Source organism: Hibiscus syriacus, unplaced genomic scaffold (assembly GCF_006381635.1).
Source record: "Hibiscus syriacus cultivar Baekdansim isolate YM2019G1 unplaced genomic scaffold, ASM638163v2 tig00112216_pilon, whole genome shotgun sequence".
NCBI classification, from domain to species: domain Eukaryota; kingdom Viridiplantae; phylum Streptophyta; class Magnoliopsida; order Malvales; family Malvaceae; genus Hibiscus; species Hibiscus syriacus.
This window is the reverse complement of record NW_024063269.1, coordinates 428,278-500,366: the sequence shown is the minus strand read 5'-3', so window position 1 is coordinate 500,366 and position 72,089 is coordinate 428,278. Positions and strand designations below refer to the sequence as shown.

General features: G+C 35.4%; 3 protein-coding genes and 2 pseudogenes across 4 annotated transcripts in view; all 5 read left to right on the top strand.

The window, feature by feature from the left end:
* LOC120175826 (serine/threonine protein phosphatase 2A 55 kDa regulatory subunit B beta isoform-like) overlaps window positions 1-803 on the top strand; it is a 7,809-nt gene extending 7,006 nt beyond the window's left edge. For both annotated transcript variants that reach the window (XM_039182383.1, XM_039182382.1), the window contains exon 14: window positions 90-803. In XM_039182383.1, the coding sequence (XP_039038314.1) occupies window positions 90-226 (137 nt within the window). In that variant the 3' untranslated portion in view covers window positions 227-803. The remainder of the gene's footprint in view (window positions 1-89) is intronic.
* A 12,026-nt stretch (window positions 804-12,829) lies between these two features.
* Window positions 12,830-15,540, top strand: LOC120175839 (annotated as a pseudogene).
* Window positions 15,541-17,081: 1,541 nt separating this feature from the next.
* Window positions 17,082-22,670, top strand: LOC120175824 (RWD domain-containing protein 1-like). Its single transcript, XM_039182379.1, has 11 exons — window positions 17,082-17,223; window positions 17,935-18,000; window positions 18,100-18,167; window positions 18,448-18,481; window positions 18,644-18,713; window positions 19,204-19,261; window positions 19,774-19,902; window positions 20,814-20,905; window positions 21,649-21,733; window positions 22,229-22,307; window positions 22,435-22,670. Exons 1-11 carry the CDS (start codon window positions 17,217-17,219, stop codon window positions 22,512-22,514), a joined length of 768 nt encoding a protein of 255 aa, XP_039038310.1. The 5' UTR covers window positions 17,082-17,216; the 3' UTR covers window positions 22,515-22,670.
* A 4,361-nt stretch (window positions 22,671-27,031) lies between these two features.
* LOC120175838 lies at window positions 27,032-58,772 on the top strand (annotated as a pseudogene).
* Window positions 46,912-47,916, top strand: LOC120175829 (profilin-3-like). Its single transcript, XM_039182386.1, has 3 exons — window positions 46,912-47,087; window positions 47,183-47,320; window positions 47,612-47,916. The coding sequence occupies exons 1-3, from the start codon at window positions 46,962-46,964 to the stop codon at window positions 47,744-47,746; spliced, it is 399 nt and encodes a 132-aa protein (XP_039038317.1). The 5' UTR covers window positions 46,912-46,961; the 3' UTR covers window positions 47,747-47,916.
* Window positions 58,773-72,089: the final 13,317 nt, after the last annotated feature.

The following is a 72,089-nucleotide window of genomic DNA, read 5'->3' as shown; positions in this document are numbered from 1 at the left end:
ATCTTCTGGTGCAGGGTACAGTTTAATGATTTTTTTCAGTTCTTGATTTGTGCTCTGAAGCTTTTATTGTGGTGAATTTGTCATATCAGGATCAGAGACTCCCGGTGTTGATGCGAATGGAAATGCTTTTGATTTCACAACAAAGCTGCTGCACCTAGCATGGCACCCAACTGAAAACTTTATTTCCTGTGCTGCTGCAAACAGCTTATACATGTACTATGCATAAAGATAATCCAAGAAATGTACTTGGCTTAACCTTTTTTCTGGTAGTCGATGGTGAAAGCTCCTTTCCCGTTCCTTCCAAGCAGCGAATTGAAGGCTAAAACGAGTCCCACCCTCCAGTGTTTGTCTCCCAAAATCCGAAGCATGCTGTTTAGTCTCAAGATCAAGAAATGGCTGTCACAGATCCAAGAGGATGCCAACCTATCACTGTTCACAGGTTTGCACAGCTTAATTCTCGGTATCTTGTGTCTTGTCCTCTTCTCTCGATCCCTGGAAAGCCCTTCAGCATGTTCGTTTCATTTTCCTCTTTTATACTTCCTCCTGGAAGATGGAGTAATGTTTTTAGATTTGTGTTGCGTTGAAGTTGGCAGCAAAACGTGATTGTAGCTCCCCTACAAGAAAACTAAAGGATGTTCTATATTTGCCACTTAGGTTTAAGGTAAATGTTGGTGGGAAGTAGCTGTCAAAACTGTCAGTGCAATTTTTTTATTGATTCTTTTGTCATGTTTGGAACTTCATCCTTCAGTTTTAGGTAATTGTATCTTTTTCTTCTCAATCAAAGGAGGTAACCTATTGATGGATGTATGTTTCTGTTATTGTATTGGTGTTTATTGATACTAACGTGTATATGATATGCGTATCGATACGATTATGGCAACAAGGATATCGAGACTACAAATAACATTGCTTTGAATACCTTAAACCTCACTTGAAAGATATGGTGAAATGGGTTCTCATCTGCATTCAACCACAAAGTTGAAGAAAGTCTCAATCGTGTATTCCTTGAAATTAAAGTATAACTGTGCAAGTATGTATGAACCTACTGCAAATATCATCAAAATTGAGCATTGAGTTCTATCTCCATAATGGGTAAAATTCATTAAAAGTTGAATATGCACATAACCCCAAGTAGAAATGGCAATGGGACGGGTTTTACTCGCCTCGAACCCGAAATGAATTCCCGACCCCGAGTCGATTCCCGTCGGGTTTTTTATTGGGGGCCCGTCGGGGATTTTTTTTTGTCCCATCCCGAACCAACCCAAAATATTATACTCAAACCCGAACCCGAACCCGAAAATATTATATATATAATTAATATAAAAATATAAAATATTATATATATAATTAATATAAAAAATACAAAATATTATATATATATATATATATATATATAATCGGGGCGGGGATACCTTGCCCCGTCCCCGAACCCAACCCAAAAAAATCCCCGATACTCGACCCGACCCGATATCATTCAAACTCGACCCGAACTTGACGGGGTTTCGGGTTTTCCCGTCGGGTTCGGGTCATTCTGCCATCCTAACCCCAAGCATTACTTATAGGTCAAATTTTGTTGTTAGTCCTTGTATTATGTACATACTCTCTAACTTGTTTAATTTTAGAACTTCTATTTTTTTAAATTTTAAATTTTAATCCTAACTTAATACAATACAAAGATAAAAAAAATTAAATTATAAAAAACAAAGTGATTTAGTGTCTGTAATATCTTAATATAAATCAGTCTGTCGATGTATCAAATATGAGATGATTATAGGAAAAGGTATTCACAAATTATGTATACTAGAGCGTAGAGGAATTATTAGTTGAATTGAATTTGTCATGTTTAAAAAGTACACGTATTAAAAATAAATAAAATAGAGTGTAATGAACGAATTGATAACACTCATGGTACATGGACAAATTAAACAATTTGACCTTAAATATGCAAAATGACTTGATTACAATTTGGATACTTAAAAAACTAGTCCAAAGTAGAGAACGAAACTTCCCCTATTTTGATGGCAAACAACTAAGCTTCCCCTATTTTCATGGCTTCATGTCAGTGGAGTCGGCCCTTCAAATATCACACGGTTGAGGCTTCACATTTTGGCCAAAAACTAGAACAAGAGAAGAGCAAATCATTTCATCCAAAGGGCAATTTTGCTTGCTTATTCCAAATTCTCCAGAAATGGATGCTTGTTGATTAATGCTTTACATTGGAAAAAAGAGAAAGTAGAATTAGGGACGGAGCTCCCTTAAGGCCCAAGAGACATACGACCACTGTTAAAATTTATATATTCGATATAATTTTAGTTTAATAGTATTTTAGCTCATGTAAAAATAAATATTTAAATTTAAAAAATATAAAATTTATTAAATATTTAATCAAGTAGTGTTGAACTGAAGAATGATAAGTCTGTGTTCTCAAATTTTTTGACTAATCACAATTTAAATCATTGTAAGTTTAAATAGTAGACAAATTAGAAGTTGTCTTTTGAGTTTTGAGGTTTTTTTTTAATTTAGGGTGAATACAAGGTAATATATGTATAAAGACTTTTAACTATTTGACAATGAACGCTCATACACTTACATACGTGCTTGAACTCGGGACCTCAAGGATAACAACAATCTCTTAATCACTAATGTCGTTTGTTTCATATTTAAATTTAAAAAATATAAAATTTATTAAATATTTAATCAAGTAGTGTTGAACTGAAGAATGATAAGTCTGTGTTCTCAAATTTTTTGACTAATCACAATTTAAATCATTGTAAGTTTAAATAGTAGACAAATTAGAAGTTGTCTTTTGAGTTTTGAGGTTTTTTTTTTAATTTAGGGTGAATACAAGGTAATATATGTATAAAGACTTTTAACTATTTGACAATGAACGCTCATACACTTACATACGTGCTTGAACTCGGGACCTCAAGGATAACAACAATCTCTTAATCACTAAGGTCGTTTGTTTCATGCTGAATTTCGAGTTTAAATGCCTAACAAGTCTTTATATTTTTCTTAAATAGTTAATATTTCGGCCCCTGTCAATATTTAATTCTGGCTCTGTCGTTGAGTAGAATGTTGTTTGTTATTTTATATACTTTGTACTATTTAGAGTAGCAGATGTGTTGAAATTCCAAAGGCATGATTTTTGTTGATTCTTATTTCAAGGTAATCTTCAATGGCGTCAAGGCTTCAACAGTTCCAGACAAAGAGGAACCCTTCAACATTGAAACATGTCAATTGTTGGCAAAACAATTGTTTTATACTAGACTTGCTAGGTATTTTCTTCCAAATTCCCACTACACTCAACCACTTCACAAGATTTTTTGTGACAAATACAAACTTAAAAAATTATATTAAAAATATAGAGGTATAATATTATAAAATTCTGGAGGTATGAAATTAATTAATAATAAAAAATATATAAAGAATAACTAAACTATATGAAAATTTGAATTTTTTAGAGATTGTAGCCTCATCCTAGCATAATCCATCCCTGACTATAATTTTAGGCATTCCTTTAATAATATGCATGTGATCTGTATATATATATAACATATATTAAAGTTAATGGTCTGGTACAAATTAAGTAACCTCAGTGGTGAAAGATTGTTGTTATTATTTGATGTTCTAAGTTTGAGCATCATGAATGTAAAGGGTATGAGTGTACAATGTCAAATGGTTGAGAGTTATTTTTTTTAAAAAATACTATTTTAAATTAAAAAAAGCTAATGGTTTGATGTATGGGGTTGATGAAAATGCATGCAATATTCCGAGAAGGTACGAGGCGTTCAAGCATGGCTGCCTTGATTGGAGTTGAGTGCTACGCTTGGTTCTATGGGGGAGAGATCATTGGAAGAGGCTTCACTATTACAGGCTACCATGTCTGACAAACAATAACCCTTTTTTCCATCTCCCTTAGTCCGTGGGGACATAAATGACCAAATATACCTAGAAACATTCGTAGTAGTGGGTTAAAACCGATGTAACCATACTAAGCGTGATACATCCAAGTATATTTAGTTGAACGCGTATCGGATAATTAAGAACGAGGATCATTGTAGAGGATGTACTGGTAAGCGGTACGAAGAGTAAGTTAGATTAAACAATAACGAAAATTGTGTATATCAAGAAATTCAATGAACCAAGAATGTATGAGCAGTCCCTCCAATTCAAGGGGTATTGAGGAGAATTACGATAACAACGATTAGAGTATCGCTATCCAGTTTTGAACCTGAGTCAGGTATCAAGCTAGCTAGTATTTCAGCTAGTGAGCAACAAACACAGTAATTGTCGTAAAATCATGAAACGCATAGAGAATTCCTTAAAGATAGAATGTAATACCCAAAATTTTGGTTAGTGAGCAAAATATAAGTTTTGAAAGTTTGTTAACCAAAATATCAAGTTGTAAAAGTTTAGGGATCAAAAATATAATTTTTAAAAGTTATATATTTTGGATTGTAAATGAATAGTTTATAGAAAAATTGATGTTTTCATGGGAATCAGAATTTTGATTCAAGATTTTTATTAAAAAATTATAAAGCAGTAAAGTCCAACAAGTGAATATATTTTATTTATTTATTTATTATGATCGAGAAAGACTTGTCATAAGTCAACCTCATATTATTATTAAAGAATGATTTTATGTTAATTATGGGATATTTCCACAATGCTTAAATAAAGGTTTTATGAATGGTTTAGGGTATGAACTATCCAAGTTATGGTTTTTATGATAATGAATTAAAAATGATTTTGATTTGGAAATGTTTGATTGTTAAATGAATATGATATGATCTAAAAGTCCATTATATGTTGCATGAAGAGTTATAGGTACACTTTGCATGCCATTAAGTTGAGTAATTATGATGACGTTCTGGTATATTCGTGTGCAATAAAGAAAGGAACTGCTGCAAATGATATAATTGTACTTGGAGTACATATTCTAATTGTGATGATAGCATCGTTGGTGCTTAGTGCACACATTATGTCTGACTCACGTACCTTGTATTATCTTAAAATATATACTGGGTTATGAAAATGAAATGTGAAAGTTTTGAAATGTGATTAAATGGAAAATAATATGAAATGATTATTGTGACTGATATTGATTTTCATGATTTTTATAAAATCATGAGATGAGAATTTTAGCATGATATGCCTTTTTATGTGATAAAGTAACTATATATATTATATGATTTAAAGGAAAGCTAATATTTTTCTGAGTAAACTGATTTGGCATTTTATGCCTTATATATATGTGTGTGTGAAAGTATGACTTTTAAGGTTACGATTTCAGTATAAGAGAAAAAGGTTTGAATTATCAGTTTTTATATTATTTTATATGACAGTAGTAGCATTATGATTATTTATAATCTTTTCATAATTTTAAAAAGTATTACCTTAGTTTATATGCCTCACTAAGTGGAAACTTAGCACCCTCAACTATGCATGTATAGTTACATCAGTCCAGTACATCAGTTATGCATGTATAGTTGCATCAGGCTACCTTCGTTGCCCTGGCAGGGCATAGTCATCATTATGTGACCTCAGGGCACTCAATTATGCATGTATAGTTGCATCAGTCCATTACATTAGATGTACTTAGAGCTTGACTGTAAGACTATGTGAATCGAGGCAATGCTTCAGTTGAGCGAGAATTGTACCGATGCTATATGGCACTGGGTTTCTCCTTCTATGATCTATCTGATGGCTATGTGAGACGAGAAGATCATTCAATAACTTAGTGGGAATTTCACCGATGCTGTGTGACACTATGTTTCCTCAGTTGACTAGTGTCTGATGAATGTGTGAGACCAGGTACTAGTAGAGTGTTGTATTCAGATAATGCATAGCAATTATAGTTAGTGTGGGTTAGAGACCCTTTAGAGGTGTACTCATGGTGTGGCCCTTAGTAGAAGACTAGGGGAAACATGAGACTCATACTTCAGCAATAGAATAATTAAACCTTAAATATGTAGCACTTGATTAAGATCATCAATGTATCTACTGCTTAGTACCATATCTTTAACATGCTTTAGTTTATGAGACTTATAATGTTGCTCTAGATTAATGATTATACCACTAGGCTTTGTAAGCTCAACATTCAGATGTTTTTCGTTCGTAAGTCAATAGCTTGAGCTGATCGTGGAGCACCATTACAGCAGGACTTACAATATCTCTTTCAGAGTATGTATTGTAGATTTAGTGAGCATATGCATTCATAGAACCTTACTCATGTATTTGGTATATAAATTTCTAAGTTGGTATAATTTTATATTTTAAACAATGTGTCACGGAGCTCCAATTTATAAAATGTTTTTTTTATAATTGTCAGGTATGAATATTTTGATATCATGTAGTACGTTTTGAAATGGAAATGAATAGCTTTTAAAATTAATGGTTGTCTTGGTTTACTAATGTGGTACTTTATGTCCAATTAGGTTTAGGGTATTATATTTAGTGGTATTTAGAGCATCAGGTTGAGTGGGTCCTAGGACTTATTGGTCATTTTTAGTAAGGTGTCAGTGAATACAAGCCCCTAGGTACTTAAAGTACTTGTATAAATCTGGAATCCTAATGGTGTTCCATTTCTTAATCTGTTTTGTAGGGTTTTATGGCGGCTGTTAGTTTCGAGCGTAGTCTCGAGGATAGGATGTAGAGTCGAGCCTCTCAATAGTTCCTGTGAAGAGTTCTTGCTAGAGCAGAGGATCAGGGGGTTCTGTTAGGTGCATGAGTCGTAGAGGTGACCTTCTTCAAAGGTTTGACTTGAACACTCAAGGAAATAGTGGACGCCATTCCTAGAGTGCAGACTGTTTAGCCAGCCACCCAAAGTACGTTAGTGTCAATATAGTTCCTAATAGAGAGACTGAGAATGTACAAGATAATCAACTTCTATGGTTCATGCGATGATGATTCGATTTTGGCCAATCAGTGGTTGAGAAAGAATAAAAGGACTTTGAGACAGCTTCACCTTACTCAAGATGGTAAGTTAGAGTGTGTCATCGCTTTACTCAAGGGTGATGTTATTGATTGGTGGGAGACTATATAAGTGGCTTTACATCTAGAGGTGCCTACGTAGGATCAGTTATTGAGCGAGTTTAGAGGCAAGTATATTAGTGATGCATACATGGATGGTTTGAGGATGTAATTCTCTCAGCTAGTTTAAGGAGATCGATTAGTGTATGAGTACGAGATATATTTTCTTAGGTTGAGTCGTTCTGCTCTAGAGTTGGTTGCAACTGATTCCTTGAGGTGTAAGAGGTTCCTTGAGGGACTTCATATTGATATCCCTACATAGGTGGTGGTAGGCTCACCTAGGGTATTTTCAGATTTGACATGATAGACTAAAGTCGTAGAGAGGGTTCAGAGTATGAGAAAGACGTTGTTGGAAAAATCATGAAGCCCATATATAAGGGCTTGTATACTAGTGGGTTTATCTTATTTGGTGGAAGAGAGGGCTAGAGGTCATCGCGAGTAGAGAAGAGTGACATCAACTTTTTCATTCTAGTTGAGTTAGAACTCAGACATAGGGTCTCGTTGGAGACTACCAACTTCATCGTCTGTGGTGAGCTCTAGAGGCTCTAACATAGTTTTGAGGTATCCATACTGAGAGCATTGTGGCAAAAATAATCGAAGATAGTGCTTTAAAATTTCTAGGAAGTGCTATAGATGTGGATATTTGGTGCATATAGTAAGGGATTACCCTAGTTCTGATGGTGATGTTTCAACTCGATCAAGAGAGGTGACCCCTATAGTTCAATATAGTAGAGAGCCTACCCAGAGAGGTGTTAGATTTATACTCGGGCAGGAGAGTTGAGGAGCGGATCGACTAATTCCTGATTCACTATGTGCGATCTAGCTTCTAAGATCACAAAGAGGTTGGTTTAGGACATTGATGTCGTAGATTTGATGTCAGGTACATTTTCAGCTATCTTAGTTTTTCATGTTGCTCTACTAGGCGTAAATGAATGCAATCTTTGGTGGTGTCAAGCGAACTAGGTAGGAAAAGTATTCGTGTCGAGGATCCAGATGCGAGGATCCAAGTGCATAGTTGGTGGGACCTAGCAGAATATGCAAGGTTTACCTTAGGAATTATTTAAGGGCTTGAGTCAAACTCGGTAATTGACCTAAAGTATATTGTTAGCACAAGTGTTGATTTGAACTTAGGATTGTAGGTCCTAAGATAGGAGAATAGGTGGTTGTTCCTTATTGAGTTTAAGGTCAACTCGAAGAAAATGTTGAGCCATAGAATCCTCCACCCTTTTATGTTCCCTAGGGGAACATTTGTGTGGGTTGTCAAGTTATATATGAGACTTTAAGAATGTTTTTGCATTTTTAGAAGAGGGTTCATGTGATTAACTCACAGAGATTCAGTAGATGATGTTTTTGCATTGGAGATAAAGATCTCCACGAGAGTGTTAAGAATACCCAATTCGTCTTAGCTAGTATGTCGATCACTTTGTTTCTAGAAACATCAGAATGTATCTCTGATAGTGTCAAGGAACTTAAATTGCTAACTCGGTGCAGATTCCCTAAGTACCCGCGAGGAGTAAGTTAGTCAAGTAAACATTCTGATCAAGAATTTCAAAATTCCACCATAAGTACTAAGGGTACTATAGGTAAGATAGCGAGTTGTGAGTCTCAAGGTTTAGGGAATCTCCGATTTCGTCTTGATGCATTCATGCATGAAAAGTAAAACATTTAGTTAAGTAACCCAAGCCATGATAGTGATGTCTTTGTGTTGTTATATGAGCGTCGTCTATATAGAACACATAGCAGTATGCACCATTGTGTAGTACCATGGGTTTTAGTGCTTTAGACTAAAAGAGATCAATTTCGTTTATTGTCGTCTGACTAGTGTTAGTTTTCATCGAATAACTCAGTGGTGGTAAGTGATACTAAGTTCAAGGCATAAAGTCATAGTCCTTTAAGCCAAAATGCGGTTGTGAGAGACCCTCACTTGTGAGGCATGCTCTATAGAAGATCCAAATGTTGCTAGTTTTGCTAGCCAAATATCCAATTGTCAGTTGTTGTTTACTTAGATGCATGAGCTGATAAGTAACACCTATATGAATTTTGTAAGATCATGATTTGTAGTATGACGAGTTACTTAAGTTCAACAAGTAACATAGATTTATAAAATTGTGTAGTATTTTAACTCAGCTTATAAGAGTTAGCTAGTTAGAGGGGTCAATAATAGAAATTTGGATCGGGGAGTATCTTTGTTATTGTGAAACATTATAAGCTTTTAGTGTTAGACAGTAAGAATGTGATTCATTGGCTTCGCGCCTTTCGAAGATTTTTGCTTAAGGTTTGATGCAAGTCACACCCTATAGGAAAAGGGGGTTATAGATCAATCTATGTGTTTTTGAGTTACAAGTCATGTTGTAGGGACTTATTTTGTGTGTATCAGGTTAATATGAGTTTGGGTGCTTCGAGGCTTCTAAGTTCTTGACCCAAGAGTAAGTCTTTATTTGATCTAAATAAATTTCGAGGACATAATTTCTTTAAAGGAGGGGGAGAGTTATAACACCCCAAATTCTGAGCTAGTAGTTTTGGGTTTACCCGATATGTATATGGACTTCGTGGAGTTCATAATTAAAGTTGTTGGACCAAGTTTGGCTTAATTAGGCGAATTGGCTCAATTAGCCATAAAATGAGATTTGTGAATTGTAGAAAGATGAGGAAGGGCCAAATGTCTAATACCTTTTTTAAAAGATGAAGGTTTTTATATCTCTTTTCATCTATATTCTATTCATTTTCTTCATCCCCATTTCCTTCTCTTTCATCCTCTCTATGTGCCATAGCCAAGGGTAAGTTCCTTCAGCCCTTTCATGTTTTTTTAAACTTAAATTTCATCCTTAATCCTTGTCGCAAACTTGTTTTGATGTTTCAAAGCCTTGGGTTCTTTATAGCTAAAGAAAATGTGGAGGTGTTTATCCAAATCTTAGAGTAAGGGAGTGTGACTAAGCAAGGAGCTTTATTTTAGGATTCTAACAACAAGGTAGTCTATTTCTAATCCATTTTGGTGTTAAGGCTTTCATAATCATGAAGATTTTTTGATATTTGAGTATTTAATCATTCTAGGGTTTATGCTTGATTTCATGATTAGATAACGAATTTGATGTAAAACATGTGTTTTTTACACTTTATGGCCCTAAGTAACTTCCTTAAGATATAACACATGATTAGGAACCAAAATAAGATATTTGGGATAATTTTTGGGTGTTTCCTAAGCCTAAATAAGACATTTATAGGTCTGAGTATCGATATTGGATGAATAGTATCGATACTGGATGAACTAGGACAAATTTTAGGCAAATTTAGCTGGGCATATCGATACTGCTAGGGAAAGTATCGATACTTCCCCTATAACATCTATACTGAGGGTGCCTAGTATCAATACTGGGCCACTTTTCAACAAAAAGAAACCATTTTTGGCATCGATACTCATGTGGTATCGATACTTGACCCTACTGTATCGATACTACAAGTAGAGTATTGATACTATCCATCTTGGATGGTTAGATTTGATCTCGTTAAGGCCCATAATGGTGGAACTTAGTCCATAGGGGACATAAATGACCAAAGATACCTAGATACACTTGTAAGAGTGGGTTACAACCGATGTAACCATACTTAGCATGATACGTCCAAGTATCTTCAGTTGAGTGCATATCATATAATTAAGAACGATGATCGTTGCAGAGTATGTACCAACAAGAAGTATTTTGCGTGTTGTGAGTACTATATATTAGACGCAATTTATGTGCAAGCATACACAATCGCACAAGTAATATAGTGATGAGTGAGTATCGTATCCACAAGGATTGGAGGGATCTTGAGTAAATTTTATGAACTATTCTAAAGTAACTAAGTATAGTTAATGGTATTCACAAATGAAATGTGTATATACGGTGGAATGATGGTAATGTGAATGAGTAACAAATGGAAATGTCACAGCGAGATGATAGTTTGTCATAGCAAAATGGATGGAAATGTTGTGGCAAAGGAAATGTTTGCAATATAGTCAAGTGAAAATGTCAAGAAAACATAATGTAAACATGAGAATTAAGTAAAATGACTTTGTAAGCCTCACACGGTAGGCTACTAAGGGAATGAATGATTGAGTCACTTAGGAAACATAAATCTTATCTTTTAGGATGATCTAACCTTCTAGTGCCTTAATTGTTTGACGGAGTTTTCTAAAAGTGTTCTACATTATCTCTAGTTAAAGAACATAACATAACAGTTACGTCAAGGCCGACATGGGATAGGTCAAGGGGGCATGCTTTGTAAAAGCAAGGCCTTAAACAACACTGCCTATCATTTCTAGCACTTGTAGTAAGGGTGATCTGAATGAGTAGAGCATGAAGCATTGCCTATATTATCCCCCTTACTTTTTCTTTTCCCCGTCATGTGCTCCAATGTTAGTGGTGAGCATGTTGGTTTTTTTGTTGTAGTTGTAATCCTCTAACCCGAGAAGTTCAAGGTCGTGCATGCAAGTTTTGCAGCTCAATTTTCTGTTGGTCAGAAACAACCAAGTAGGTCGTGGGAGATTTTAAGACATATATGAGAAGTGATGTATTTTGCTCTTAGGATTGCATCTTGGTTGATTATTCTTTTTAGGAGGTGATCTACGCTTACTGCATCAATTGTTGATGGTAACATTTGGATTATAATGGTTATAGACGGTTCACCCCTTTTAATTTGGGAAAAGAGTCGTTGTTGGTGGATCATGGTGGTGTTAGAGACGATCAACATCACATGGTCCTTAAAAATGTTGAGTAGAAGAATGAGGTAGAAGATGATATATCCCTCCCCCAATCTTGGTCGAGGAATTTTATAGGGACTTTTACTTCTTGTGTTAGACCTATGATTATGATGACTACTTGTAGATTGATAAGTCAAACGAATATAATCACTTGACAATAGATTTAGCTATGATAAACCATGTAAGTTTGCCTTAGTCATACCGAGAATCTTGTTATAGGGGTATCTAATTATAGAGCATGAGACTTCAGAGTCTATGACTGATAGAAGATATCATTCAGAGGACTCTTTCATTTTGGAATTATTTGTAGAAGATATCCGAAGAAAGTATTAAATATTTCAATTTATAATAAGAATGTTTTGATTGAATAAATATGAGGTATGATTAGATACATTTTACTATGTTGTATTAAGGATAGTAATATTTGTGGATTTTTAGTACAACTTATCATCCCAACACCATAGCTATGCAAGTTGGGATAGCTGAATCCACATATACAATGTCCCATTTTAAGATTGTCAAACACTCATCGTTGCCGTAAGGTTTATTCTTATTACATTCCAATAATAAAGATTGGGATTTGACAAGTATTTTGGAAAGTTTGTTTTGTTGGTCCAAACAAAGCAACCTTGAATTTTATTACTTAAAATAATGTTGTCTTTGACAACCATTTTTTTTATATTTTTTAAATGTGACCCAATTTTATATGAAATTCCAAATATATTATATGTGAAATCAGTTGAGATCGACGAGAGAATAGGTTCAGAGATTGAGACTTAACCATAAATTTTTTATTACATCTTCTCAGAACGATCTGCATTCTAAACACACAAGAATTCTAGTTGTTCTCCCAAATCCAAGGTTTAACTTTTTATTGCCTTTTTTTAATTTCTTTTTCAAATACCCAAATTACATACGTCGCTTATTTATATCAGTGATCTATCCATTTATGTATATGATGCGTTTGCATATGCTTTCATCATAAGAAAGGGTGTTTCTTGGCTTGGTTTATGGAGCAAAAAACATAGCCATAAGATGCAATCGAGGTTGTTGGGAATGGAGGAAGGTAAAGACCAGGATTCTGTAATAAGAACAAACATCTCTAGGACATTGCCTTTGAGACTCCTACTATTTTGTTTGTTATCATGGTGATCGGATTGTCGATCATCTGTATGTATTCGGTTCGATTCTTTGTTTTCCAGCAAGCAGGCACCGTAGCACCATCCAGTTTATGTTAGAGTATGCCCAAAGACCAATCATATGATGATTGTAATAATATTTTTATTTACCGATTTTATTGAATAAATTGCCGCTATTATTTTTAGTTATATATATATGTGTTTAACATAAACTGGAAGATAATAAAGTCCATATAATGGCATAATTGTTATTATTAAAAGATCCCTAGTCAAGTATTATTATGGGCATGGATAATAATAATACGCTTAAGACTAAAATGTTATTGATTGATGACAACGAGTTGTCATTGACATAGATATATTAGAATTGATACATGATTATATTGTTAGAGAACAATGTATTGGATTGACCCACCATGAGCATATGTCTTGGATTATTATGTGACAGTCATAACATTGCTCATGGTGATGACTATATATATGATCCTCAGACTTAAGATCAATACTATCCCAACATATATTGTTGTATGTTTTGATGCAACTAAACAAGCTCCATAACTGGTTGCTCTATAAAGACTGTTATTGAATATATCTCAATATATGTAGTGGGTGTGTATGCTTAAGATAGGATTTGTCCTTCCTACATAATAGGAATATCACAGGCCACTTGATTGAGTAAGATTAGAAACGCATGGCCATGCTCGAATAAGTTGATATGAGATATCATAAACTATTCGTTAATTAAAGTCTACTCTAGATATCAAGAAACTATAGATGGGCTATACAAGTGTGACTATTCCAAGACTTGTGCCTATTCTAGATATAAAGGACATAAGGATGTAATACATAAAAGAGTTAATCACCAAGATGATATGTCGAATCATATTTTCTTGTAACTTAGGTGACAATGATATATTGCTAGATGTCACTCATTGTATGTAATATTAGATTTGTTATAATAATTACTTCTGACGTTACAAGAACCTACAGTGTCATACTCTAGGATTGAAACGAGCAAAGATATACAATTTGTTGTACGATACTAAAATATATATAGAGTTAATTAAATATATGTTTTAATAATCCCGAATATTTAATTTTAATTAATTAAATATAGATTTGATTAATTTGAAATAATAAAATCCCTAATATGATTAGGGTAACTTGGATATAAAAGAATTATTAAATTCTAATTAATTAAATATAGATTTAATTAATTTAAAATAATAAAAACCCTAATATGATTAGGATAACTTGGCTATAAAAGGGTGAGTTAGGTCTAGCAGCCGTTTTAGAGAACACACACAAAAACCTTCAGCTATTTTCTCTCAAAACAGTTTTGGGGAAAAACAAAATTGCTCTCAATCGAGTGAACTGAGTAGAGGCCAAGATGTGATTTCGTGGAGGCTTACGATTCGAACTGATCTACACCACCAGTATTCACTGCTGTCCTTGCTATTTTTCAAGGAACCCGCTGTAAGTATTTGCATCTCTTCCTCCCGATTTCAGTTTTTCGTACTTGGATCGCTGGTTAGACCGTCGAGTTTTGTTTCCACTGCGCCATGGGGTGCGCCGACGGTCCCAACAATTTACGCCCGTGGTTCGCCGAGACTGATACAATAGAACGATGGATAAGGCCTCCATCAAACCTGTGGCATTCAATCAGTGACAATGAACTACTTTGGAGAGCTTCATTTGTGCCTCAAATCGAAGAATATCCTTTTAGGAGAGTCCCCAAGATTGTCTTCATGTTCTTCACTAAAGGGCCATTGCCATTGGCGCCTCATTGTAACAAGTTTTTCAAGGGGAATGAAAGGCATTACTCTATATATGTTCATGCATTGCCATCTTACGTTGCTGGCTATCCATCATCTTCTGCTTTCTGTGGGAGACAAATCCTCAGGTATTAGCAAATCAAGTTATATTAACTTCTTTTTCTTTGATGGGTATTTGGGTGATATTGCACGTTGTTGTCTGAATATGCAGATGGTGGAGTGGGGAAAGATGAGTATGTGTGAGGCCGAGAGGCGACTCCTAGCGAACGCGTTGCTCGATATCTCCAACGAATGGTTCATTCTCTTGTTGGAGTCTTGCATCCCTCTGTATAATTTCAGCGTAATCTATCACTACACATCGAGTTCGAAACACGGCTTCATGGAATCATATGACGATCCCATACCTTACAGGAGGAGCCGGTACAATTCACGCGTGGAACCAGAGGTCAAACTGAGCCAATGTCGCGAAGGGTCTCAGTGGTTCGAAGTTGACAGGAGGCTTGCAGTTAACATAATTGAGGACACCAAATACTATCCAAAGTTCAAGGAGTTTTGCCAGCCAGCTTGTTATGTGGATGAACACTATTTCACCACAATGTTAACCATCCAAGTGCCTCATCTCTTAGCCAACCTGACCCTTACATGGACCGACAGGTTAAGGGGTGGTGCTCATCCAGCCACATTTGGAAAGGAAGATATGACTCGAGCTTTCTTTGAGAGAATCTTTGAAGGTCAGACATGTCTTCTTTATAATGACCACCCTTCAACTATTTGTTTTCTTTTTGCTAGGAAGTTTGCTCCTAGCGCTTTGGATCCTTTATTAGGATTAGCATCCAGAGTGTTTGGTATTTGACCCGGATTTAGGTGCAAGTGTTGGATAGGGACATATGTATCCGGTACGAGTATATTCGATTTTTTATAAATTTTTTCCATGAATTTGGAGATCCTTAGAGAGTCATTGATAAGCACTACCAAGTCTGAGTACCAGTCATTTAACACAGGTTTAAGCTTCAAACATCAAAGCAACAAGGCAACCCCTCTACCAATGCATTCACATAGACGCAAGCATCCCATATACCCACATTCTTACAGGGATTTAAAGGCATCATAACTCATTTGCATGAAAAACAAACAACATATAACATTCGAAAACGAAATGGAATTCAGTCAAATGAACACATAGAATAAGATCTTTAAGCAGCAGTTAGAATCAGAAATATCGTTGTTTATTATATATCACAAGCTCATTCAATTGGATTGCAACATTTTCTTTAACCTCTAGCTTTGAGCTCCTCAAGACGCCTAAACTATCAACAGATTATTTACGTATATACGTAGGAAATAGACAATCAACAGATTATTAGTTTTTTACAAGTAAAGATATGTATCTTAAAACATCATCAAGGCCTACCTTACGACTTATATCGATGGTGTAGGTGAATTTCTTTTCGTAACACAATGCAGTATTTTCAAAAATAATATTCTTTATCTTTGTAGAATGTAAGGTTGATTGTAGGCATCCATCATGTCTTATGATCTCAACTCGTTGTATGAAAGATCCTAATTAAATTGATAATTAAGGTTGATTTAATTGAGTAACATCTTTTTTCAAGTGTCGCACATATTAGTAATCGAGTATATTAAAATTAAGTCTTTAAGACTCATATCAGTGTATTTTAGTTTATAAATACTTTTCTTTTCATTGTATTTTATTAAATTTTATAGGTAGTTAAACTAATCAAAAACTCTTTAAAACTTTTGTGAAGGATTGGATATAATAAAATTAATATTATCAGAGAAAAATAAAAAGAAAAAGCTATTTTTTTCAATTTTTTTCGATTTTAAAGTTCTTATTGTGAATATGAAAGAGTTCGAATCGATTTTAAGAGTTTTTTTTTTAAATAAAAAGATTTTATGTTTTTAATTTTCTACTAAATTGTAATTTTTTATTGATTTAGAGTAAGTACAAGACACTATCTGTTCAAAGATAACTCTCAATTTTTTGACACTGGACATTAACGCCCCTTGTATATATGGTGTTTGAACCCGGGTCCTCAAAGCATAACAATAATTCATTTACTAATAAGCCATTTGGTTCATGCAAATTCTAAATTATTATATGATAGTTGAAGGTGACGAAATAAATTTAAAATTTAAATTAAAAAAATTGAAAAAAAAGAGAGAGATTGAGATAGATATTTTAAATTTTATTTGAAGAGTCTGATTTTTTCTTTAAAAAATAAAAATAAAAATCAAATAAAAATAAATTATTTTTATTAATATATATATATATATATGTATAGTGATAAAAAATAATTAAAAACAAAAATAACCTCCAATATAATTTACCCTAAAAATATTCTCGAATTCTATCCAAACGGTGCGTTTTAAGTGAGCTTTTCCATTAGGTTTTTATGGATACAAGTCCATGGAAACTGTGAGCTTCGGTCATCTTCATCTCCGAGAGGAAAAGCAGAATCAAATCCAAAAAATCACAAAAGCATAAAAGGGTTTCTTAACTTCGTAATCATGACTGGTAATTCCTTTTTTAAAAAAATTGATTTTTACTGATCAAATTCTATTATTTAATTGCATATCAAGTTTTTTAAGATCGCCCTTGAAGTGTCTTCAATGGAGTAATTGGGTCATTATTTTCCCTTTATTTTCTCTTTAGTGTTCATTTGTTTTTCTTTTTAACTGTTTTCTGCTATCAATTATTCAATTTACTTTTGTTTCTTTAAAGAGTAATGCAAGTCAATTAGCTTTTTAGGTAATCAGAGATACCCAACATCTGCAATGGGATTTTTTTGGGGTTGAAGTTGAATGTTATTTTCTTTTTTTAATCATTCTGGAGGATTTGGAGATACGGATTTTGTAAAATATCATGAGATTTACCTTATAATGTTTTTTATGAAATAAAAAAAATCAAAGCTAGTATCAGTGAAGCAAAATTGGTAAAAGTAGAATCTTTGAAAGGAACTCAGGCACAGATTGGTGCTTCAACCTTACGCATTGCCCATCAACCATCAAGTTGTAAGAGACCTATCAAATATAGTTACACTAGTCATAAAAGACAACTTTACTTCCCAAGAAAACACCAAGGGAATGAAATGTGATCAACCTAACATTTACTTATATTGATTGAACCTTAATTAATCAATTAAGGGAAGAACGTGATGCTGTTTTGAGATAGGTTCATGGTGTGCTTCATTCACCATAATTTCATTTATCTGAATTATGTTTACAGATCACGTGCAGGAGCAGGAGATGGAAATCGAAGCCCTGGAAGCAATACTTATGGACGAATTCAAAGGTCCATCCTTTCACACTTATTTTGTTGGGCTTGCATTTTTCTCCCTGCTAAAATTTCCCAGAACTTCCTGACCTCTAATGATTATTGCTTTCGTATCAGAAATTCATTCTGGTGAGAGTGGGTTGAACACATCAAATAGGTGCTTCCAAATAACATTATCTCCTCAGGTATGTTTTCTCCCAGAAATAATGTTTCTGCATTTTCATTATGTTATTGGCCTTTCTTTATAAGCCATTGATTCTCATTTTTCATGGTGTGGTCCTACAATGCATGTGCTAGTAGAGGTAGAGTTGTTTTTTGGAGTAATAATGCTCATCTAATTGTTTTAGAGTTTTTGGCTTTGGTTTACTTTGGCTATTGTTTGAACATCATTATTAATTCTTCACGACTCTTATGATTTGGCAACTAATTTTCCTTTAACTAATTTGCTTGTTTTGTGTTTGACAGGATGATGATGCAGATCAGTCGACTACAACACCAGGTTATACTTTTTATGAATCAAACATATTGTAGCATATCATATTAATGTGCAGCCACATTTATAGGCAGACAAACAAATAAATCTATAACGTCAAGTTTGATTCAATTTGTTTAACATGATTGTCTGTTTCTTTGAGAACATAAGCTGTTTCTTCTTTTGCAGTTCTTCTGGGTTTGATTTTCTCGCATACTGAAAAATATCCAGATGAGTCTCCCCTTCTTAATGTAAAAAGGTTAGTATGCCATTTCGGTGCAACACACCAATATGCATGACAGTATCTAGAAAGATATTTGTCACAGTCCCCTGATTTCTCAAATCATCTGAGAAGCAAATATTTTTCCCTGTTTGAATCTAATTTTCCTTTTCTTGATGTGAAGGATGAAATAACTTTTAATCAAATGGCTCTGCCATAAACATACATAGAAGATTATGAATCTTAGCCATCAGATTGAAAATATTCCATCCTCCCACCATTCCATTTTCCCGACCCAGCATTAGAAAAATCTTAATCCTTTGTGACACAATTGGTGTTTTTAACATTTATCTTTCAAGCAAGTTGGAGACTACCATTTTGTGCAAGTTTCTTGCTTATTTCTTTATCAGTTCATGGGATTTTATATTGAATGTTTGGGGTCTTGTTTGGAAAATCTTTGCGCCTCATGATCTCCTTCTTCCTTTTGGGCTGTTTTAAGTAACCTGATATTTTCATTTCCTTTTTCCAGTATACGTGGAGTGCACACCAGTGACCTGAAAATTTTGAAGGAGAAACTTGAACAAGAGGTAACCTATCAGGGATATATGTTTTATCATATTACTTGAGTCTGGAGTTTATCTATTTATGCTTGGTAAAGCTTTCAGGAATTGTTCTTCCACGAGATCAATTTTTGCTCTTAGTAGAGTTAACATCATGTTTTTTTCCCCAGCTCTTGTCAGTTGTCACTACACGGTAAAAATGTAAATTCTCCTGATCGGAAGTGTTAGATTGAGAATATCAAATTTGCCAAATCTTTAGCTAATTGAACTATGTCTCACATCCATTAATTGGCCGAGCGGTCAAGGATTCTCTTGTTGTCCCACTTTGTGTGAGTTCGTATCTCTGCATTTGTCTTGAAAATGTAATACTTTCTACTTATGGAAAAAAAATTAATCTCCCTTCCTAGTGGAAGGTTGCAGTAAAAAGTGTTACTTTTTAGTTGGCATGCTAATTAGCATCTTTTTCTTATATGTAAAATGGTTATACAGCTTAAGCTATCCAGGTTGTACAGATTCTCACTTGATTTTGTACTTTACAGGCATCTGAAAATCTTGGAATGGCTATGATTTACACTTTGGTTACATCAGCCAAGGAATGGCTATCTGAAAAATATTGCCAAGATGCAGATGCTGACGATCTTGAAGAAGAAGAATCAACAAAAGATGAGGTCTGGACATGTACTATGTCGTTTAAATTTCCTCTAATCTTGTAGTCTGATGTTTATTAGATGCTTTTAGTAAATCAACTTTTATTTTTTAGTAATCTTTTAGCAAATTCTTTTGGCATTCGTATACAGTTTCCACCTGCCATGCAATGATTGTATTTAATGCGCATGGATACCTAGTTCTTTAGAAGAATTACTTGCATGCCTTAATACAACAGCTTAGACCTATAGAGTGATAATTGTCTTTGGCCTAAGGTGCTCCAATGCCTGCTATAGTTGCCAGGGTGTTTTCTGGTTATGCCTACCTGAGAGGAAGGATAGATTTTAAATTTATGCTGCAGACACATAACTATTATAGCTTGTTTCCAGGAAACTTTTGTCATTAATGGGTCTCTTATCTGAGAATTAATCAGAGGCATGAAAGATGGAGTTATTTTATATGCTTGGTACTAGAAAAGAAGAGGTTCAAAGCTCCTGGCGTGCAATGTTATCAGTGTGCCAAATGAATCTCAGCCAACATCGGCTAGAATGTTGGAAAATTGACTGTGAATTTAGGATCAGTTTATGCTTTGAGGACTGTGAATTTAGGAAAGAAAGTGCTAAGATTCCAAAGATATACTATGCTGGTTTGCTCTACAACCAGAGTTTTGGACTATTTGTATTTACATAATATAAGCGTTTGTAGACAGTTTTAGGGACTTAGTTTGTGCTATTTTAGAAATATTCATGATCTTCGCTTGGAACTGTTAATGCTAATTGATAAGTCTGCTAAGCAAGAGGAACAACATAAAACTTTGTGCTAATTATGATCACAAATCAGAATATTATTGAAGTGTGAGAGCACTTTGTTTTTTCTTAATACTGAATATCAGTCTTTATGTAATAGAAGCTATCTGACCTTTTTCGTCCTGCAGGTGATTGTTCCACATGGAGAGCCTGTTACTGTTGATACATTTTTGGCATGGAGAGAAAGATTTGAGGCAGAGTTGGCGCTGGAGCGAGCCAAGTAAGTTGGGTTGTTGAATGCCTTTGCCCTTCTGTGCATCTGCCGTATATGGCTATGCACACTCAGATTATATTAGGCTTTTGTTATCAAACCTGCAAGTTTGGTAGTGCTAAACATGCTAAAGCTTCTTCAAATTTGTTATCATTATTTTATGAAGTTTATCCTTGCTGGTCGACACAGGATAAGAAGTAGAAGCACATTATATGGGTCCCAGTTCATATCATAGAGATATTCCTTGAGAAAGTACAAAAACAAAAATCCCGGAGATTTTACCTTCCAAGTGAACTTCACCTTACTGGTAATAGAGCACAATGAGCACCTAGATGTTAGAGATGAATTGGTCTGTTAAATATTCGTAAAACCTACATTGCTCAAAGATAGATATCAAAGGCAGACATTGTACATGGCCAACGTGCATATGTAGAAAGTTTGCCTAGTTTTCCCTTATGTTTGGAGAGTTGCATCACATAGCCACCATCACTTTGAGGTGTTTGATATGGATACTTGAGAAAAGTAGTCAAAACAAAAAAGCCTGGAATGCAGACCTGGAATGCAGAAAACGGTCCCATTCTATCTTTTCCCCGTCTAGTTTAGTGCATGGACAGCTTTTGTAGTTTTTTCTGGTTAACCTGCCTCTTCATTATGATGTTTTGTGAAAAAGAGAAGCAACGTATCTATGCTATGAAAAATAGAAGGCATATACTAAACTGTCAGAAATAAACTTTCCATGCATCTATTTTCAGGCTAATGCCCGAATCTGCTCTTACGGCACCTAAAGAAAAGAGGCTCGCGGGCAGGCAGTGGTTTGAAAGTGGAAGAGCTACTGCGGTAACTTATTTTTCCTCTATATCATTGTGGACATTATATCTATACCATTGCCAATTTGTTACCATGGATTTCGTTGGAATTTAGGAACAAACCCCTCATTGTTTCCTTGAAATTGGCTAATGATCTCAAATGATTAGGTCGGGTTTGGGATGATATATTTTCGATATGTTGATTAATGATTCTTTTCTAACCTGTATTTTGACAAATTTGAGAATAGAATATGTAATTGTGAAACCACTGTTAATTCTGTGAATTGGTTATATCTTTCCCCCGAATCTACGACTTGATGATCCTAGTCAATAAATTTATGTTAGTCTATTTAACATAATTCGACCAAGGGGTTTAGTTGGTTTAATCGACCCCATTCTATGTTGAAAGCAATCATGAATCAAGGGAGACTGAATGCATTTTGTGAGATGATAGGTGATATGATTGGAATATGCCCTATTCAATTATGAAACTGCATCTTTAACATGGTGACTTCCTCTTCTGCAGAAAGGTGCAGCTCATGTTAATGAAGAATCCGAGGAGGAAGACGAGGAAGATATTGATTTTGATGATGATAATTTCGAAGGTGAGACCATTGGCAAGCAATCATGTAATTGGCATTTGATAGTGCCAAGAATACTCATTAAATGGTTTCATAGGTTCGTTGGCAAAATGAATGAAGGAAAGTTTTTGATTACATTGGTTTATTGCAGATGATGAAGAAGACATGCTTGAACACTACCTTGCCGAGAAGTCCGATTCATCCACACACTCTTTGAAGAGAATTGCCTAAAAGAAAGTCTTGCAGTTCGAGAGTTAAACATGTTTTATCGATAAGTAGTGAACTTGCTGTCATTTAAATTCCAGGAAGGCATTGAGTGAAGGAAATGAATTTATGTTGTAACATTATGCTTCTGTTTCCAGTGTAAAGATTCACAAGTTTTGCATATTACAGCTCGAAGGGTACTGATATGAAAAAAGCAAGAATGCCTTTCTGATATTGTAAAGACCTATCTTGATAAAATGCACTAAATTTATGTCAAAAGTCCAAACAATGCCTTAACACTTCTCCCCCGATAACTGTGTATACATTAAACAACTAACCATTCAGTGCAGTCCACAGTCACCTTTAAGAAGTCCCTATCAGTTCGATATAGATATTTTTAATGAAGTCAAATGTTATAGTTTGGATTATAATATAATAATTTTAGTGAATGATTTTAATTTAGTCACAGTTTTGTTTTAATAACATTTAATATTTTTATGATTATTTTAATATTTTTTTTATAAATCTTTTAAATGTTTTTCTTCAAAATTTTTCTTTTATAAATTTTATTGATAGTTTAGAGATGGGCATGGTATTCTAATCAAATGGGTTTTGATCCGGGTTTAATTTTTTATTTGAAAATTTGAATTGATCGAGTTTAAAGTGAAAATTTTGGCTTAAATATGTTTAAATTATAGTATTTTTCACGAGTAAGTGCCTAAACTAATTTAATGACTTTGGTGCCTAACATTACAAATGCTATCACTTTAGGTGCCTAGGTCGTCAACGGTGTTAATTTCCTCCGTTAAATGACATGTGTCATAATATGGTAATTTTAAAATTTTTATTTAAAATTAAAAAGTTAAAATTATATATATATATATTAAAAAAGAAATTTAAGATAACCCCAAAACTTTGAAAATCTTCATTTCAACCCTTAAACCCACACCGGCCACCATCATTTTCCATCGACGAAGTTCCACCCTATCTCACCTCCTCTCGACGACTAAAACCCCTATGAAATCTTGACCGATCGACGGCGAATCGACGTTTTATACCCCCAAGAAACCTAGGATGAAAATCGTGATATCATGTGATTCCGATGGCCAATCGGTGGCGTATGATTAGGAGGATGGGATGAACCACGTTGGCAACGATGGTCGTGGTCGGATAGGGCGACGATGATGGTTTAAGGTTAGGATTTAAGGATTTTAGGGATTTTGGGTTTTTTTTTTGTAATTTAGGAGAAATTAAGGTTTGTTTATAAATATAATAATATTTTTATTTTTTTAAAAAAATAAATTACCAAATTGTGACACGTGTCACTCAATGGAGGAAATTAACACCGTTGACGTCTCGGACACCTAAAATGGTAACGTTTGTAACGTTAGGCAGAGAGATCATTCAAAAAATAGTTTAGACACTTATTCGTGAAAAACACTATAGTTTGAGCGCTTATTTTATATTTAAGCTGGAAAATTTTGACATAACTAACCCGAGTATTGAGTATTGTAGCATAACTATATCTTATATATTTAGGGTTATATATAGTTGTGTGATTGGGTTGGGTGTAAACTCTTATCTTAGAAATTGAGTTGAGTTTAGGGTAATCTTTCTAAATTTGATTGGATTAGGTGATAGATGCAGGGATATAATACTCGAGTTTGATTTAGATCGCTCAAGAATTCGAATTGCTATGTCAAGTATGGAAAGAATATTTTCGGCCATGAAGATTGTGAAAATTGATAAACTATGTAATTAGTAACCCAATTATCACATTGGTTCTATTTTGGTCATCTAAATTATTTTTTTTTCAAAATTATTGTTAATGTTACGTAATTACCTAAGAAACCGCCTTTGTTTGGTGACCGAAAAATTCTTACGATGATCTTCATAATCAGTAGCAATGGGTAAACAACGACCCTTCATCGGCCACCCCATGGGATCGTTGAGTTTAATAAAGCCATGGAATGTGACAAATATTCTCTACATGCATGCATGCACAACCAAACCTCTCTTTGCCGACGACATATTACCGACCATCTCCTTTATTTTCTTCTTATCTTTTTATTAATAGTCAAAATACAATCACAATTTTAATAATCGTTATTAAAATTGTTCACGCACACAAAAGTAATTTATAAATTTCAGAGATTATTTTTCATTCTAGCTTAAACTTTAAAAAAAACTATTTAAATTTCATCCAAAAATATTACATATGTGCATACGTGTCAGAGACATAATTTGTGGTTTGTTCTCGTTTTGATGATTTGATTGCTGATGAAATTAGTACACCTTATTTTCAACTGACACATACATATCAATTTTTTTTTTTGAATAAGTAAAAAGTTTTCATTCAAATATCTAAAAAAGAGGTACCAACCAACTGCAACAAACACAACCAACTGTCACATACATGTCAATATGAAAATTAATCAAGATCTAATAATGTAAATCATTAAGAATAAGAAATACTAAATATGGAAGCGTACTTGAATTAAGTGATGGGTTGAAATCCTTAAATATTTCTTTCTTTGGTTGTAATATTCCAAGAATATAGAATTCTCTTGAGTATAAACTCTTTGATGAGGATAAGATAAAATACGAAATTATCCATTTTTTGGGAACCATAACCCCTTTGTATAATTGATTTAAGAATCAATTATTGCCTATACTTATAACTCTGTCCCTCATTAAATTATAAATACAACTTTATTATTTCTATGACACTTCTAATACATTATAATTTTATAACATAATTAGTCACTTAATTTATGTCATATTTTATGATAACAATATACATTATAAATATGTGCTCATAATTATGGATTTTAATCCAACATTTCTCAGTCAATACAAAGTTGCAGACTTACTCTATACTGTTTATCTACGAAACAACCATGTAATTTTGAGCATACAATTTCCCTAATAAACTCACAAATAATCTCTGGAGAATGCCTAACAACCTCATGGATTGTCTATAGTTATGTTCCTCCCAAATACAACACAGAAAACTAGTACAAACAATCTTAAGAATACAAACAATCAAGGACTTACCCTTCAAATTATCAACCACCCAATCGAGCATATCCTCCCAACATTGCAAACTGCAAGATAAACGACAAGTTTGCATGACCTTCCCTCAGATATTGGGGCATAAAAACACTCACAAAAATATATGGTTCCTAACATCAACCTCAATACCACATAAACATCACATACCATCTGTGGCAATACCCATACGAGCAAGTTTATCCCTAGTAGGAAGCCTATCAAGAATAACCATCCAAGATACAATGGATAGCTTAAGAACATGCAACGGAAATCAAATAACCTTTTGTTAATAATCTCTCTCCTATATTCTTTAATTTTCTCTCATATCCAGTTACTATTAACCATCCTCGAATTAATCCCCTCAGCAAAGAGAGTATCAACCTCCCCTCGCAAATTTAATAGTTTTTTTAAGATCCAACTAAAGTGAGGTCTACAATCACCAAACTAAATATCTCGTCCTTCAGTGCATACTCCTTAATCCAGGTCACTCACAATGAGCCCTCCCCTACAAGAATGCTCTTAACAAGCAACAAACTACATGATATGTTCCAACAGAGTAGATCCTCAATCCTCATACCTTACTTTAATTTCAAGCTACAAATCTGATGCCAACTAACTCCCATTCTCTTAATAGGGGTATCATTCTCTTTCCAAAAGAAATACATACATAATCTTTCGATTCCCCGAATCAAAGCTCTAGGAAGGATCCGTTTTCTACAACAAAAATTAGAGATACTGAACAACACAACCTTAATAAGTTCTAACCTCCCACCATAACTAAGATTCCTATAGGACCACACTTAAACCTTTCCCTGAATCTTCTCTAACAGAGGATACTATCTTTCTGCCTAATAGGAAACCTGCCCAACTTAAACCTATTAGCACTTTGGATTCTCCTCAAACTGTCATAATCCACACCATAAACAAAAACTTCAGTCTTAGCAACATTAAGTTTCAATCCAGACATCACATAAAATTGCTCAAGAACACTTTTCACCCCTAAAGTAGAGTCCATTGAGCCATGACAAAAAAATGAGCAAATCATCAACAAAATATATGTGAACGAGAAAAATCATTTTGTATTTGGGAAGAAATTTGAAGATCCTCTCTCTAAGAACTTAGAAGTAGTGACACAAGCCCTTATCCACATTCTAAACATATCAAGTAACCCCACGAAAATAAGAACATTCATCAAGAACTCTTAATTAACTGAGTCAAAGGTCATCTAAAAATCTATCTTAATAGCACACCGAGGGGAGAGGGATTTCCTACAATAGCCTTTAACTAACTCTTGTGCTAATAAAGTGTTATCAACAATGTTTCTACCTTTGATGAATGTTGATTAACTAGGGGATATCATTCCCGAGAAATAAGCCATCTTGCTAACTAAGATCTTTGTGATGGTCTTATAGGTCACAAAACAACACGAGATGGGACAAAAGTCTTTTGCCAAACTAGCGTTAGGAATCTTAGGAACAAAAATAATCACAATGGCGTTCAAGGAAGGTAATAAGTCAACATTATAAACAATACTTCATAACAACCAAGAAGTCCTCATTAACAATATCCCAAGACTCCATGAAAAACCATGCTGTAAACCCATAAGGACCATGACTCTTCTCATTCCTTTGCCTAAAGAGGACTTCTTTGATCTCACCATTAGTAACATCCTTCACAAGCTCATCCTCAGCACCAAGAGGCAAACTATAACTAATATAAGGTCCTTGAGTTGTTAAACCAAACAATTTTTAATTTCAAATTCAGATGACCCAATGATGTCAGTAAAGAACCTCATCATTTCAACAAATATATTGTCAAAGTCCTTCAATTTATTCCCATTATCATCAAGGAGGAACCAACATGATTTGTTTATGATTTATTTTTCTGGACTTCTTGAAATTCACATTATTTTTAGGCTTAATGTACCATTTCCCCTTAACTATACCATTTGTAACGAATTTCCCCATAAAATATTTTTTGGAACGTTATACCCTCTTATGTTTCAATAGTTACTCAGTTTGCCTCAAACCATTAACACCATTAAAAACAATTTACGGACCAATAGGAACAAACCACTTTACTTCTTAATTTTTATTTTATTTATCTAAATAAATAAAATCAAATAACAAAATAAAATAAGAAATTACCCTTCTTTTTCCATCAACATCACCCTCCTTCCTCAAACCCACCCATCAAAACAAAATTTCCCACTATAATTTCAACGAAGGAAGTCAAGTTCTTCAAAACACGATAATGAAAGCTTGAGAACCAATGGTTTCGACTTGACAAATCTCTAAAAAAGTCGAAATCCCACATTTGAAACCAATAGCTTGAGCGTTCTCTTTCGAAAACATCAAAGCTTGTAAAGCGATGCAAGCTTTCTCCTTCGCGAAACCACTACCAGATTAAAGGACTAAAATGAGATGATTCAAAAGCAACAACCCTTTGGAGATCAAAACATGTTTTCTCGACTCCACCGTCGATACCTTCATTTCCAAACAACTAGAATCAAGTAATCGCACGAGCACGGGAACCACCCCCTTCGCCACTACAATCATCATCTTCTTGTCGTCCTCTTGGAGTAAATCCAAGAGCGAATCTATGGCTGAGTTCTTCGATTCAATTGTTCTGATTTGTAACCAAGTTATCTAGTTCCTCAACTCAACTCGCGCTGCTTCTTTCTTCGAGGAAGAATTCGACACGACACCGTCTTGAAGAACACCACTACGAATCAAAATCTCACAGTCACTGATATACCGGTTTAACTTGGCTAAAACGGTGTCGAGATCACTCTAAATCTCAAGCTTCCTCGACTCAACTCACATTGTTTATAGTTGTGTTTTGTTTGTTTTGTTTCCAGACATAGGTTCTCAAAGTGAATATAACAGTGTAGCTGTGATGGGTGTAAGTAGAAAATAAGAAAACTATTGCAAAAAGTTGATGGTATTTGTTCTTATATGTTTATCTTTTTAACTAGTTATTCAAGTTTTATTTTTGGGTTTTAGATTTATTTATTTGTTATTTTGGTTAGGTGATGTGATCGTACTTCTACACCTTCTATTAATCATCTATCTTTCTTCAAGTGTGGATATCAACAAGGATTAGAGAGTTTTTCTACACATCTTCTCACATTATTTTACTTATGTTCTTGCATATGTCATCTACCCTTATGTTTCTCATATATGTCATGTTGTGTCAAGCATCATGCTTACATGTTATAACGTGCATATCATGTTTAGCAAACCTTCTCATGTGATAAACTTAGTGTATTTCATGCATCTTATATTAGACATGACTTAAATCATGAGAACACTATGTTTTATGACATTATCCATGCATACACATATTTAATTATACTTATTATATGATTATGCATTCATATCTAGCTTATCATATGTTTATGCATCTTATCCTACCTCATCATATGTATATACATCTTAGTTTAGCTCATATTTAGTTCATACATAGGCGACCATATGCATATCATTCATTTCCCGTTGTTTCACAACTTATTTTTGTGTTTTCATTGCTTTTTTAGGTGCATTGGATGTTAGCAGACATTATGACAGCTCTTTGGAAGCTCACTCAAACCATGTTAGCTCATTCTAGCTCAAACATATCAAAGGTTGGCTCACCCTAGCTGAAGGAAGCTCAAGAGTAGCTGAAGCAACTAGAAAGTAGCTAATGCTAGTTTGAGAGTAGCTGAGGACTAAGGCAACTGAGCTGGGGACTAATTATAGCTGGATGTAGTTGGAGTGACAGTAGATACCTAGTTAGCTACCTAAGCTACCTACCTAGCTAACTACCTATACTAGCTACCTAGAACCTACCTACACTAAGGAAGCATCCCATGGCCAAGAGTTCACCTTTGCAATGCGTAGAGTTACATACAATATCACGTGGTCATGTGCATCATGCTTGCTGCCATGTGCAAGTCATGTGCACCCTTTGAATTCAAAACAAGGCGCCAAACTCCAAGGGATTCCCACCATTCGGCCAAGCATTCTCCACCGCAAGTCTAGGCGCCAAGCATGTAGATCAACACACCTATTCAGCCAAGAGCATTCTACACCACTCAAATTGATTCTTCTTTAGTTGAACCAACATTACCATTCGACCAAAGGAAGAACAAACCTAGCCGAACCATTGCCTTAACTCTTCATCAATCTAGCATTATAATTCTTCATTCTAAGCATTGTAATCATTCAAGGAAATGCCTAGCCGAAACATTACTTACCTATTCAACCATTTCCTTTCAAATTCTATATAAAGCCAATGCCTTGGCTATTGTAAGGCATCACTCTTGTTTAATTAATATATTTGTGAGGTTATCCTCTTTTCTTAAGTTCTGTTGAACTTTTATTGACTTATCAAGTTCTTTTGGATCTTGTGGCATCAACCCCATTCATTTCATAGATACATAAGTCGTCTTGGTTTAATATACCAAAAAGGTCGAAGTCCTTTGCTACCACCTCTTGTTCAACTTATAAGGATTGGTGTTAGGCTTTAATTGAGCCTAGTTTCTTCCATAGTTGCTCAAGATACTATCTACCCAATTTTCTTTCATTCATAACCCATCACCACGCCCATACTTCCGCAACTATTCTATCATCAACAACATCATCTAAGCCCACCTATTCACCTTTACATCATCCACCAAGCCTTCTATTCGAGCCATATTTCTTGCAGGTTGTGTGCTCATCACTAGATCTACAATTAAAGGCACGAGTGCGTTACATCATTAGGGTTGTATACGACTAGTATAAATTTAGATAGTTTTACTGGGTTGGGGAAAGAGGGTGGCGTTGATGATGGAGATAGAAAAGAGGGGTAATTTCAATAATTTATTATTTTATTATTTGATTTTTATTTATTTAGATAAAGAAAATAAAAATTAAGAGGTGATGTTGCGTGTTCTGATTGGTTCATGAATTTTTTAATGGTGTTAACGGTTTAGGAAAAATGGGATAACAATTTAAAGTTAAGGGGGCAAGAAAAATACTTTAGTGGGCAACTCGGTACAAATGGTATAGTTCAGGGGGCAATGGTGCATTTAATCCTTCTTTTTATTCTGAGGTACTCTCTTCTTCAAACCCACACTATTCTTGAACCTATTATTTCTAGAATCAGAATTAGATTTCACAACGTTAACTTTCAAAGGAGATTGAAAAGAAGATGTAGAAGCCTTATCTTTGGGTCGGTTGATTATCTCTTTCCTCATGTGACATATCAATTTCTCTAGTGATATGTCCATCTTCTTATGCTTCATGAGGTTGCGGTAGTCAGGTCACGACTTGAGTAACTTCTTAGAAAAGACGTTTGCTTGGAGGATCTCCAACATCTTCATCACCTTAGCTAGAATATTTGAAACAAGTCTCTCATAGGTGTGAAGTTACTCTATTATGGATTTTTCATCCATCATTTAGAGTTTTAGCAACTCTTCAAATGGCATGCTTTTTGATCTTGGTGTCATCAGCTTTATACCTTTTATCTAAGGTGTCAATATAGACTTAACATTTTTTTCTAGACAAAATGATCAAATGAGTTGTTAGTTATATAAGTAAGTATCCTCTCATCATCATATTGTCAATGGCATCAATAATGGAGTTGTTTTGAGGATCCACAACTACATCAAATATGGCATCCATTGTAGTATATGTGACGGTATATACAGTGATGATGGGTGGATTGGCTAGAACATAATCTACTTCAATTTGTCTGAAGATGATGATCATCCTATGTGACCATCGATGGTAGTTTGTGTCTTCAAGTGGTTTGAATTTAGGGAGGTCAGATATAATTTTGTTCATCACTGTCATTTTAATATTAGTAATATTTTTGCTTCTAAAGACTACAGATGAAGCTGAAAACCTTTTCTTGATCTATAAAGCAAAAATGTGTATGTGAAAAGAATGACATGATACATGAATTTATCGAGCCTTACTTCCTTCAATAAAATGACATAGTTGAAAGGAAAAACTTTGGGAGAAAATCATTCTTTATTAATTAGTACTGTTTTATTTGACAATTTAGGAGGAAATCATTCTTTTAATAAATCATATTCTTAATCAAGTATCTCATAAAAGATTAGACTTTCATTTTATATGAATTGTGGAAAGATTATGCATCTGTTCTTCAATAACTAAAAGTGTGGGACAAAATTATTATTTTATACCTCCCGTGTTATTATCCACTGTCATATCCTTCGCTCCAGAAGGTCCTCTACTCATGAGATTCTTCATTGAAAGTGTGGGCGGCACTGTAATTTTTACATATATCTTTCAATAAGGTCATAGTTCCATAATTGTGATAGTATCAATCACGTTCTAGTGTCAAACTCACCCATAAACACTCAGGATTTGAGACCAACACCAACTTGGGTTCTTTTATTCTCCCTTATATATATTTTTAGAGATAGGCCTAGAGAGGCATGTGAAAGCGGTTCTCTCCCTAAAAATTCAAATTCTTATATATTTTTTAATATTTTCTATTGAAAATATATTTTCATCTCTCGACAAATTCTCATCTCCATTCCTGTATGTATTCTCACTCGTAAACGTATAAGCAAGGGAAAGGCTGGCAATAGCATATATAAAGCAAATGCTATGGGAACCCATTCTTTGAGCTTTAATGATGACGGGCCGCATGTGGGTAACACTCTTAAACCCTCTCTTTTTTATCTCTTTCCTTTCCTTCTACCAAGTATAACTATCTGTATTTTTTAAAATGTGAAAAGAAAAAGAAGAGAAAATATTTTATATATATGCATGTAGATTTAAAGTTTATTGGATGGTTGAAGAGACAAATTTCTATACGTAACTTGCTTTGTGCTGTTGTTGCTTGCTTAATCTATTATCTACTTCCTCTGATCCTCTGATCCTCTGACTACCCTTTACTTTTAGCCTGCAAATTTATCCTTTTCAATTGTTCTCAACTTACGGCAGTCCGTTACTACTACTGTTTATATTCAAATTTGCAATCAATCCTAAGAAATGTCACTGCTGTAACTTTTTCAAGTTTCAATCTCACTGTTTAACTGATGAAACTGTGCAGAAATGTTGAAATTTGAGTACTGCTTAATTTAGTCGGTTTTACTCTGATATGTTGGTACCAAAACTGGGGTATCAGTCATGATTAAAACTATGATTAATGTAAAGCTTTAAGAAAGATAAAGCAATCCTATTAAAAGATGATTGTTTTGACTGCAGTTTTACTGTGAGATTTGCAATCAAATCTAACATTTCCAAATTATATAAAACATATAGACTATATAATTAAGATTGAAATATGCTTCTCTAATAATTAGTCAGTGCTCCCTATCTGCAGAAATATATACGCTTACACACCCACCAAACTGACCCAAAAAAACCTTATCTTTTTCTAACCCCACATTATTGATTATACATCTTTTCAACTTATGAAATTATACATTTTATATAATATTAGTTCTATTATTCTTCCTATCTATATAAACAAGCATCTGCTTTTTAAACATATTACTGTGTCAATCATGTTACTCCAGTATAGCTCAAGGTAGATGAAATATCTAATTCCCTTAGTTCTTTGCTTACATGACTTTGTTTATGCTTTCATGTTCATAGTTTTGTAGGGGCAATTTCTTCAATCTTCGTTTTTTTCTCATTCAGTTGCATTGACTGATGCTAACTGGCAGTGGTGTTTCTTCGTGATCAAGAAATAAAGATTGTTTGATCCAAATTTGTCTCTGTTAAAAGAACTGCAGCAAATATTCTTCATTTGTTGGATACTTTTTTGGTATGTAGTTTTACTCGAAGTTTTATCAACTATTATTCCTTTCAGTCCTTGGATTAATCTGTTGAAATTATTTTATCCTTTCAACTTGGCTCAGACAAAAAAGATTTCAATTCAGCCATGGATAGCTTGGGATAGGATAACTCAGAAGTGGAAGAAAGTTTCTTAATTTCCAACTCAGGTTCTCCATTTATGGTGACAAGATGAATCTGCCAGAAAATATTTTCATTAATCCAATTCAACAACTCCATATAAGACCAGATTCAGATATAGTATCTGAAATGCTTCCGCAAACACTACTTCCTGCTTCAGATTCAATAAACGTCTCAAACTTTGATGTGCTGAAATGGAGGGATGGTTTAGAACAAGAATGTTTCCCTTCTCCCTTTTTGAATAGATAATCAGCTTCAGTTTATGATATGGGCATGGCGGTTCACTGGCAAGTCATCGCCGGTGCTACGAAAACAAGCTATCTTGAGTCCCTTGATTGCTTGCTCTCAGCTACTAATAGCACCACTGATACATCAGTTGAATATGATGAGATTTCAATGATATTCTCTGGTTGTAAGAGCTTATGGAATTTTGTTGCTACCAGTACTACTACTGCTTCTGCTGCAGTTTCATCAGGAGAGTCTGGAAAAAATGGCGCAAACGCCGGCAATGAGATGATGTCCTGGAGTTCTTCGGATCAATACATCAAGTCTGGTTGTTCAAAGTGAGGTAATAGCGAGTTCAAATCTGGTCTAAACTTCGGTTACTTTAATCTTCTTCACACTGGTTCTCCTACAAGAGAAGGTGGTTTCAAGCTCGTTACTGAGAACCAACCAAAAGCAAAGAAACCCAGATTAGAAAAGGCGGTCCCAAGCTCATCCAACATAAATTTTCAGCTTCCATGTTGTTCATCAGCATCATCTTCCATCGATGAGCCCGATACAGAGGCCATTGCGCAAATGAAAGAGAAGATTTATCGAGCAGCAGCGTTCAGGCCTGTGAACTTAGGCACGGAAGTGGAGAAACCGAAGAGGAAGAACGTTAGGATCTCGACCGATCCACAAACCGTGGCTGCAAGGCAAAGGAGGGAAAGGATAAGTGAGAGAATTAGGGTTCTGTAGAGGCTGGTCCCTGGTGAGAACAAGATGGATACTGCATCAATGCTTGATGAGGCTGCAAATTACGTAAAGTTCCTTAGGTCACAAGTCAAGGGACTAGAAAACTTAGGTCCCAAGGCAACACATAATTTTCTGTTCTTAAAACCTAATCATATCCACCACCCATGATCTTTTCATCATTTCGTAATTCAGCACTAATCACTAACATGCAAAAGAAAATAATCCCAAATCCCTTAATCATGAGTTTCATCATTATATCTTCTGTAGTCTTGAAAGGTCTAAAAGCTTTGTAATTATAACACTTATGATTAAGATGAAGGGACAGAAAGTAGTGTTTTGGATCACTTTACTCGTTGTTTAATGAATTCTCTGCACTTAAAAAGCTTTTTTTTTGAGCTTTTATATATTTGAGAGTCCAAATCAGCCAGTTTGGGTGTCTCCTTGATTCAACCCAAAGCGTGCACTTGAAAGCCACCCCCACTGTAATTGCTTACCACATGTTTATGCTTCTCTTTTGGCAGGTGCATTTTGCAAACAATACATATATATTATTAAACTCTTAAGTCTACTTTATATAATCCCAGATTCATCCAAAGTAATGATATTTTCATGATGGATTTGTTGTTGGGATTTAAATAGCGATCCGTCAATAGAATAGCAACCGTTATATAATAATAATAGTGCTGTTCGAAATCATTATCATATGATCACGACACCCCAATGATTGCAATAGTACCTATTATGTCTGAATCGTGAAGTACAACACAACTGAAAATATGGCCACAACATTAATTAGTTTAAAGAGATAGGTCATCCCTTAGCCACTTGCAAAAACTTCATTTCTTAAGTGGAACACATTATCTTGAACAGTTTACTCATCTAATATGAACAGTTTGTCGAGAAGATTATTGTCAACATGGAATCATACAAAATGGAATGAGTTTGTTTTGATACTCATAGATACTGAATCTCAGCTCATTGATCCTTTAACAGCTCCAAGTTGGGATCAATGTCACAAGATACAATACTTGTTGGCGCGGCCCTCTTTCGGGTGGGCCTGGAATTGGGCTACGACTTGAAATAATTGGGTTGGAGTCGCCACCGACCACTTTAAAATGAATTTAGGTGGGTCGGACACCATCTTACCTAATATGCGTTTTTCCAGAAACGTGTCGGGTTAGAGAGTCGGTTATAGTCAAGGAAGGATTAGCACCCTTGAACCGCCCTTTCGGTACCAATTAATTTATCGGTTGTCTTTAATTTCAAAATTAAAATTTAAAATTTAAAAGCATTCGATTCGAGTTATTTACCTGTGATCAGTTGAAATTTATCTACAAAGTTAAAAATGTTAGATACAATAAATAAATGAATGAATGAATACTATCGAAAGAAAGAAAAAAAGAATAATATATATATATAAGGAAAAAAATAAAATAAGAATAAATAGATAAATAAAATCAAAGGGGAAAAAATAAAATAAATAAATACAAATAAAATAATAATAATAAAATAATAATAATAATAATAATATTAAATAAACCCAAAAAAGAAAATAAAAATAAAAATATAAGATCAAATAAAATAAAAGGGAAAACAAAATAATAATAATAAGTAAACGATTATAATATATATATATATATATATATATATATATATATATATATATATATATGAATGATAAAAATATATATACGAGAATTTAAAAAATATATATATCAAAAAGAAAAAAGGACTAATTTAAAAGAAAATAAAATTAGGGGCCAAAACTAAAAGGAAAATCAGGGTTAGATTCAAATTAAGGGGTAAAATAAGCTCTTATAAAGAACGAGGGACTGAAATACGAATATCCCCCTTTACCCTAGAAAACACGCAGATCCATCCTTCGGGTCGGGCCAATCCAATGGGCACGCGGGTTGCATTTAAATACTAAAATTCAGCTTAAAATTTTCATTTTACCTCATTCTCTCAAATGAACCTCTCGACCAACTCTCTCAATTCTCTCAAGTCTCCTCGCCCGGCCGAATGCTGGCCAACGCCCAGTGGCCTCTCCACCACGCCGGCCACCGCGCCAGCCATCGCATCTAAACTCCCACAAAACGCTCTCCTCCACCCCCTCAACACTAATCTGAAACCCGATTCCCCTAAAAAAGCTCCAAACGGCGTAGATCTGAGAAAAACCGTTCAGTTTTCTCACCTTTTCCGACGTTGCTCTCCGAATCTCCAAGGCCTTCTTCTCCGAGTGTTTTTTTTTTGCGTTTATGTTGCTAGTTAATTTGGGGCTTGGCTCCTTGTGTTTACTATTTTTCTCTCGTTTTTTTTGTCTCTGATATTCTATCGGTTTTTGTGTTGGTATGATGGTATCTCGGTTGTGTTGATGTCGTGATGGTATTGTTGGTCTCTTTGGCCGTTTTGTGTGCACTGGCTCACTCAATGATTGTTTGGCTTTCTATGTTGGTTGTGGTTTTTGATGATGTGTATTGTTGGTACTGTGGTTCTGTTGATGGTTCTCTGTTGATGTCCCCCGTCGCATGGCCTCACTGGCTTTTATAGCCCGGTTTTGGTCGTTTCTAGCCCCGAAACAAGGGGGATGTGACTGTTGTGAGGCTAGTCATCACGGCATGGGTCAGTCCTGGGATATCTGGTCGGCCGTTTTGGTGACATTATTGACTGGTCGTGTTGTTACGTGCGCCCCTCTGAACCCTTCATATGCGGTGCCTTTGCTGATTACTTTAGGGTTTCCAAACCCTAAATCCTAACAGGCTAGATCAGGCCTGCTTAGCCTTGGACCTAACTGCTTTGGACATATTTGGACCCTGGACCTACAAAAACGAAAATAAAGAAAAAATTAATAATAATAATAATAATAATAATAATAAGTAAATAATTAAATAAATAACAATAACATATAAAAAAATATTTTCCAAAAATATATACAATATATATTTTTAAAAATATTTTAAAATTATATATTATACATTTTTTAAAAAAATGTTTTCAAAATTATATAGTTTTCAAAAATGTTTTTTTAAAACTATATATTATATAAGTTTTCAAAATGATTTCAAAACTATATAATATATATATGTTTTCAAAATGTTTTTTAAAAACTATATATATTTTCTAAATGTTTTAAAAACTATATAATATATATATATTTTTAAAAAATTTAAAAAAACTATATATTATATTTATTTTCAAAATGATTTAAAAACTATATAATATATATATTTTCAAAAATGATTTAAAAACTATATATTATATTAATTTTCAAAATGTTTTAAAAACTATATAATATATAAATGTTTTCAAACATGTTTTCAAAACTATATATTATATATATTTTTTAAAAATGTTTTCAAACTATATAATATATAAAAAAATAGGACGAAATCGCCAAGCTGTCGCGGCCGTCTTTCGGGTGGGCTCGGAATTGGGTTTCAACTTGAATGAATTGGGTTAGGAGTCGCCACCGATCATTTATTTTAAAACAAATGAGTTGATCAGATACCTTATTTCTTACCTGATCTGCGTCTTACCAAAGATGTGTCAGATTCAGAAGTCGGTTACAATCAAGGAAGGGTTAGCACCCTTAAACTGCCCTTTCGGTACTACGTAATTTTCAGTTATCTTTAATTAAGAAAATTGAAAGTTTAAATTAAAAGGTAAAATAACTATCCAAATTATTTACCCCTGATTGATTGAAATACCCTTAAAAAATAAAGACATTAAAAACGAAAATGAATAAAGTAAAAAGAATAAAATAAAGGAAATAAGAATGAAAAATAAAATAGAAAATTAAAAAAAAGGTAGATAAGCAAAATAACATAAAGTAAAACAAATAAATAAATGATATAAGGACACTAAAGGTAACATACACATGAAAATATGCAATATAAAAATAAATAATAAAAAGACCAAAAAATAAAAAAAATAAAAGTGAATAAATAAATGAAATAAAAAAATAAAATGTTAAAGAAAGCAAGAAAAAAGATCAATAAATAAATAAAAGTGAAATAAAAAAATGCAAGTAATTATAAACAAGAAATAAAAGATAATAAAAAAAGGGAAAAATAAATAAATATATATATATACACTAATCAAATATAGAATAATATATATATATATATATATATATATATACATATAATAATAATAATATATATAATAATAAAACGTAATAAAAAATTAAAAAATTAAAAAATAATAAAAATTAAATACGAATTGAATTTAACGGGGGGCTAAATTGAAAAGAAAAATGAATTGAGTGGCCAAATTAGAATAAATTCGGGGTTTAAATGTCGATTTGGGGTCAAAATAGAAGTATTTGGAAATATAGGGGGACCAAAAGGGTGATTTACCCACTTTATTTAAAAACACGCGGATCCCTAAGGGATCCACTCGGGTCATCGGGTCGGGCTCATGGATACTATAAAGGCCAAATTTTGGCCTGAATCATCATTTCCACCATTTGAAAAACGTAGCCTCCCTCCCCCATTCATTTTCTCTCATCGTTCTTCACAGATGAAGAACAAGCACCCAGTATCCGGCCAACAGCGTCGCCTCGCCGGCCGCCGTTCATCGGCGGCAAAAATAAAAAAAGTTTTCATTTTTCAACAGATTTTTGCTCCCTCTTTCCGAAAATGTAATTTGTTTTTGAAAAATAACCTCTAGGGAGCGTAGATCTGAAATCAAAGTTTCGAAAACTCCCTCTTGGTCATCGGCTAAAACGTTTTTCTTTGGGGTTTTCAAGTAAAAAATGCGAGTAACAACGCATGCAAGTGAAGAAAAAATGAAAGGTAAAAGCTTTCACCTTTTATTGCTTCGAATCATTTACAATAGCTTCGAAATCACTCTTTCTTTGCTTGTATTTTTCTGGTATTTCTTGTGTAAAATCCTTGGTCCATTATGAGTATTTTCTGACCATAACTAGACTTCTGAGCTTTTCATCTCTTGTATTATAACCCCTTTGTCCATTAATGCAAATTATTTATGTTTAACAAACACATTTTTGGTGGATCAACACCTCTTTTGAATGATGCAAATTGTCAAAAATTGAAAGTGAACAAAAATGAAAAAGTGTTAGTGAGGTAAATCAAAACAATAATAAAAATAAAAAGTCCTACCCCACGTGATATCTACCCCACATGCTTTAATTCTTATCCGGACATGATCTCTATCCCGCAAGTTGATTTTGAACAAGTCCTAACCGCATAAATTTCTAGTTCACATGCTTTGAACATGAAATAAAGCAGAAAATAATATCAAAGCAATATAGGGTTTGTAATGAGGTTTTGGGGTGAGCTCTAACTCTTTGTAGTCTCCCAGTTTAGGTTCTAAAAAAGGTACTCGAGTTCTCCTTGCTGGTGCCCCCTTGGGCTTGCCAGACCCTTAGTCCTAAGCCCATTACAAGCTTGTGTGGACTAAGTTAAACTCGAGGGGAAACATTCCCTTATGCCCATATGGAGAATAAATTCACACAAATGCATAAAGTATATGAATCTCGAAGGTTACTTGCTAGGCCCATACGGTGAATAAATTCACACAAAGGCGTCGCTTTCACCCCACTTAAAATGGGTTCGGAGCTCGAGTTTAGAGCCTTAGATGAAAAATCTTTAAGGGCTGAAATCATTAAAAACGGTCAGTACAACTATTTACTCGAAAATATAATCAAAAGTAAGTAATAAGGATTGAAATGTTACCTTAAAATTTAAACTTACCCTTTTCGTTAAAAAGACAACTGGAAATTACCATAGCCTGACTCACTTACATGTCCCCAGCGGAGTCGCCAAGCTATCGCGACTGTCTTTCGGGTGGGCCCATAATTGGGCTACGACTTGAAATAATTGGGTTGGAGTCGCCACCGACCACTTTAAAACGAATTTAGGTGGGTCGGACACCATCTTACCTGATATGCGTTTTTCCATAAATAAGTCGGGTTCGGGAGTCGGTTACGATCAAGGAAGGATTAGCACCCTTGAACCGCCCTTTCGGTACCAATTAATTTATTGGTTATCTTTAATTGAAAAAAATTAAAAATTAAAATTAAAATTTAAAAGCATTCGATTCGAATTCCTTACCTTTGATCAGTTGAAATTTATCTACAAAGTTAAAAATGTTAGATACAATAAATAAATAAATGAATGAATACTAAGTAAATCGAAAGAAAGAAAAAATAATAAATATATATATATATATAAGGAAAAATATAAAATAAGAATAAATAGATAAATAAAATCAAAGGGGAATAAATAAATAAATAAATACAAATAAAATAATAATAATAAAATAATAATAATCATAATAATAATATTAAATAAACCCAATAAAGCAAATAAAAATAAAAATATAAGATAAAATAAAATAAAATAAAAGGGAAAAACAAAATAATAATAAGAAGTAAATGATTATAATATATATATATATATATGAATGATAAAAATATATATACGAGAGTTTAAAAAAATATCAAAAAGAAAAAAAAGACTAATTTAAAAGAAAATATAATTAGGGGCCAAAACTAAATGGAAAATTGGGGTTAGATTCAAATTAAGGGGTAAAATAAGCTCTTACAAAGAACGAGGGACTGAAAAGTGAATTATCCCCCTTTACCCTAGAAAACACGAGGATCCATCCTTCGGGTCGGGCTGATCCAACGGGCACGCGGGTCGCATTTAAATACTAAAATCCAGCTTAAAATTTTCATTTTGCCTCATTCTCTCAAATGAACCTCTCGACCAACTCTCTCAATTCTCTCAAGTCTCCTCGCCCGGCCAAATGTTGGCCAACGCCCGATGGCCTCTCCACCATGCCGGCCACTGCGCCAGCCACCGCATCTAAACTCCCACAAAACGCTCTCCTCTACCCCTCAGCACTAATCCGAAGCCCGATTCCCTCAACACTAATCAAAAATGTTTTTTTAAAACTATATATTATATAAGTTTTCAAAATGATTTCAAAACTATATAATATATATATGTTTTCGAAATGTTTTTTAAAAAATATATATATTTTCGAAATATTTTAAAAATTATATAATATATATATTTTTAAAAATGTTTTAAAAACTATATATTATATTTATTTTCAAAATGTTTTAAAAACTATATAATATGTATATTTTCAAAAATGTTTTAAAAACTATATATTATATTAATTTTCAAAATGTTTTAAAAACTATATAATATATAAATGTTTTCAAACATGTTTTCAAAACTATATATATATATATATATATATATATATATATATATATATATATATATATATTAAAAATATTTTTAAACTATATAATATATATAAAAAATAGGACGAAAATGAGTGTCTATATTTGCCAACCAAATGAAATATGTTTTGTATTTCTCTCGATCCTAAAGAGTTTTATTATTGGAGAAAATATATCTTCTTAACATATCAAAATCAAAAGGCTTAAGAATTTTAATAGAGAAAATAACCTCAGTGACCAAAAATCCCATATAATATACGATTTTAACCAACTTTTTCCGGATTTGCCAAAATGACCAACAAAATCGCAATGCGATCGCTAATTCGCAACGCGATCTCCATTATCGCAAATTCGCGTTGCATTTTCGCAATGCGATAGTTGAAAATCGCGTTGCGATGGTCTACAGTATCGTTTCGATTTTCCCAATTCGCAATGCGAATAAGTAAATCGCAACGCGAATTGGGAAAATCGCAATGCGAATAAGTAAATCGCAACGCGAATTGGGAAAATCGCAATTCGATACTGACTATCGCAATGCTATAATAAAAAATCGCAACGAGATACTTACTTTCGCAACGCGATACTGACTTTCGCAACGCGATTTACATAGCGCCATTCGTATTAACACGTATTTTTTTTTTCAAATTCCAAACACGTATTTTTTCTTAATAAATCGGAAAATGAACCGTCCACAGTAATCGCAACTCATAACCTCAAACCCAAAAACACAACACTCAGTCCCATCTCCATCTCTCACTCTCTACGGCGAAATCCGTCCCCATCTCCGAAGATTTCCGTCCCCATCGCCGGCGAAATCCCTCACAACCATTCACAGTCAAAAATCCCTCACAATCATTCAGAAATGGAAAATCAATCTCCGAGGGTTAGTTTTTTTTTATTTTTATTTTGAAATTTTTGCATTATTTTAGGTTTTTCATATTGAGATTGATGATAAGTTTACTGGTAATTTCAATAATAGATTAACCATTTCACTTAGATTTCTTATTAAATTCATTCGATTGCTGCCAATACTGCTAAACTGTTTAGCCTGTGAAGTTAGTATTTGTCTTTGCTTTGTCTTTTGGTTGAAGTAATGCAGAAGAAGAATAGTTTCGAGAATGAAAATCGCAACGGGGAAATAACTATCGCAACGAGATAATCGCAACGCGAAACCAAAATCGCATTGCGATTTTCATTTCGCGTTGCGATTTTCATTCGATTTTTATTTCGCGGTTGCGATTTTTATTTCGCGTTGCGATTGTCTGGTCGCGATAGTCATTTCGCGTTGCGATTCTCTCGTTGCGATAGTCATTTCCGCGTTGCGATTCTCATTATCTCGTTGCGATTTTCATTTCAACCAAAAGACAAAAACAGTGTTGCAAATTTTAGTTTCAAGAATAAACTACTATTTATGTTTATTGTTTTGTTTTTGGTATATCTTGACAGTGTAATTTTTGGTATATCTAACTTGGTATGTTTATTGTTTTTTTGTAGAAATTTTTTTCGGCTTCATTGACATTAAGGAATAAAGTTAGCCTAGCCACTACAATTGCTTCGAAGCTTTCACCTGCACAAAGAAAATTGTTTGAAGAAACCTGCTTCGGGCCATGGCTGAGAGTACAGCATCCGGGTGGAGATGCTAGTTTGACCCATTTGTGGCTTCAGACCATGACTAGCGATCTACCCGACAGTATACAACGTGGTGAGGAAGAGATATGGTTTCATTTTCCACCGGCGTATACTTGTTTTGGGCGGAAGGAGTTCTGCTTAATCACTGGTCTACGATTCGGACACGATGATGTAGGCTGGTACACTCGTCATATCACCCGCCCATCATGGTTATCCAGGGTTTTTCCTGATGAGTCAATAGAGAAGCCGAACTTACACGTCGACGACATGAAGAAATTGTTTAATAAGAAAGATGGTTTTACTCGGATGAATGACATCGATGTTGTCCGAGTATGCCTTCTACTACTTTTGTATGCCGGCTTTCTAGGCAGAGAGGCCAGACAACCTATTCCTCAGGAGCTAATATTATTGGTAGAGGACCTAAATGCATGGAATCTGTTTCCGTAGGGTTCGTATATATGGAAAGCTACCTGGACTAAGTTGTCGTCTGCCTTTGATGACCGCAAAAGTTTGCGGGGCGATGGGTCGAAATACACTTTGTCAGGCTTTGTTTGGGCCTTTAAGGTAAGAATTTCTATATAATGTTTTCAAAATTATAATTAATTATTTAACAATTACTAATGTTTGTTATTATATTGTTTGTAGATTTGGATATTCGAGGCTTTCCCCAGCATGCAGACATATGCATTAAAATCCTCAGATGATATTCCTAGGGCTATTTCCTGGAAGAGGAAACGTATGTTGGATTGGGAAGACTTAATACCATATGCGACAATAAATCATGTAAGTTAACACAAATACTATCATATATAAACAAGTTATTAATAGTAGACGTTTAACTTTGTTTTAGTTTTTATATTTTTAGGAGGCCAACACTCCATTAATGAGACTGACACCCACGGAGGCTGAGCTTGCCACTGATTGGTGGCAAGCTAGTCAGCGTTTTTTTGATGGCACGAATGATGACCAGCCTCCACTTCCTCCACTTCGAGAGCCATCACCTCACCCAGAGCCATCACCTGATCGACCCGACTATACACCTCTACAACGAGAGCCATCACCTATCCCGTCACATCATCGAGTCTCTTCCAGGAAATAGCCCTGGGAATATTATTTGAAGTTTTTATTGCATATGTCTTCATGGCGGGAAAGGCCTCAAATATCCAAATCTACAAACAATATAATAACAAACATTAGTAATTGTTAAATAATTACTTATAATTTTGGAAACATTATATAAAAATTCTTACCTTAAAGGCCCAAATAAAGCCTGTCAAAGTGTATTTGGAACCATCGCCATGCAAACTTTTTCGATCATCTAAGGCAGACGATAACTTATTCCATGTAGCTTTCCATAAATACGAGCCCCACGGAAACAGGTTCCACGCATTTAGGTCTTCTACCAATTTGATTAGATCATTTGGAATAGGTTGTCTGGCCTCTCTGCCTAAAAAGTCGGCATGCAAAAGAATTAGAAGGCATACTCGGACAACGTCGACGTCATCCATCCGAGTAAAACCATCTTTATTATTCAAAAATCTTGTCAGGTCTTCTACGTGTAGACTCGGCCTCTCCAGCTCAGGAAAAACCCGGGATAGCCATGATGGGCGGGTAATGTGTCTAGTGTACCGACCTACATCATCGTGTCCGAAGCGTAGACCGGTGATTAAGCAAAACTCCTCCCGCCCAAAACACGTATACGCCGGTGGAAAATCAAACCATATCTCTTCATCACGACGTTGTATAGTCTCTGGTAGATCTCTAGTCATGGTTTGAAGAAACAGGTGTGTCAACATCGTATCTCCACCGGGATGTTGTACTTTCAGCCATGGCCCGAAGCATGTATCCTCAAACATTTTTCTTTGTGCAGGTGAAAGCTTCGACGCAATTATTTTGGCCAGGCTGACTTTATTTCTCAAGGTCAATTGAGCCGAATAAAAGTTCTACAAAAACAATAAACATACTAAATTAGATATACCAAAAACTACACTGTGAAGATATACCAAAAACAATAATAAACATAAATAGTAGTAGTTTATTCTTCAAACTTAAATATGCAACACTGTGAATTTCGTATTTGTCTTTGTTTTTTGGTTGAAGTAATGCAATTCATTCAAGTTTCAATTTGCAGAAGAAAAATAGTTTCTGAAAATGAAAATCGCAACACGAAAATGACTATCGCAACGAGAGAATCACAACGCGAAACTAAAATCGCGTTGCGATTTGCATTTCGCGTTGCGATTCTTGGTTGATTTAATAAGCAATCTAAGTGAAATGGTTAATCTATTATTGAAATTACCAGTAAACTTATCATCAATTTCAATATGAAAAACCTAATAATAATGCAAAAATTTCAAAAAGAAAATAATTAAAAAAACTAACCCTCGTTGGTTGATTTGGTTGATTTTCCATTTCTGATTGTGAGGGTGGCTCTGAGAGATTTAGATAGACGGATTTCGCCGGAGATGGGGACGGATTTCGTCGGAGATGGGTGAGAGAGTGAGAGATGGAGATGGGACTGAGTTGTGATTTTAGGTTTTAGGTTATGAGTTGCGATTACGGGATATACTGTGGACAGTTCAGTGTTCCAATACATTAATATTCATGTTTGGAATTTAAAAATAAAATACTTGGCCAGGATACTAATGGCGCTTTGAAAATCGCATTGCGATTATGTATTATCGCGTTGCGAAAGTCAGTATCGCGTTGCGAAAGTAAGTATCTCGTTGCGATTTTTTATTATCGCATTGCGATAGTCAGTATCGCATTGCGATTTTCCCAATTCGCGTTGCGATTTACTTATTCGCATTGCGATTTTCCCAATTCGCGTTGCGATTTACTTATTCGCATTGCGAATTGGGAAAATCGCAACGATACTGTAGACCATCGTAACGCGATTTTCAACTATCGCATTGCGAAAATGCAACGCGAATTTGCGATAATGGAGATCGCGTTGCGAATTAGCGATCGCATTGCGATTTTGTTGGTCATTTTGGCAAATCCGGAAAAAGTTGGTTAAAATCGTATATTATATAGAATTTTTGGTCACTGAGGCGATTTTCTCATTTTAATATATCAATGAATTCAGTTACATTTTCGTATTTAAATTATTACTCTTGTAGAGGCGGAAGAACCCTAAAAAACCTGAAAATTTCAACCGTCTTTGCTCGTTCAAACTTCAAATCAATGATCTTGGAAAATGTGAGAAGACAGCTTAAAGAGTGTGGTTTCGTAAGGCAAATTAAACACTGTGTTTGTAAAGTCCTGGGAGGATCATATCTCCGGTTTATTCATTTGATAATTTCTTAAAAAGAATATCATTATTTACTAAAAAAAGAAAGTTTAATTTATATATCACATCCAAATTGTTAATAAATAAAAGAAATTATATAGAAGAAAAAAAAATGGAAAGGTAATTGGATGGATTGGCGAGTTCAGGGGTTATTTTTAACAAATCTATGCATGATGAGGTGGCAAGGCCATGTGCAACCACGTCAGGAACTCCGTCCCACAATTAACTCCTGTTTGAATGGGTGCAACTTCTCTCTGTTCCTTTTGAAACCACTAATCCCTCCTATAGTCCTATTTATACTGCTGACCGGCCTTTCGAAAAAGCTGAAAAGGAAGTGAAAATCGTGGGTGTTTTTGAGCTTTGATAAAATAAAAAAGAAGAAGAAGAAACAAACAAGAATGTCGTGGCAAACTTACGTTGATGAGCACTTGATGTGCGAACTCGAGAACGGCAATCATTTGACCGCCGCCGCCATCATCGGTCTCGACGGCAGTGTTTGGGCCCAGAGCTCCGCTTTCCCCAAGGTCTCTCTATCCGATTCTCATCTTATTCTTCAATTCTTCATCATCATCGTCGTCGTCTTTCATAATGTATATTTTCTTTCCACCTTTGCCGACAGTTTAAGCCCGAAGAGATCACCGCCATCTTGAAAGATTTTGATGAGCCTGGGTCTCTGGCACCGACTGGGCTGCACCTTGGTGGCGTTAAGTACATGGTGATCCAGGGAGAACCAGGAGCTGTTGTTCGTGGGAAGAAGGTCAATCGTTGTTTTACTCTTTCATTTATCATCTTTAATTGTGAATTATTATTTATTGTTTCTTGTTCACAATATTTTTGTGTTGGGTTAATTAGAAAACAATTTGTAGAATGACCTATTCCAACTTGTAGTAGTTCCGAAATCCGAAATTTTTTCTATTAATTGTCTTTTATTGATGGTGTTCATCTACGTATAAAAGCTTGTGTTGTTAATATATACATATATATACTCAAAAGAATTTCTAAATCCGTTATTGATCATATCTGGAAATGGTTGTGATTAATCTTGTAGGGCGCCGGGGGCGTGACTGTGAAGAAGACTGGGCAAGCTTTGATTTTCGGGATATATGAAGAACCGGTGACTCCCGGACAGTGCAACATGGTGGTTGAGAGGTTGGGTGACTACCTAGTTGATCAGGGCATGTAGGCTTTTTAACCTCTATCCTTCCCCAAGCCCTTTTTTGATTTCCCTCTTGCTTTCGGGTTTTTTTTTTCCTGCATCTTTCTCTTCCATGCCCATCAACTGGCTTTGATTTATTTTTTCTTTCCTTTTGGAATTGTTGATGACAATAAATCATGTGAATGATTTCTGGTTTTGCTAGGTTTTTTTCCTCTCATTTTGGCAACTCACCATAATATATACTATGTTGTTTGGATTTCTTTCATGTTATTGGCGGAATTTGATATAGGGTTATCTTTCTAAAATTGAAGTCATCTTATCATTGTTTCGTGTGTTCTTGAAAATTTTAAATCAATTTATTACGGAATGAATTAGATTATGATTTTTAAGAATTTTATTTAAAAGAATAATATTTTTCTATGCAAAATGCGTTTTTTATTAGAATCATTTAAAAAATAGAAAAGAAATACATTCAAATTCATGATTTTCGAAAAAATATTATTAATTGAAGTGTTACATATATATTTAATAAATATAGTATCTAATATGTGCTAGGTGATTTATAATATATAAAATTGATTTGACTTTGTTCTTACATGAGATGAGATCTTTTGAAATTTCGATTGGGGAGATCGTGTTGATCAATATTATTATTCTTTAATTAATAAAATATATATTTTGAAATTTATATTAAATATTTCGTTTTCAAAAACTTGGATAACTCAATTCACTAATGTATGCCCCAATAGAGTGGATCAATCAAACAATACTTATCTAGCGAATTTAAATTAGGAAAATGGAAGACAAGTCCTTATATTATTACACATCTTCAATTAAGTCTGTAACGTTTGTTTATCCATTAAACCTTAATATCATTATATTTAACAAATACAATATCAAATCTGATGTTAGATTATCTTTAACATATAAATTTGATTCGAATTGGTTCCAACGAGAGATGTTAAACTTGTCTAATTCAGTTCACTAATGCATCCGTCGATGCGCGAATAGAGTCGAACAATCAAACAAAACATGTGAACAGAAAAATAAGAAATAATTTTCTGAAATTCTATGACCGATCCTCCGCCAGCGCCACCGGATTCTGATGCCTCCATGAATATCCATCCCATGGAGGAAGAGAAAACCACTCCGCCTGTTGGCCCGATGGCTATCGATACTTCTGTAAACCCCCAGTCGTCATTCGCTGATATTGTGTCAGGCTGTCTAGAGTCGATGCTAGCTCTGACAAGAACACTGAAGATCTTGATGAGGAGTTTATTCTAACGGATGATGATTTCACTACTGGAACCAAGTTTGGCCTTCCCGCGATCCAATTCTCAGAGCGTGCTTATCGGAAGATGGAATCAAGTATGGCGAAGACCTTTGTTCTTAAATTACTGGGTCGGAATATCGGCCTTAATGCTCTTACCAATAGAACGTTCTCTGTGGAAACCTACCAACCATTTGTTGGAAATAAAACACTCACACAAACAACTTTTATTGAAACTCAAACAAATATTACAAGCACTCTCACTCAAAAACAAGAACTACAACTTACTCTTATAGGACTTTGCTTCTTCACTCACTTAGAAGCTCTTAATTTTTCTTGATGCTTAAAACTAAAATGGGAAGGGGTATTTATACTACTCAAGAACAATCCTACACCACACAAATAAACTAATTTAAACCATTACAATTTCAACAAATATCTAACTCTCACCTAACTAAATTGATGTAAGCAATGACATCATTACTTAAATGAGGTAAGCAATGACATCTTTAATTAAATGATGTAAGTAATGACATCAATTTAGTTTGGGTTTTGGGTTTAGGCTCCCATAATGGATCAAGTTTATGATCCAACACCCCCCTTAAACTTGATCTCGTGACCCCTAGTAGGTTCCTTAATCTTAAGAAGTCTTCGCTGGTCAGTGGCTTGGTAAAAATATCAGCAACTTGATCTTGTGACTTCACGTATTCAACTTCCACATCTTTTCTTGCAACACACTCCCTTATATAGTGGTAGCGAATATCAATGTGCTTGCTTCGATCATGGAATACTGGATTCTTCGCTAAGGCAATGGATGACTTGTTGTCGACACAAACCTTGGTAGGCTCTTCTTGTATCAAACCAATCTCCTTCAACAGATTTCTAAGCCAAATTGCATGACAAACACATGAGGTAGCAGCAACATATTCCGCTTCATAAGTGGACAATGTGACAATCGGTTGTTTCTTTGACATCCATGTGAACGCAATATCTCCCATGAAAAATATGAATCCAATAGTGCTCCTTCGATTATCTATGTCTCCACCCCAATCACTGTCGCTATATCCAACAAGCTTGTAATCATTAGAAACTGAATAGAACAAGCCAAAGTCAATTGTACCTTTCAGATAGCGAAGAATTCTCTTTGCAGCTTTAAAATAGGTGGTTGTTGGAGATTCCATGTAGCGACTAACCAATCTAAATGCGTGAAGAATATCGGGTCTCGTGCAAGTTAGACAGCGTAGACTTCCTACCAAACTTTTGAAGAATGTTGGATCTACACTTTCGCCTTCTTCATGTTTGGTCATCTTGATCCCGTATTCTGCCGGTGTGCTTATTGGCTTACAGTTCTCCATCTTGAACTTCTTTAGTATCTCCTTTGCATAGCTTTCCTGTGAAATGAAAATTCCATCATTTTGTTGCTTAACTTCAATGCCAAGGTAGTACGCCATGAGCCCCATGTCTGTCATCTCGAATTCTTTCATCATCACATCCTTGAATTCATTAAACATACTTGGGTTGCTTCCAGTGAAGATCAAATCGTCCACATAGAGACACACGATCAAAATATCTTCATCTTTGATCTTGATATATAGAGCATGCTCGTAGGGACATTTGTTGAAGCCATTCTCTTGGAAATACTTGTCGATTCGGCTATTCCATGCCCTTGGTGCTTGTTTTAGCCCGTAAAGAGCATTCTTCAACTTCAACACCTTGTCTTCATGCCCTTTGACTTCATAGCCTGATGGTTGCTGAATGTAAAGTTCCTCTTCAAGAACTCCATTTAGGAAGGCGGACTTTACATCCATCTGTTGTATCTTCCACTTGTTTTGAGCTGCCAAAGAAATGATTAGTCTGATAGTCTCCAATCGAGCAACAGGAGCAAATACCTCATCATAGTCAATTCCAGCCTTTAGCAACTAGCCTCGCCTTGTGCCTTTCAATCTCTCCTTTGGCGTTTTGCTTTGTTTTGTACACCCATTTGACACCTATCGCCTTATGTCCCTTGGGAAGTGAGGTAAGTTCCCATATGTCATTCTTCTCGATGGCCTTGATTTCTTCGTTCATCGCATCTCTCCATTTCTTTTCTTGTACCGCTTCTTGAAAGCTCACTGGTTCACAATCGGTAAACAAACAAAATAATGTAAGATTATCTTGTCGTTCAGTTACCTCATAGAGATCTCTAAGGCTTCTTGTGCGTTGCACATCTCTTTCACTTTGACTCCCACTTGACGATGACGAAGGTGATGAGTCTCCTTGAGTGGTTGATGTTGGTGAAGTGGGTGGAGTTGCAAGCTCTTGTTGAGATTCATCTAGTTGTTCCCTCATTGTCTGCTCATCTTCTTCAAACTGAGGAAAGAAATTGAAGTCATTTGTATGAGAGTTAAAATCCCATTCTCCTTCTTCGTTGAAGACCACATCTCGACTAATCACAAACTTCTTATTGTTTGGATTATACAACTTGTAGCCCTTCGAATTAGCATCATAGCGATGAAGATAAAACTCTCGCTTTTATCATCAAGCTTCGTTCTTCTCTCGTTTGGTACGTGAACATGGGCTATACTTCCAAAGGTTCTCAAATGGGAAATGCCAGGCTTTCTTCCACTCCATGCTTCTTGCGGTGTCTTTCCACATACACTTCTTGTTGGAGATCGGTTTGTCAAGTAGACTGCACAAGCTACTGCCTCCGCCCAAAATTCCTTAGGTAGTTTCTTGCTTTTGAGCATGCTTCGTGCCATGTCAAGGATTGTTCTGTTCTTTCTTTCTGCCACACCATTTTGCTGGGGGGATCTAGGAACTGTCATTGGTCGACGAATTCCATTTGCTTTACAGAACTCTTGAAACTCCCTGGAAATAAATTCTCCACCTCGATCAGATCTCATGGCTTTGATCTTTCTACCGCTTTCTCTCTCCACTGCTGCTTTGAACTTCTTGAAGACTTCAAAAACTTCTGACTTCTGTTTCAAGAAATATACCCAGGTTTTTCTTGAAAAATCATCAATGAAGAGAAGAAAATAGTTACTGTTACCGAGAGAGCTCGGCTTGATCGGTCCACACACATAGGTATGGATGAGCTCGAGTGGCTTCTTGGCTCTTGTCTCTGACTCCTTTGGAAAGCTTTTCCTGAATTGTTTCCCAGCTAGACACCCTTCACAAAACTGGTCAGGATGGTTGATACGAGGTAGTCCCTTCACCATGTCCTTCTTAGATAGCAGCTCTAGACCTCCAAAATTGAGATGCCCAAATCGAAGATGCCAAAGCCATGATGCATCTTTGTAGCAAGATTCCAGGCACTTTGCAACATCATTTTGTATGTTGATCAAGAACATTCTATTCTTTGACATCGGCACTTTAGCAATGAAGTTATTCTTATCATCTTTTATAGAAAGATTATAATTATCCATGTGAATATCATAACCTTTCTCTACCAGTTGCCCTAAACTTAAGATGTTACTTTTCATATTGGGCACATAGTAGACATTTGAAATAAATTGATGCCTCCCATCTTTCAAACGGATAAGAATGTTACCTCTCCCTTTCACTGCTATTGTGGAATCATCTCCAAACGAAACATTTCCGCTTACTGACTCGTCTAGCTCCACGAACATGTCTTTCCTTCCACACATGTGATTACTTGCACCACTGTCAAGATACCAGGAATTTGCTTGGCCACCATCAGTTTCCTTTCGTGTTAGAAGAAGAGTTTCTTTGCCATCTGTCTTTTCCTCCACGTAGTTAACCTTCTCCTCAATTTTGTTGTTGGGAGCTCTACATTCTGAAGCATAATGCCCAAACTTTTGACAATTATAACATCGAACTTGAGATTTGTCATGCCTTGAGTTCGGATTGATTCTTCCACGGCCTCGTGTTGAGCTTTCTCCTTTCTCATAGTTGTTGTTGGAATTGTTGTTGTTGTAATTCCAGCCTCGTCCACGACCTCGACTTCCACCTCGTCCATGGCCTCTATCTCTGCCTTGGCCACGTTGGTTTCTATTATTACGTTGGCTTTCATGCATATCTTTGAGTTGTAGCTTGAGGAGTTGCTCAGTAAACTCATGCTTCTTCTTATGCTTCTCTTCGTATGCTTGCAATGATCCTTGGAGTTGCTCGATCGTCATTTCTTCCAAGCCTTTAGTTTCTTCAATCGTCACGATGATGTGCACAAATTTGGGATCCAACGAACGGAGTATCTTCTCTATTATCCTCACATCGTCTAACTTTTCACCATTTCTTTTTAATTGATTAGAAACAGCTACTACTCTTGAGAAATAATATGAAATAGACTCAGATGCTTTCATGTTTAAGGATTCGAATTCACCTCTTAATGTTTGGAGATGAACCTTCTTCACTTGCTCGGATCCTTTGTAAGAGGTTTACAGCTTCTCCCACGCTTCCTTGCTAGAGCTTGCACTTGAAATCTTTTCAAAACCATCATCATCTAATGCTTGATAGATGAGGTAGAGAGCCTTCTTGTCTCTCTTTCTTGAATCCTTCAAAGTTGTCTTTTGATCTGGTGTAAGAGTAGCAAAAGCATCATCATCCGCAGGCTCGTTATAGCCTTTCTCTATGATATCCCACACATCTTGTGATCCAAGAAGTGCCTTCATTTTGATACTCCAATAGTCATAGTTTTTGTTGTTGAGTGTTGGAACTTGGAATGGTGTCATACCATTTGCCATATCTCTCAATATAATGAGATTTTGTAAAATCCGATTGCACGAATGAATCCGGAACGCCGAAAAAACCTTGGGAGGGACTTGGACAACTCGGTCAAGGGCTCCAACTCGGCTGACTCGGTTCAACTAGGTGAGTCAACTCGATTTTCTGGCAGCAGTCTTCCGGCGGTGTGTGGCGGTGCGTCAGAACTCAAATTGAGAAAATTCTGGCGGCGTCGGATTCCTCTCGTCGAGACCTTCGATCTTTCCAACTCGCTTAGATACCACTTTGTTGGAAATAAAACACTCACACAAACAACATTTATTGAAACTCAAACAAATATTACAAGAGCACTCTCACTCAAAAACAAGAACTACGACTTACTCTTATAGGACTTTGCTTCTTCACTCACTTAGAAGCTCTTAATTTTTCTTGATGCTTAAAACTAAAATGGGAAGGGGTATTTATACTACTCAAGAACAATCCTACACCACACAAATAAACTAATTTAAACCATTACAATTTTAACAAATATCTAACTCTCACTTAACTAAATTGATGTAAGCAATGACATCATTACTTAAATGAGGTAAGCAATGACATCTTTAATTAAATGATGTAAGTAATGACATCAATTTAGTTTGGGTTTGGGTTTAAGCTCCCATAATGGATCAAGTTTATGATCCAACACCATTCACCCTCATGGATCTTGAGAACGGATATTTCCTTGGTCGTTTTCAAGACGAATCTGATTACATGAAGGTCTTGGCGGAAGGACCATGGATCGTCTATGGACAATACCTTACAGTCCAACAATGGACTATAGATTTTAGCACGTCATAGCCGTACCCTACAAAAGTCATAGCATGGATTCGATTTCTCGGCTTACCGGAATACATGTACTAAGAAATGATTCTTCACAACATCGGCAAGCTTGTCGGCTAGGTTGCAAAGATCGATTTCCACAAAGGCACGAGCAATAGAAGACGCTATGCACGTGTGGCCGTCATATCGACCTAAAATCACCGCTCATATTGCGTGTAGTCGTAGGTAACAAAATCCAAAACGTTGAATACGAGAACTTACCGTCCATTTGTTTTAATTGTGGCAGATTCGGATACCTTAAAGAACAATGCACGAACAATGGTTCTGGCCGGTCGAGCAATGCTCCAATGGAGATGGAGCAATCCCCAACGGTGGATACCCCAACGCAGATGAAGCCTTTGGTGGTGTCTTCTCAAGAGCCAACGGATGAACCATACGGACCATGGATGGTCGTGGAGAGGCAGCGCCGGCGTCAGACACGAAAAACGGACAAAGATGGCAATACATATCACTAATCAAGGAGGTAATACAAGAGTTATACGTGGTGTTTCCTTTCCTAATGAAATTTCCAAAAATATGGTTGTTTCCACAGTTGAGCTTCCCTCAGATCAAGGAAACAGTAAGGGAAATAAATCATCCTCACAAGCTATGCTCAACGGGAAAAAAAAGTCCCACGTGGCAATACACAGACCCCACACCGCTTCAAACGTGGTCATCTCCAAGCAAGTGGATGTCCCCAAAATTTCCATGCATATCACGATCCATGTTGGCAAAACACACGCAAAACCCACAAAGGAGGGTGAAATTCAAAATATACAGCTAGTTTTCCCGAATGACCCCACCCTTAGGGAGAAGCTTGGAGCTGAGTTTACTTCCAATATTAATCCTATTTATGAAAACTTCTTGGGTCTTGCAGTTCAGGTTATCAACACGAACCACAATCCTAAACTTCACAAAGCTATAAGTTTCCTCCCTGAGCAACGTGTAAGTACTGGGGAAGAGGTGAGACCCTCTCAAGCCACGACTAGCCGCAAAGCTACAAACCCTAAGGAGAGGGCATCCCCGTATGTCATTCGTAACAAGGGAGTGAAAATCAAACCTAAGAACTCATCGATCGAGCCCTTAAAGGAAAAAATGGCTGAGGTAGCTCGTAACATCCAGAAACAAGATGTTGAATCGGCAATAGGTATCGTTGAACCAGAATCGAACACTGAGGTATTTATTAGAGTTGCCTGTTTGTTCTGTCTTTTTGTTACTTATGGATTTTTCTTTACTTACTTGGAACTGTCAAGAGTGTGGCGGGATCAAATTCCCGAAAGTTTTCTAAGAATATATGCAGGATAATAAGCCGTGTATGGTCTCCCTCATGGAATCCCGCATTAGTGGCCTTAAAGCGGACCAGGTCATCTCCAAGCTGGGCTTTGATTCCTGCTTTAGTGTCGGTGCTGTCGGTTTTTCTGCAGGTATCTGGGTTATGTGGAATTATAACGATGAAGAAATCTGAAAATGAATAATGCTTTCTAACTTGCATTCAAAGAAGGATTACATGGCTAGTTTATATACAGCTATAAGTTTAACTGACTAACCGAATTACAACAGCTAACTAATGAACTAACTTGAACTTACTAATAACAAACTAATTACAAGCTGATGTCTAATACCCCTCAAGCTGGATGTGCATGTATGTTAAGGAGACACAGCTTGGCAATAAAACCATGATATATGGGAGGCCGAAGAATTTTTGTGAAGATGTCAGCCAACTGATCTGAGGAACGGACATGAAACAACTTCAAAAAACCAGCTTTCACCTTGTCTCATACAAAATGACAATCAACTTCTATGTGCTTTGTCCTCCCATGAAACACTTGATTAGTTGCAAGGTTAATTTCAGCTTGGTTATCGCAATATAATCTTGCACAATCAATGTCCTCATGAAATGAAGAGAGCAAAGAAACAAGCCAAACTAATTCGTATGTAGCCATAGTCATGGCTTGATATTCAGCCTCGCAAGAAGATCGGCTAACAACAGCATGTTTCTTCGATTTCCAGGACTCTAAGCTATTAACAAAGAAAACACAAAAACATGTCGTGGAGCGTCGTGTACCAAGACAAGAACTGTAATCCGAATCAACAAATACGCTTAAGTGATTAGTGGACTAAACTGGAAATAATAAGCCAAGGCCAGGAGAGCTTTTAATGTAGGCCATAAAGTGCTTTAAGGAAGTCACGTGAGGTAGACAAGGGGAGGAAACAAACTGGCTCAACAAATGCACAGTGAACAATGTCTGGCCTAGTATTAGTCAAGTATAGCAAACGGCCTATCAACTGTCGATACTCCTGATAATCAGAAAGTAACTCTCTTTCATTTGCACTTAACTTTGAAGAAAAAGGCATAGGTAATTCAGCCGGTTTGGCACCCAAACAACTTGTATCTTCCAGCAATTGCAATGCATATTTCCTCTGGGATAAAATAATTCCATAGTTACTCCTAGCTATTTCAAAGCCCATAAAATAACGTAGGGGCCCCAACTCTTTTAGTTTGAAGTGCTTTTGTAAAGGACTTGGAATTTCATGAAGAGCTTGTAGGTCCTCCCCAGCTAAAACGATGTCATCTACATATACTAGAAGAGCAATGAATCCATTTCCACATCCTCTTGTGAACAATGAGTGTTCAAATGGAGACTGTTGAAAACCAAGTTGAATGACAACATTAGAAAATGCAGTAAACCATTGTCTGGATGCTTGCTTCAGACCATAAATGGATTTGTAAAGCCTGCATACCATATTAGATCCTTTAAGCTTAGACTTGTATCCAGGAGGTAATTTCATGTAAACTTCCTCATCTAATATGCCATTGAGAAAAGAAGTGTTTACATCTCATTGCAACAAATGTCACTTACGTGTTGCTACAAGAGAAAGCAAGACTCGAAAGGAAGTCATCTTTGCAACAGGTGAGAACGTGTCCATGTAGTCAATTCCCTCAACTTGTGTGAAACCCTTAGCAACCAATCTGACTTTACAACGATTAACCAAGCCATCAACATTATACTTCACTCGATATACCCATTTACAGTAAAAAAACAATCTTTCCATCAGGTAATGGAACAATGGTCCATGTTTCAAGGTCCTCCATAGCTCGAAGTTCATCATTCATAGCATTTCTCCAAGTTGGAGACTTGACAGCTTGATGATAAAAATATGGTTCAGCAACAGATGATATATTGGCAACAAAGGCTCCATACTCAGTTGAGAGTTTTGAAGAAGAAAAAATATTTTTGATAGGGTATAAGCAGTTTGAGGAAACATTATTACAATAATATTGCTGAAGAAATGATAGCTTCTGAATAGTGCGAGAAGAACGTCGAACTGGTATGGAAACATCATCAGTCAAGGCAATAGGTTCTGAGGGAACATCATCATGTGAGTCAGCACTTTCAGGAGAAGCACCATCAGTCGAGTCAGTAGGGCCAAGGGAAGCACCACCATTAAAGTCAGTAGAACCAAGAGGAACTTGTTCAATCCCATGTACATATGAGGCATCAACCATGTCATATACAACTTTTGGTAGGAAAAAGTCCTGAAAAATGTCAACAGAATGGTCAGACAAACTTTTATTTCGAAAAGGAAATAACCCTTCATGAAATACCACGTTTCGAGAAATAACAATCTTTTGGCTTTGTAACACATAAAGGCAATACCCCTATACACCTGGAGGATATCCAATAAAAACCGCAGGTAAAGCTCGAGCTGAGAACTTATCTTGTTGAGACTTCAATGTGGAAACAAAGCAAAGACAACCAAAAGCTCATAGCCTAATGTAATATGGTAAGTGACCATGTAAGACTTCATAAGGAGATTTATTGTTTAGTGCAGGTGATGGAAGTCTATTAATTAGGTGTGTTGCAGTGAGTAAACAATCACCCCAAAACTTGATTGGCACCTTTGATTGGAAATACAAAGCACAAGAAACAGCCAACAAGTGTTGATGTTTCCTTTCGACTACAGAGTTTTGTTGAGGTGTTTCCACACATGAGAACTGATGAATTATACCCAAATTAGTAAATAACTCAGTAAATTTTAACTCATGAGCATTATCAGACCTGAAGGACTTTATATCAAGCTCAAATTGTTTCTTAACCATTGATATAAAGGTGGGTATAATTGTGTTCACATCAGATTTATGTTGCAGTAAATAAACCCAGGTAGATATAAAAAAATCATCAACCAAGGTTAGAAATGAAGCCTGACCAGAATATGTTTTGTTCTTGTAAGGTCCCCATATGTCACAGTGGATTAATTTAAACAACCGTGTAGTATGAGAACAAGAAACTGGAAATGGCAATCTTTGTTGCTTGCCCAACGGGCAAACTTGACAAGAATATGTCATTTTTACATTTTTTAAGGACAAAATATCTTTAAGAAGATGCATAACATGAAGACTGGGATGACCCAATCTATTATGTTAGTCACTAGACAAAATGCTAGAAACACTATTACATGAGATATTGGTTTTGAACGAGGACATCTGCAGTAAGTAAAGTCCTTGAACCAACTCACATTTCCCAATCACTTGACGAAGGTCTTGAATTAAGCAGTCCGTTTTGCAAACCAACACACTAAGATCAGAGAATTTTAACAGTGCACTGATTGAAAGCAAGTTGAATCGAAAGTCTGGAACAAACATCACATCATGTAAAACAAAATCAGATGAAAAATGAACTGTGCTTGCAAAGCTAACTGGGATGATGGATCCATTAGGTAAGGTGACCGAACAATTCATTACAAGAAATGGTGATTCAAAGTTATTTCTTGAATAGCATATATGTCTTGAAGCCCCCGAATCTAAAATCCAGTAATCAGATACTCCATCACCTAAAGCATTTATGTGTGACATGATCTTACCTTGCATAGAAGTATTGATTGAGTTGGTACGAATATCCAAAGTCGATGCAGATTGTAACTGAGAAGTAAGCATGGCAATCAATTGCTGACATTGATCAGGAGTGAAAGCTTCAGTGATAGTAGAAGAGCTTTGCTGAGAAACCATAAAATTAGTGTGAATAACTTGAGAACCTTTTCCACGAGAAGAGTTTGAAGAAGACCAATTCTTGTAATTATAACCAGGTGGATAACCAATCAATTTATAACACATGTCCTTTGTATGACCAAGAAGGTTACAATGACTACACAAAGGTTTGTTCTTGCGAGTGTTGGTGCAAGAATGAGCCTTGATAGCAAATGTACGCTCAGAAATAGGATGAAGGGATTGCATATTTCTTTGATTCTCTTCTTGAATGATTAGAGAAAAATCTTTTGAAATGGGAGGAAGAGGATCCATTAAAAGAATATGTCCCCTTATATAAGCATAAGACTCATTCAACCCCATTAGGAATTGGATGACTTGTTCTTGTTACTGTTCAGCAAGCATGCATTGTACTCCTCCACAATTACACTAGAGACAACTACATAACTGTCGAATTGAAAACAATTCATCCTAAACAATTTTCAACTGAGTATAGTAATTGCTTACTTACAGTTTATCTTGCATGAGCTCACACAATCGCTTCTTTAAGTTAAACAAATGTGGTCCATTCGACTACTGGAAATGATCAACCAAATATTTCCACATTTTAGCAGCATTCATATGATATAGTAAACTTGCAGCAATGTCTTTGGAGACTGAATTGAGAAGCTAAGAATTGACCAAATTGTTGGCTCTTATCCAAGCATTAAACTGGTTTACCATAGATGAGTCAAGAGCTTAAATGGAACCATCAATAAAACCAAGTTTGTTCTTGCCAGATAAGGCAAGCATCATCGATCTTTTCCAACTGTGAAAATTATCATTGGAAAGCAACTGGCTTACTAATATCATACCAGGATTGTTAGACTGATGCAAGTAGTAGGGATTTGCCCTATTGTCGAAATTATCGTTCAATGATTCAACTATGATGAAGCGTGAGAAGAGAGAAACAAACTTCTGATACCATATACCAATCAAGAAATCTGGAAATGAATAATGCTTTCTTACTTGCATTCAAAGAAGGATTACATGGCTAGTTTATATACAACTATAAGTTTAACTCACTAACCGAATTACAACAGCTAACTAATGAACTAACTTGAACTAACTAATAACAAACTAATTACAAGTTGATGTCTAATAGGAATAAATCTATCTCGGTTGAGATTATTACAGCCCATCCCCAATTTGGTCATGTTATTGTCAAAGGATATGATGTGTATATTCTGTTTCTGGTCACCCTTATCTATGGGAGTCCAGATAAGATGAAACGTATTACTCTGCAGAGAGACCTTGAAAACCAGGGTTTTAAATAGTGTTCGCGGTCACGTTTTCGGTCGCTTTACGTTTATCGCAGTTGCGACATAAGGGATGCCATCACGGCCATTGCGGGTGTAGTTTTTTTTAAAATTTTGCACAACTTATCTTAAAACATAATAAAAATAATTATAATTATAAGGAATCATTTTTAATATTTTTTAAAATGTTTTCTAAGAGAAATTGATATATATACTATAGCTTAATCAAATAGACTTTAAAAAGTTTTATAAGCAAAAAGATGAAGTAAACATTTTAATTTGAATAATGAAGTATATTAACTATTTAAACTTACTCATTATAAAATAGATTATTTAAATTTTATTAAATTAAAATATAAAGGTAGAATCCTAAATATAAATATAACAAAAACATTAGAATCTTATTTTGATAAAAAAAATAGTGTAAGATCCATTAGTTGTAAAATTAAAAATACCCACAAAAGAATTAACAAATTTATATTCTTTTTTTTGTTATTTTAATGAATGTAATTTAAAGACATTTAACAACTTTCAAAGTGGTAAAGATTTTTAACTTCACTCACCAAAAAAAATATATATTAAATTAAAAGACCCACAAATTGCTATATGAGTTGGCAATGTTTCCTTACCCTCCTCCCTGTATTGGAAGCAAAAAAGTCACATTCAACCCTTGCTTTACTGTCACTAGTCAACATACCCTTTACTCGAAGTCACCTTCTACTCTTCCACTCTTAACAAAAACCAGCTAGCCAACTATGTTTTATAACCTAATCTTTGCTTTGATGTCATTCAACTGTTTATTATTTCTTTATTCCAAACTCTTTGAAAACTCCTGTGTAACTCTTTCTTCTCTCATGCAATCTTCAGAAGCTTTACAACCCATTTTGTTCACAACCCACTTTTCCACCATGCTCAAACTCCTCAACAAGAGAATCAAGTGTCTCTGTTCCCGTCTCCGGTGGCCTGTTCGCCGCCTGTCCAAGTCTATCATCGTCATCAGAAGGCTTCGGAAATCAGATCCCAAGAATCGGACGATAACGGGTCTTCCAAAGTTCACCAAGATGGACAAAACTCGTCGAGGCCCATACGTATAGCGACTTTTTCTGCTGTCCACACCTTCCCAGACTTAAGTCCGACCATAGACCGATTCTGCTTCGCACCCAAAACTACTCCCAGTATAATTTGCAGGTTCGCCCTTTTCGTTTCATTGCAGGTTTGACCAAACACCCTAATTTTAGCTCATTCATTCAGAATACTTGGAATTTTGAAGGCAGTATCATCAACTACATTTTAACCCTCTCGGATCCCTTAATAAGTGGAATAAAGCGGTGTATGGTCATATCACTCAAAAGAAACGACAGCTCAAAGCTCGCCTATCCCGCATTCAAGAGGCTATGGATGCTAAGGGCACTGATCAGCTTCGGCACATTGAACTTGAGATTCGAACTGAGTTAGAAGAGGTCCTTGATCATGAGGAAATGTTGTGGAAGCAGAAATCGGGGTGTTCTTGGCTTCTGAAAGGTGATGAAAGCACTAAGTGTTAGGACCGTCGGTGCACCCCATGGCGTAGCGGAAACAAAACTCGACGGTATCACCAGCGATCCAAGTACGAAAAAATGAAATCGGGAGAAAGAGATGCGAAAACTTATAGCGGGTTCTTTGAAAAACAACAAGGACAACAGTGAATCCTGGTGGTGTAGATCAGTTCGAATCGTAAGCCTCCACGAAATCACGTCTCGGCCTCTACTCAGTTGACCCGATTGAGAGCAATATTTTCTTCCCAAAACAGTTTTGAGAGAAAAACAGCTGAAGGTTTTTGTGTGTGTTCTAAAATGACTGCTAGACCTAACACACCCTTTTATAGCCAAGTTACTCTAATCATATTAGGATTTTATTATTTCAAATTAATTAAATCTATATTTAATTAATTGGAATTTAATAATACTTTTATATCCAAGTTACCCTAATCATATTAGGGATTTTATTATTTCAAATTAATTAAATCTATATTTAATTAATTGAAATTAAATATTCAGGATTATTAAAACATATATTTAATTAACTCTAGATATATATTTTAGTAACGTACAACAAATTATACATCTTTGCTCGTTTCAATCCTAGGGTGTGACCTTGTAGGTTCTTGTAACGTTAGCAGTAATTATTAGAACAATTCTAATATTACATACAATGAGTGACATCTAGCAATATATCATTGTCACCTAAGTTACAAGAAAATATGATTCAACATATCATCTTGGTGATTAACTCTTTTATTTATTACATCCTTATGTCCTTTATATCTAGAATAGGCACAAGTCTTGGAATAGTCACACTTGTATAACTCATCTATTGTTTCTTGAGATCTAGAGTAGATTGTAATTAATGAATAGTTTATGATATCTCATATCAACTTATTCGAGCATGGCCATGCGTTTCTAGTCTTACTCAATCAAGTGGCCTGTGATATATTTCCTATTATGTAGGAAGGACAAATCCTATCTTAATCATACACACCCACTACATATATTGAGATATATTCAATAACAGTCTTTATAGAGCAACCAGTTACGGAGCTTGTTTAGTTGCATCAAAACATACAACAATATATGTTGGGATAGTATTGATCTCAAGTATGAGGATCATACATATAGTCATCACCATGAGCAATGTTATGACTGTCACATAATAATCCAAGACATATGCTCATGGTCGGTCAATCCAATACATTGTTCTCTAACAATATAATCATGTATCAATTCTGACATCTCTATGTCAATGACAACTCGTTGTCATCAATCAATAACATGTTAGTCTTAAGCGTATTATTATTGCCCATGCCCATAATAATACATGACTAGGGATCTTTTAATAATAACAATTATGTCATTATATGGACTTTATTATCTTCCAGTTTATGTTAAACACATATATATAAATGAAAACAATAGCGGCAATGCATTTATTCAATAAAATCGGTAAATAAAAGTATTATTACAATCATCATATGATTGATCTTTGGGCATACTCTAACAATAAGTACTTCCATAACTGTGCTCTTAACGGTGAAAGACAAACCATATTTGTTCCCTTAAGATCGAGGATGGTGATTGGTGCTCGGAGGATGGTGATAGTTGAAGATAAAGATCGTTTGTGATTTGTGCAAATGTGCTACTATAGTTGATCATTAGTTGTTGTATCCGGGGAGACAGACGACCAACGAACTCGAGCACCAAAGGAATGACCGAAAATATGTCTTAAAGAAAATGTGTAGCGACAGGCCTCAACTGATTCCGATCAATAGATCAAAATAAAATGAGTATTTTATTTCCATTTATTTTTATCTTATCTTCTAAGAAGTTTAACATTGTTGGTTTATTTTCTCAGGATTGATTTCGTCTCAGATTTTTGCTTCGGTCAACAATCTTAAGACAATAAACTTGTTCTATCCCTTTAATTTTATAATGATATTTATTCATTATTATTTTTCTATATCATTCTTGGATTAATGCCATCGTTTTTTTTAACACACAACACTGTAAGGATCCGATTGGAAAGCTTAAAAGAAAGGTGTTTTGTTGAATATATAGACCCCGAAACATAGGTGGTTCTAGTTTTCAGAATTCACAAACATAAAAGAATTCCTATTCACCATTAGTTTAATAAACATCTAATAAATCTTAAGTTCGAATGCATTTAAACAAGATTTGCATACTTTAGGAATTTGAAGATTATGGATAGTTTACACATTAATTATAATTTGATAAAAAAAATTAAAGGAAGACATCTTCAAAAGGAAGGTTGATAAAGTAGTGCAGCATTGATCAAATTAAAACCCTTGATAGTCTTGAGGAAACTGAAAATCAGTTCAGATTCAATCATACGACTTGAAAAAGAAAAGCTTGAAATCAAAAGAAAACAAACAAGACAGAGAAAGAAGGAAAAGTTGTATTTTATCTAAGATTATTTGACGTCTAAAAACCATGGTTGGATGGTTAATAAAATTCATTTTTAAATTTTGTAGCAGGTCCATTATTCATCCGAAAAAAAATGAAAGTTATTGTACATAGAAAAAGAAAATAAAAAAAATTTATAACGTGCAATTAAAAAAATTACAAATAATTTTTTTTAAGAAAGATTTTATGAAAGAGAAAATTCTTCCAAAATTCTTAAATGAACCTAAAGAATACATTATTATTATTATTATTAACGTGTTTCAAGACTTGAAAAACCTCATCTCCTTGAAGATGTAGTTTGTTTCTTATTTTGTCTCGCCAAATCCATTTTTTTGCCTTCTAAACTATAAAGATCTTACAACGAAAAAGACACTAGATTAAAAATTATTACACTCGCTACCTAAATGATTACTTTGATCAAATAAGAGGTATTATATTCTAAATATAATAATTTTTATAAGTTTTTAAGAAAATTAGAATATAACATTATCTATAGTTCTGTCAAATATGTATGCATTAATTCACGACCATTTCGAATCATCAAAGCAGTTGTGTGTATTTTACCAAAGATTATTTATTACTAATTAAGTTAATACAAAACGATCAATTTGATCGTGCTTTATTCTCTCGTGATTTGCTTCCTTATAATATATAAACAGAATATAATGACAATTTGGGATACAAATATTGACAATATAAAGTATTTTGTTGTTGTCGCGACCGTCTTTTGGGTGGGTCCGGAATTGGGCTTCAACTTGAATAAAAACGTTAGAGTCGCCATCGATCCTTTTAAAATGATATTTAGGTAGATTGGACACCATCTTACTGTAGACACACATTTTCTACATATATATTATATAATTATTATTCTTCTATTAAATTAATACATTTTAGTTTCTGTAACAGGCCTTTACAATTCGATAGGCCTAACCGTGGCCCATCTTCAGCAGCCCAGTGATCCAGTAACACACGTAACCTGAATCAATCTCCAAGCCAAACCCTAGAGCGTCGTTTCTCGTTCGAAGTCCTCACACTGCACGCCACCAACTCTGATTCTTTTGGCGCAAGGAGAGCACGAGGCAACAACCCACAACCGATCATCTCGGTTCAACAACAGACAAGTCACAAATTTTAGTTTTAACTAGGAATCAAATACCCAAAAATAGAGGTGCTTGAACATTATAAATAGCATGTAATTTCTATTGTATGGGGGAGGTTTTTTCATACGAAATCACCAGAAAAATACAAGCAAATAGATTGTTATTTCGAAGTTATTGTAAACGATTCAGGAGCAATAAAAGGTGAAAGCTTTTACCTTTCGCGTTCTTTTCTTCACTTGCATGTGTTGTTATTCGTCTTTGTGCTTGAAAACCAAAAAACAGTTTTGGCCGAGGAAAATGGGTTGTCGTTCGAAACTTTTCTTTTCGATCCACACAATCCCGAGGCCGTTTTGAAAAAAATAGTTTGGATATTTGAAACGAGAAAAGGAAAAATGTTAAAAAAATCAAAAAAAATTCGGGTTTCGTCGCCGATGAACGGCGGCCGGCCAGGCGACGCAGTGGTCGGTTTCTGGAAAGCATGGTCGTGTTCTTCATCCCTCAAGAACACATGAAGAACATACAGAGGATTTTAAAAAGCTTGTTTTGATCCGTTTTGGATCAAATGGGAAAATGAGGGAGTTTTTTCAGAATGTGGGCTTTATATGCGACCCGTGAAGCCAACCGACCTGACCCACTGCTTAATAGATCTGCGTGTTTTCACGCGAAATTGGGGAATTCCCGTTTTGGTCCTACCAAGTTTTAAAAACTTATATTTTGATCCCTAATCTGATTTCACACCCCACTTTTCTTTCGAATTTGGACCCCCTATTTCTGGTTTCTTTCAATTTGGTCCCGATGTTTTTAAGTTTCTCTCTCATTTTTACTTATTTAAATATTTTATATATTATATATATGTATATTTTCATACCTTATCATTTTATATATGTATATATATATATTTTGTTGTAGTTATACGTTTATTATTTTATATATTTTAGTTATTTGATTATTTTTTTCTTTGCATTATATATATATGGTTTTTCTATTATTTTTCTATTTTTATTTTTTATTATATCGTACTATATTTTATTTTTATTTACTATATATTTTTATTTATTCTTTTACCCTTATTATTATTATATATATATATATATATATATATATATATATATTATTACTATTATATATATGTATTATTTGGTGATGGCAGTTAATCCTTCTTTTTCCCTTTTTATTGTTATGGTTATGATATTCCTCTCTTTTTTATATTTATATATATATATTTTTTTATATTTGTTTTTGGGGTCTCTTTAATTTTTATTTATCTTGCTTGCATTTTTGTTACCTGTTTTATTTTCCCCGCTTTATTGCATTTATTTATAGTTCACCTTCTTTATTTTACTCATTATTACTACCTTTTCATCTAACACAATTTTTGACTTTTAAAGACATCTTCAATTAATCAGAGGTAAGTAATTTAGGATCAAATTTTACCTTTTAATTTGAATTCACAACTTTCTTAATTAAGACAACTGGGAATTACGTAGTACCGAAAGGGCAGTTCAAGGGTGCTAACCATTCCTTGGCTGTAATCGACTCCCGAACCCGACACATCACTGGTAAGACGCAGATCAGGTAAGCAATAAGGTATCCGATCAACCCATTTGTTTTAAAATAAATGATCGGTGGCGACTCTAATTCGTTTAATCCAAGTCGAAGCCCAATTCCGGGTACACCCGAAAGACAGTTACGACAGCTTGGCGACTCCGCTGGGGACATAGGTAAGTGAGTCAGGCTAAGGTAATTTCCAATTGTCTTTTTTAACGAAAAGGGTAAGTTTAAATTTTTAGGTAATATTTCGATCATTTTTACTTACCTTTGATTATATTTTCGAGTAAATAGTTGTACTAATCATTTTCTCATGATTTCAGCCTTCAAAGTTTTTTTTCACTTAAGGCTCTAAACCCGAGCTCCAAACCCGTTTTAAGTGGGGGTGAAAGCGACGCCTTCGTGTGAATTTATTCACCGTATGGGCCTAGCAAGTAGCCTTCGGGATTCATATACCTTATGCCTTCGTGTGAATTTATTCTCCGTATGGGCATAAGGGAATGTGTCCTCTCGAGTTTAAGTTAGTCCACACAAGCCTCTGATGGGTTTAGGACTAAGGGTCTGGTAAGCCCAAGGGGGCACCGGCAAGGAGAACTCGGGTACCATTTTTAGAACCTAAACCGAGAAGCTATGGAGAAATAGAGCCTACCCTGAAACCATATTTCAAACCCTAGGACATTTTTACCCTAACCATGTTTTTGTTCCTTCTTACTCTTATTATTTTTCTTTCATCATTTCATATTTATTTATATATTTTCATTTTACTAACGTTTTTACCTTTGTGTTTGTCTTTTAGCATTTGCATCATTATAAGAGGTTATTGATCCCTAAAAAGCATTTGTTATACACAAAATAATTCGAATTAATGGACAAAGGTGTTGTAATGCAAGAGATTAAAAACCCTGAGGTACGATTATGGTCCGAGAAGACCCAGAAGGAAAAGGGAGACAGTCTTCAAGGAAGCTATGTGTCAGAGCTGGTTAATTATGCCTCTATCAGCCTAAAACAGAACAATGTTCAATAGCTTCGAGACATTTGGGACAGTTGGAAGAATGATCGAAAACAAAAGTTCAGCCAATGGTACGGTTACATTGCACTTTTACTCTAGGTTAAGACTGATGAGCCCTTAATCAGAGCCTTGGTTCAGTTCTGGAACCCGAGATATAGTTGCTTCACTTTTAAATGGGAGAACATGGTGCCCACCATTGAAGAATACACTAGCCAGGGTTGCAGGAGTAGACGAGAAATGGGTAATTGATCGAACTCAGCGCAGAGGCAACGGGGAAGGGATTGAATGGTTCCACATAAAGCAATTAATGAAAAACCACCCTGATGAGTGGAAGACTATAGACTTATTTGCACTGGGTCTATGCGATTTGATTATCTTTCCGAAAACTTTGGGGTGCATTGATGTAGCCGTGGTGGAGCTATTTGAACAACTTCCAAGACGAGTCAACCCATCACCGACCATTTTAGCCGAGACCTTTCGGTCTCTTAATCATTGTCGAAGATCTGGTGGAGGAAGGTTCGTTGGGTGTATTCAGCTCCTTAAGTCTGGATTCACAGCCACTTCTGGAAGACTAACGGGGTCACCTACCACCTATTTAGCACCACATATTCACCTTTGGGAGAGTTCATCATAATGAAATGGCATGAAGGTGCTTCAAAGGAAAAGTGGATGAAAGTTTTTACACATCTTCAGGATCAGGATATTACCTGGAGAGCCCCCTGGTTGTTCCTCGGTAATATTCTTTTCCGTTGTGGGGATTCTGATACTATAATTTTACTTGGACTTTGGGGTGCAGCTGGGTATGCTCCGTTGTTGGCACTGAGACAGTATGGGGCACGTCAGTTTGTCTCCGTAACATACGGACTAATTAAATCAGAGTTTGTGTATAGCGGTAATAGTTATAAGAAGATGATCAAGGAAGCAGCCGATTCATGGAAGCAAGTATTTCGGATGGATGTTGTAGCTGCCAGAGACATGCTTACTCTGGACTATGTGGAGTGGCGAAGATTAAGAAAGAATGATAACATCCCGGTGCCAGACTGTGAAGACACCCGAACTATGGAGGAACATCTCAGGCCTGTCCCTTCTGGACTTGAGATAGCCATGGCAGAGTTTGCAGCTATGAATAATGAGCTGAAGCAGAAGATTAAGGAACTTGAAGCTGAACGTTATCAATGGAAGCTAGATGCTGATTCTCAGAAAGATAGAGTAAAAAAACTAGAAAGAGAACAGAAAAGAGTCCGTTTTGAGCTCGAAGATTTGAGAAAGGGGTATCAAGATAAAGTCAGAGATAACTCTAAGTTGAAAGTAACCTCTGAATACTGGAAAGATGAAGCTCATAGTCTGAAAAGGAAGTTCGAGGGGCCTGATGAAAGAGCTTGGAAGGAACAGCTGAAAACTGCTAAAATACGCTTGGTATACAATCAACATCAGAACCAACGCTTGAGAATCCGAATGGCTAACTTAGAGAAACGACATGAAAAGGATGGCAAGACAATAGCTGAATTAGAAGCTATTATAGATGGGTTCAAGAGGCAAGCGAACGAGCTTTAGATAGTGCATTTCGATGGAGGATTATAGTGACGTTTTCGTTGGAAGCAAGCACAACGAATGGTGAGGGCCAGGGACACAACCATTCGAGATTTCCTGGAACAAGTACAGAAGGCGGCTCGTCATCTTCACGGCCTGGTAAGAGAAGCAAGAGTGGTTCGACAAGGCATTCAACCAGTGACAGATGAAGGCAGAAGACTTGTCAACATATTAGAAGCTGTTAGGGGTCTAGAGGATTTAGTTCGGATGTACCTTTAATTTGTTTTTATGCTTCTTAAAAGATAAAACATTTTTGTCTGAATAAGGATTATTTATAATAATGGACACTTTTCTGGATCAATGCCTCCAAATTACATACATTATACATTGCATATTTTGCATTTTATATTATATGTTGTTTTTTATTTTATATTTTCCATGTTTTTACATTCGTATTAACTAACAGAACATGTCTCAGACACCAAGCTTACCACCGCAAGCATTAGATACGCATCACCCGCACAATTTTCGAGCAAAAAAGAGACAAATAGAGGCCAGAATGGAGAAGATCGAAGAGAACATGGCAAGACTGCAGAAGGAATTGGAGGACAAAATGGCTCAGAATAGTCAAAGTACCATGGAGTCCATCAAGAAAAGCCAGGAATCCTTAGTTGACCAAATCATGGCTAAGTTGTCGGGTTTACAACCACAAGCAAGTACACCCGGAGCAGGTGCTTCTGAGGGGGTAACCATTTTTCTGACCCCACAAGTGGTTGTCTCACCCGGGATCTTACCCGGACTACAAGGTGACTCATCTGCCACCAAAAGGAAAGCTGTTGCAAATTTACAAACTTCTGTAGCAAATCCTGACAATCATCCGGATGACTGCCCTATCCTGGATTTTGACGAGGATGATAAGGAAAAAAAGATGGAAGAAAAGATCAGGATGTTAGAAGACCAAATGAAGATGGTCCAAGGGGACCATGATTATTATGGGGTGGATGCAATGGAACTGAGCTTGGTTCCCGATTTAGTGCTCCCACCAAAATTCAAAGTCCTGGAGTTTGAGAAGTTCGATGGGAACAGCTTCCCTTCAGCCCATATCACTATGTTTTGTCGGAAGATGACAGGATATGGGGGAAATGACCAACTCATGATCCATTGCTTTTAAGAGAGCCTGCCCGGTTCAGCTATCCGATGGTGCAACCAGCTTAGCCGAACTCATATCAAGACGTGGAAAGACCTAGCCATGTCTTTCTTAGAACAGTACAAACATATTAATGATATGAGACCAGACCGAGTTATGTTGCAGAGCCTGGAAAAGAAACATAACGAGAGTTTCCGACAGTACGCACAGAGATGGATGGATTTATCTGTGCAAGTTCATCCACCCTTGGATGAAAAGGAAACTAGAAAGCTATTTGTACAGACCCTGAAGGTACCTTACTTCGGGCATTTGGTAGCAATCACGTCGGGAAGTTTCTAAGATTTAGTCATGGCCGGTGAAATGATCGAACTGGCTATAAAGCAAGGAAAGATTGAGGGAGGTGACTCCAGTAAAAAACCTCCTGTGAAGAACAAGGATCGCGAGATCAACAATGTCAACACCTACAACGCTAGCAAAGGTGTTACGATCTCAGGTTCAAAAACAATTGCAACTATACCATTCGGTACTTCTAACCAAGCTCAGAGAGAATCAAGGAGAGAAAGGGAAAGGTAGCAGTTCGATCCCATTCTCATGACCTATAAAGAGTTATATTAACAACTCTTCGACACTCACGCAGTATCGCCCTACCCAATGGATCCGATAAAGCCCCCATATCCGATGCGGTATGACGAAAACACCCATTGTGAATATCATGGAAGTGTGCCGGGGTATTCAATCGAAAACTGTCTCGCATTCAAGAGGCTTGTACAACGAATGCGGAATAAAAATTGGATCCATTTCAACTCCGGAGGACCGAACGTCGCCTAGAATCCCCTGCCTAACCATCCGGAGATAGGAATCAACGCAATCACCATCGAGAACGGCAGGAGAATTAAAACATGTGTTTCGGAAGTTAAAGCTCCTTTGGGTTGGATATGAAGCCAAATGGTAAAAGTGGGGTTTCTTACACCCCAGTCACGTACAACAAGGATTGAAGATGGTAACCAT

Coding starts and splice junctions, on each gene's coding strand:
- LOC120175824 (XM_039182379.1), top strand. Junction 18,714..19,203: donor CCCCTTCTTAATGTAAAAAG/GTTAGTATGCCA, acceptor TCCTTTTTCCAG/TATACGTGGAGTGCACACCA. Junction 19,903..20,813: donor AAGAATCAACAAAAGATGAG/GTCTGGACATGT, acceptor TTCGTCCTGCAG/GTGATTGTTCCACATGGAGA.
- LOC120175829 (XM_039182386.1), top strand. CDS start 46,962: ATGTCGTGGCAAACTTACGTTGATGAGCACTTGATGTGCGAACTCGAG. Junction 47,088..47,182: donor AGAGCTCCGCTTTCCCCAAG/GTCTCTCTATCC, acceptor CTTTGCCGACAG/TTTAAGCCCGAAGAGATCAC. Junction 47,321..47,611: donor CTGTTGTTCGTGGGAAGAAG/GTCAATCGTTGT, acceptor TTAATCTTGTAG/GGCGCCGGGGGCGTGACTGT.